Raw genomic sequence first — 72,089 nt, forward strand, 5'->3', positions numbered from 1 at the left:
CAGTTTATTAATGTGCAATGGATTAGGATTTTCAACTTTTGGTTGGGGGTGGAGGGGGTTGGGGGCCCTCCCATAAACAGTTAAGAATTTTCAACTTTTGATTAGCATTTGTGCAGCATCAACTTTACAAAAACTTTTAAGATTTCAGTTTTTATAAACATTTGTACAGAACCAGTTTTACATAAACAAACCCTACTCCCTCCCCCTTCTCCCCTCCCCCTCCTTTAATAAAGTTAAAAGAAATTTCAACTTTGGTGGATTATGAATTAGCTTATTCTTATGTGTATATCTGTTTATTAATGTGTGCATCAGTTTATTGATGTGCAGAACCAATTTTGTGATATAATTATTAATTTTTTTTTGTTTTTATACAGAAATTTTCCCTATGTGTTATGGTATTTTTGACATAGAAAAAGAAGACAATTGAATGTGGTTTGTTGAACATTTAACTCGGATATTAAATTATCAAAGAAGAAAGATCGTTTTCATTACCGACCGATATCATGGGCTTTTGAATGCTATTCGGAAGTACTTTTCTACTTCTCATGGTTTATGCATTATACATTTGAGAGAAAATTTAGGGAGGTGATGTGCAGGTAATAAGTTTTTTAATGATATTTCAAAAATTATGCATATGCATGTAGTGTTGAAGATTTTGACAAAAATATTGAGGAAGTGAGAAGCGTTGGCAGAAAGATTTCTTATTCATTTTTAGATGATCTTCCTAAAGAGCATTATTATATTATATACTTAGGGAAAATTGGTGGGGTGAAATGAGTAATGCAACTGCATAATTATTTAACACAATGATTTCTGATGAGCGTCGTGTGCCTATTCTTGATTTGATTGAATCAATTAGAGGAAGGTTGATTGTCATAATGTCTGATAGGAGGCGTGTTTCAGAAAAGTGGTTTTCTCTATTATGTCCGAAAAAAAGAAGATGATCTTAGAGGTTTTGTTTGAGAAGGTAGTCATTGGATTGCTAGTAGGTCCTTTGATGATGTATTTGAGGTTCAGGAGATAAGAACTCTTTTGTTGTTATGTTGGATCAACATCAGTGTTCATGTGTTCCATGGAAGCATAAAGGATTTCCTTGTGCTCATGCTATGCAAGTTATTTTGCATGATCATCATGATATTGAGGATTGTGTGGATGACTACTGAAAAGTTTCTTCGTATAAGCTGAGTTATTAGTTTCATATCGTTCCAGTTTCTGACTTGAACAAGCCCACTTTTGATCTAATAAGTGCTCCTATTAAGCTCCCTCTTACAAGGAGACAAGGTGGAAGACCACGGATTCATCGTTACAAGTCTAAAAATGAGATAAGAGATGTAAGATGTAGTCGTTGTCGTCAAACTTCACACCACAACAAGAAGACACGTTAGGCTTTAATTTGATTTTTTTTTTTTTTTTTTTTTGTTTTGGGTTATTTATATTATTTTTGGATGTTTGTTATTAGATTAGTTTTTGTTATTTTGTGTGCAATCAGTTGTTGATTTTATGCAGAATCAGGTTATTGTTTTGTGCAAAATTAGTTTATTACTATTTGTGTTGTATCATTTTTTTTTACCTTATTTGCAATTTTTCGTTTTCCATTTTGTGAAGAAGCATTATAGCATTATAAACTATAAAAAGATAATGAAATCTTTTTCATTTTCATTTTTTTTAAGCTTTGTTATTTCGTTGTGCAAAATAACTTTATTACCTTATTGCAATTTTTCAGTTTCGCAATTTATGAAGAATCAATTTAGCATAAAATTCATGTTTTTCTAACATGGAGTGTTTGGAAAGGCAATAAGAAGCTTCCGATTCCCAATTTTGCAAATTTTTTATAATAGAGAAAATGAATAAATAGATTGAAAAAGCTATGTAACATTTGCAAATTTTTTCTTCTTCCCATTTTTTTCTTTTGTTGCTCCAACATATTGTTCTTTTTCTCCAATTCACTTTTCCCTTTTTCCATGTCTTTCTTCTCTTTTTTCTAACTTCTTGTTTTGTTTTTTCAAGTCCTTATTCTCTTTTTCCAAAGCATCATTCTCTTTAACAATGTTCTCAATGACAGAGTTTTTGAACTGGCATGTGTTGATAGCATTATTCAACATCTGAAGCCGAAGTTTCACCCTATTTTTCCAATACTTTGCAGGATCTATTTGACTTTGCAAGAGCTCTTCTTGCGTTATTCATCCTTTGAATTTTCACATTTCCATTTTTCTTCACTCGTAAGTGGAACAAGAAGCCATTCATAGAATGTTTGTTGCTTCATTGTCTTGATTGTCGACTCCTTGGGGTGAACTGGCAGTTAAGAGACTGATTCTGCATTTGCTTCTTGTCCCTAAGGGTGAACTGGGCTTTGAGGAACTAATTCTACAGTTGTTTTTGCTTGTTCCTGATGTTAAACTAGCATCTGAGGACCTGATTCTTGAATTGAGGTACTTTGAGCCACTTGTTGCACTACCTCTTCTTGCACTTGAGGAATTGAATCTTCAAATGAGGTACTTGGAGCCTCTTTTTTGTACTACCTCTACTTGAACCTGAGGGACTGATTCTTCAATTAAGGTACTTGTAACCTCTTTTTTGTACTACCTTTTCTTGAACCTGAGGGACTGATTCTTCAATTGAGGTACTTGGAGCCTCATTTTGTACTGCCTCTTCTATATGGAAATTAACCAAATCCTTGATCACCCTATCAATTTCAGTTGCGTCCATGTTTGTGATGTCCGCATTTCTTTCTTCACTTTCAATATTTAGATATGCAGAATGATGTGCAACATCTTGGTCATTTGGAACATGAATGCTAAAGATACTATGACTATCACCTAGTGTGTCAAAGTGATCTTCATTTGCATTTTGGCTCTCCTCCTCTTCCTCCTGAAAGTATGCAAAATTAAGAATATGAATCAAATTGCATAATTAGTTTGCAGAATTACTTATTATATTATCAGATTGCATCATTACATATACCATAATTAATATGCATTATTACTTATACCAGCATTAGTATGCATTATTATTTATACAAAGAATTAGTATGCATTATTACTTATACAGAGAATTAGTATGCAGCATCAATTGTACAATGTTTAGTATACAGCATCAGTTATGGAATATAATCTCAAATCTTCGATTTATAGCGGAATAAGTATGCAACATCTGTTATAGAAGAATCAAGAATATGAATCAAATTTTATTTATTCATCATTTACTTGTACAAGAATTAGTATGCATCATTACTTATATAATTTTTTTATGTACGCATCATTACTTATATAAGATTTTGGGTAAATTTCAATTTACTACCCTAAAGTTTCGTGGTTTTCAACATTTAGTACATAAAGTTTTTTTGGTCCCAGAGTCATACCTAAAGTGTTAATCTTGAGACAGTCTCATACATCCGTTAGTCTGGCTGTTAAGTCTACTGTTAACTGATGATGTGACGCACATGTGAACAATGACTGAACGTCACGTGTCATTAAGGGGTCCACATGGAAATTAAACATTCAAAAATTTTATCGTCCAAATTTAAAATATTAAAATAATTAATTAATTAAAAAAAAAACTAGAACCCCCTTCTTTTTCCCCACCCGACACCCCTCCATCCTATTTGGTAAAAATGATTTTCATTTCATACGATAATAATTTTACACCTTTAGTATATATATATACAAGTATCTTGGACCCACTAAGAGAAGCAAATACAACAAACTAACAAACTAACTAATTTCTTAACCACTAAGTAATATCTCTAGATGGTATAGTTACAATATTGCCATTTATATCCCCCCTCAAACGAAACTGAGGAATTCGAAGTTGAAGTTTGTCATGAAGAAACAGAAATTTGGACTTGGACAAAAACTTAGTGCAAATATCAACCACCTGATCTTGAGTACAAACAAAATGCACAGAAATCTGTTTGGCTAAGACTTTCTCCCGAATGTAATGATAGTCTATTTCTACATGCTTTGTCCGAGCATGAAAAATAGGGTTCTTGGCAAGAGAAATGGCAGAAATGTTGTCACACCAGAGTTGGGGTGAACAAGGTAAGCAATAACCAATGTCAACTAACAGTAGGCATATCTAAGTAATCTCATATGCACTGTTGGCAAGAGATCTATACTCTGCCTCTGTGGACGATCGTGCAACAGTTGGTTGCTTCTTAGCACTCCAACTGATTAATGAACTGCCCAGAAAAACACAATAGCTCCCAGTTGATCTTTTATCTATAGCACAGCCAGCCCAATCGGCATCTGAGAAAGCAGTGATGGTAGAAGTGATGGAACACTTTGAAAACCACAAACCAAGATTGATAGAACTCTTAAGATACCTTAGGATTCTCTTAATTGCCTGAAAGTGTGAAATTCTGGGATTATGCATGCATTGGTAGACAAGATTGACTGCAAAACTGAGACTCGGTCTTGTCCATGTAAGGTATTGGAAAGCACTAACTAATGAACGATACTCAGAGACATTGTCAAATAATGGAGAGTCATGGTCGAGCTTAGATGTGCTAAGTGGTGTACTGCAAGGTTTGGCACTAATCATGTTGGCCTTGGATAGCATATCCAATATGTATTTGATCTGAGATATGAATATGCTTGATGAGGATCTCTTAACTTCAAGGCCAAGAAAATAATAGAGATGGCCAAGATCCTTGATTAGAAACATGGAGCTAAGCTGCTGAATTACTTTCGATAAGCTGCAGAGTTGGGACCAGTGACCAAAATGTCATCAACATAGGCTAGGATGAAAACCACATTTGGAACCTTTTTTTATGAACATAGAATGATCATTGTGAGATCTTACAAAACCAAGAGATTGAAGAGCACCATGAAGCTTTTCATACCAAGCTCTTGGAGCTTGTTTTAGACCATACAAGGATTTGTGCAAGTGACAAACATGAGATGGCTTGGTGGAATCTTCAAACCCTAGTGGTTGTTGCATGAAAACTGATTCAGTGAGAGTCCTATGTAAGAAGGAATTGCTAACATCGAGTTGGTTTAAAAACTAATCATATTGAGCTGCAAGAGTGAGTAGAAGTCTAATAGTAACCGGTTTGGCTACGGGATTGAAGGTTTAAGTGTAATCTAAACCTTCATGTTGATTGAAACCCTTTGCAACAAGCCGGGCTTTGTACCTGTCTATAGTGCCATCAAGCTTTCTCTTGATTCAGAAAACCCACTTGCAACCTACAATATTCTATGATGAAGACTTAAGGATAATAGATCATGTGCCTGTGTTGATAAGAGCATTTACTTCTTCTTGCATTGCTTGGCGCCAATGAGGAAAGTTTGAGAATTGAAAATATGTTTTGGGTATATAATACACTGAAAGATGAGAGGGTAGAGAGTGTTTAGTGGCAGTGAGGGCTTTAGGTTTAAATATGCCAGACTTGGACCTTGTTTGCTTGGGTGAGTGTTAATAGGTTGTAAGGGATTGGTGGTAGTAGGTTCTGAAACTGCCATAGTAGAATTTGAGGGTGAATTAGAAGGGTTATTGGGGAAATGGTAGGGTGAAGTGAGGAAGATAGATTTGGTGAAGTGGAAGTGGTATGAATGGGAAAGGTAAAGGTAAGGGTCGATGGAATGGTGGATCTGGAGTTAGTAGGTAAGGTGGGAAGTGGTGATAAGGAAGTTGAGATAGAGTGAAAAGGAAAACTAGATTCATTAAAGAGAACGTGCCTTGAAATATACATTCGGTTAATGGCAAGATCAAGGCACTTGTAACCCTTATGATTTAAGTTGTAGCCAAGAAATACACATGCCTTGCTTTTGGGATCCAACTTGGATGAAGTATAGGGCTTTAACCATGGGAAACAGGCACAACCAAAGACTTTCAAAAATTTGTAGTTTGGTGCTTGATGATACAGAAATTTCCAGAGAGATGATCTTGATGCAGTGGGCCATCTGTTAATAAGATAGATTGTTGTTTGAAAAGCTTCAACCTAATAAAGGTGAGGTACTTTGGAAGTTGCCAAAAGAGTGCAAGCATTTTCAACTAAATGGCAATGTTTGTGCTCTGCACACCCATTTTGCTCAGGGGTGTGAGGGCAAGTATGTTGATGTTGAATACCATTTGTTGCCAAGAAAGTACAAAATTGAGTGCTCAAATATTCTCTACCAAAATCAGACCGTAAAGCAATAATCTTTGTACATAGAGAGTTTTCAACCAAAGACTTGTATTGCATAAAAGTTGACAGTACATCAGACTTGCATTTCAAAGAATAAAACCAGCAATATCGAGTATGATCATTTACAAAAATGACATAATACCTGAAACCTTGAGAATAAGCTATAGGTGATGGTCCCCAAACATCTGTGTGAATAAGCTCTATAGGTTTGCTAGTTGTACAAGTTGCAGATCCAAAATGAAGCCTAGAACTTTTTCTTAATGCATAATCTGAGCAAAAAGACTTATTTGTATGAGCTAAAAAAACCATCAGTTTGTCTTCCCCTCCTCCTCCTCCTCATCCTCCTATCTTCTCCCCCATCTTCATCTTTTTCCCCCTGCAACCCAGAAGAAGAAAAAAAAATAGTTCTTCTTCCCCCCTCCTCCTCCTCCTCTCTTCTCCCCCATCTTCATCTTTTTCCCCCGACCCCCTACCTACAACCTAGAAAAAAAATAAATAAATAAACCCAGATCCCATCTAACGCCATCGCCGGGTTCATGAGGTGGAATCAGGAAACCCCCTTCACTAGGCCGATTCGGTGGATGGAGAACCTGGGCGCGGAGAAAATGGGAAGAATGGGTGTGGATTTAAGGAGTGGGGTGTGTAAAGGAGGGAAAAGGGTGGGTACGGGTGCGAGGGTGGGTGCGGAGGGAGGGTGGGTGTGGGTGTGGGTGTGGGTGTGGGTGCGGGGGGAAGAAGATGAAGATGGGGGAGAAGAAAGGAAGAGAAAGGGGAGGGGTAGACGAAACTGATGGTTTGTTTTTTTTTTTTTTTTTAATTAATTATTATTTTAATATTAAAAAAATATTAAATGATTTTTTTTAAGATTTTAATAATTTTTTATTAATTTTTTAATAAAAAGTGGGCCTCGCCTTATGCCACGTCAGCATTTAACTAAGGAATTGACAGTCAACTGACGGAAGGTATGACATTGCAACAAATTCGAAGATAAGGTATGACATTAAAACTTTTTAAAGACGAGGTATGAAACTGTTAATAACCTAATAGTTGAGGTAGTTTTTGTAATTTACCCGTTTTTTTTTTAACACAACATATTTATGTGTAGAATCAATTTACAAATAAAAAGTAGTACGATAATCGATTTATAGACAACAGGTAGGTGCAATATCAGTTCACATACAAAGTGCAGCATCAGTACAAGTGCACCATCAGTTACAAAGTGCATCATCAAGCTAAACGGTTAATGTTTTTACTCACAAAATTTAGACGCGTAATCATTTATTTTTTAGATGTTGTTGAGGAATCAGTATACATATAAACTAAAAAAGTGAAACTGAGCATCCAAAACACTGAAAATGTTTTTTCTCGAACTAGAACACTGAAATTTGTAAAAACAAATACAAAAACAGTTGATAATGCATGCGATTTTTACAGATTTCGAAAGTGTTTTTGGCAAAAACAAGTGCAAAACACTTTAAAATGCATCCAAATCACTTGATAATTCATGTGTTTTTTTTTTAATTCAAATATTAATCATGTAAAAGAACGCTTATGAGTAGTAGAAAATACCTTGAAACACTGATCTTTGCAAATCCGGCTAAACATGTGTATTATTTATTGAAAGCTTGAAAGTATCAGAATCTATGGAGATTTTAGGATTTTTCTGGGGAACTTTTTTGTAAAAGAGAGTTTTTGTAATGATTATTTTGGGGAAGATGAAAGAAAAACCGTCAGTTTACAGTTTTGAATGGGCATACAGTCGTTTTTATGATTTTTTGTCGTATAATAGTTAACACGTGGACATTTGTTAATTGTTACAGTTGAGGGGCATGGGTCGTAATTTACTTGGTCCATTTCTTTTTGGTTTGGGCTTGGTTTTGTGTTGTTTGGGTTTTTTGTCTCTTCAAGAAATGTTTTAAAAGTCGTCAATTTGTGAGAAATATGGAATATGTTGGTGTCTCTATAAGTAAGGATCCCTACATTTTAGATAAAAAGAATTGCTACATTTGGTACATAATGTTTGCAATTATGACTAAAACAAATTTGGGTACAAACAAAAGTTCAAAATATGGGCACAAAAAAAAAATCAAATATATGGGAACAAACTAAGACTAAAACAAATTTTGGTACATAATGTTTGGAATTAAAAAAAGGGTATAAATAAAATGACATGGATAAAAACAAAAAAAATCAAAAATTTGAAAAACAATAAGGTTTCAATCAATGAAATTAACAAATGAGAGATGAGAAACTAATTTTGCATATATATATAAAACATGCAAAATTTGATATGGAATTATAAGTGCCGATTTAGTCTCTGAACTATTACCTCAGTGATAATTAGATCCCTGAATTTTTTTTTTGGTAAAATACTTCCCTAAATTCATTAAAAATTGCTAATTTCATCCCTACTATTATATTCAAAGCTATTTTTAGGGGTGGGCACGGTCCAGTTCGGCCCGGTTCCACTCTCAAAATAGAACTAGAACCGCAAAATTTCAACGGTTCGGTTCGGTTTGGTGCAGTTCTGCTTAAATTTATTTCTAAAACCGTACGGTTCGGTTCATGACGGTTCCTGTTCGGTTCATGCCGGTTTACGGTTCTAACCAAAATTATATATATGTTTTTTCTAATTCTCTACTTCTAATACCAAACACATATTTCAACCACAAATTCAAGTAAATTTGAGTTGCCACTACTAGATCTACAAGATTTGTGACCAGAATAAAGAAAGTGTGCATATAAATATGCATCAAAAGATAGAAAGGCTCATAACAAGACCAAAGTGTAGATCTTAAACTAAAACTAAAATGTGCATAATGCATAATATACTGGAAAAGAATGGAGAAAAATAATGTAGGGGGAGAAAAGTGATAAAACAACAAAGGAGGGGGAGAGAAGTGAAGAAAAATATTGGGCTTATGCATATGGTCTTCTTGGAAAAATGTCTTATTTATATAAAAATAATAATAAAACAATAATTTATATTAAAAGCAGTTCGGTCCAGTTCCTCGGGTTCTTAATATTTCCAAACCGGAACCGGAACTGTTTGAAATGGGTTGGTTCGGTTTTTGTTCCGGTTTTGACTTTTTTGGTCAACGTGGTTTTTTACGGTTTTTTTTTGTCACGGTTCGATTCGGTTTGATGGTTTTTTTGCCCACCCCTAGCTGTTTTATCCAATTTTTTGTTAACTTAAGCCATTTGACACACTTTAGAGTGTAATACCACCATTTTCTTACCTATAAGCCCTTAATATTTTATATAGGTTGCGAATCTAACATCTAATTTACCCTCTAAAGTTAACTCTATACACTATTTCTTTATGAAAAATTACCAATATACCCTCCAATGTATATCACATGCAAGTAACGGGATATAAATTGACATAAAATTGAATATAGTAGCTTTGAATCTAATATTAGGGATATTGGCAGATTTTTATAATTCAATGATTGATTTTTCTGAAAAAATAATTTAGTGACCTAATTTTCACTAAGGTAATAATTCAGGAGCTAAATTGGCAGTCCACCCTTTCCTTTACTTTGAATCAAAGATTAAAACTTTCTTGCATTCTTCAAGCTATAAGATTCGACGTAGTTCCAAGCCTTAAAAGTACTCTCTACAAGAAAAAGAGGCAATAGCAACAGAGTAAGTGTGGCGCTGTTACTAGGTAGCTATTGCTAAAAGTGTGACAACAATCAAAAAGTGTGACAAAAATGTTACAATGTAGAACCGATTACTCTAGCTAATAAAGTTGGCAATTATTCTTCAGCAAATTGTAGATTATCATCAAGAAAATTTCCTATAACCTTAAGTAAATTGCATGGGCACGACCGAAGTACATTATATTATATAACTGTGTATATAGTTTAGAAACAATAAATGTAATTTAGACAATCAACAGGTTACTTTGAAATCGATATCATTGTTCAGTTGTTAGAGCCCCTGAATCTCCCAACCAACAAGGCATTGTGCTCCTCTCTCAAGCTCTTATATATCTCAATCAGGCTCTTCAAAGTTTCCATTCTCTCCCGTACATTTGGAACCGACTTCTTTTCCTGCAAACGAAGCTTGGTTGATTCAATTTGCTTCTTCAGCTCTTGAATCCGTGTTTCTTTCTCCTCCAGATCTATCTGTAGCCTTCGTAATTCTGTTGGATCTATTATAAATAACTTCAAAAATTAATGAACAAACCATAACCAAGTAAGACAAACGCTAACCTATTTTTCGATATTTTCATATGTCATATGAGAGGACTAATGTAAAAACCCCTTTAAGAAATTGTGAGAGCTACAGGAAAGAAGGTACCATAGTGGAAAGGAAGAGATTTGGGGAGGTGTTTGAGCTGCTGCTGCTACCATGGTCTAAAATATCGATATTATCGGTGATATTTCGCTGATAATATCGTTTTTGTGAGAGGGCGATATTTTTACACTTATCCACTTAATTATCGTCAATATATCGCGATATTATCGATAATATCATGATATTTTAGGACTGGTGCGAATCGGAAAAGAACGCCGGAGCTTCTACAGCTCCGGCCGACTGTAAAAGAGCACCCTAGACTCCGATCTAGGTATCAAAATGAAACACAAGACAAGAGGAAAGTTTTTATTCCTTCTGTTTGCCGTGAAACGGTCGGAGGTGTTCAAAAAGTTCCTCGACATTCACGGCCTCGCCGGAGCTGGGTGTGCCTTCCCCGGGTCGATCTCGTTCTAAAACATTGTTAAAAAAACGAGATAAAACTTAGAATATGTCAACCACACAACATCCAAGATGAATTGAGGTAACCTGGGGCTTACCTAACCGGAGAATGATCAAGAGAACTCGCTGGAGAGTTCCTGGATTCCACTGTCCTAGCTGCACCGAGAGAAAGGGAGAGAAAGACGAGGTTTAGATGGTGATAATGATGCCATTGATGGAGTACTACGAAGGGTGTGCAATGACTCTGTGTGTGTGTGTGTTCGACAGGAAGATAAGAGAACACAGAGAGACTTGGGGAAGAAAAGGAAAAGGAAGAGAGTGTGAGGGAGGGAAAGAGAAGAGAGAGAGAGAGATAGGCTTGGACCCGGGGAACAACAAACAAAGGTGGGCCCCATGGCACACCTATTAAGACTCAAAAACAATTTTAAAAGTAAAATAAACTCAAACTTAGTGAAAATACAATTTAAATTGGGGGTGGGTGTAACAATCTACCATGCAATGTATAAAGTGTAAAATATATAATGAATTAGTACAATTCATTATATATGCAATGTACAGAGTTCCTATGAGGTTCAAAATATTGTACTAATTCATTATATATAAATGATTTTGGTGTGTTTAAACTTCTTTCATTAATTACTACATATTTTCTACACTCACAATGTTTGCCAGCTCGCTGTATAATCAACTTAAATCAGTTAAATCCATCACGCAATGCATTTCCTTCCAATTTTTTGTGATAAACTAATAAATAATTGACTAAATAAACATCCTGCAAAGTTTCAATAAAAATTTCCAAGTTTTTCCTATAATTTTCGTGGTTTTTATTCAATTTTTATCGATATCGATAATATCCCGATATTTCCATCGAAATTTCCGTGTTTTTGGACTACCGATATTTCCGATATTATCGATATTTTAAACCTTGGCTGCTACCCTCCATTACTTCACAAAATTTTTATCACATCAGAAGAAAAAAGAAACAATAATATTAGTTTCCTCCCTTATCATTAGATTTTTTTTACTTTACAAACCATGTTTACGCAGAAAGAAAATTCTTTTTGTTTTTTTTTTAGTACATCGATATTTTTACCTTAAGGTGAGGGGAAGTTTGGCAAAACCACACAATGGGCAGCCTAATTTGGTATCGAATTCGCTATCCACGAGATTCGAACCTAAGACCTCTCACTTCCAAGTGAAGAGGAATACCACCAGACTGTAGTATTGAGTGGCCGCTAAAAGAAATCTTAAAACCACTAATAAAATAAAGAATAAATATATATAGGCCCTTTATGCAAAGGGATCCCCTTTTTTCAAAAAATGAGGATTAGGTGTGGGGCCCACTCCACATCGAACTTCAACTATCTGAACTGTCTATTTTGTAAGCCTTGATTCATAGATCATCCTTACAAAAATTCAATTCAATTCGAAATCATTTGCCTATTTATTTATCAAGATAAAATTTCATTATTTCTTATATAACGAAGTATTTGTTAATTTCTTTGAACTCAATTAAATGTCTTAAACATTTCCAATTTGGCTAATATTTTATAAGGATGATCTATGAGGTGCAACTTGAAAAATAGACGGTTCAGATCGTTAAAGTTCGATGTGGTGTGGACCCCACAACTAATCCCTATTTTTATTAAAAAAATAAGAATTCCTTCACTTAAAAGTTTCATATATATATATATAACAAACAGTATGACAATCTACACTCAGTTCATCTAAATTATGAAAATATGGATTCAAACTCGAGTGCAGAGAGAAACACACTGTTATAGCCAACTTGACTAAGCTAAAATAAAGCATTTGTAAAAAATTGTTGTTGTCTGAAATATTCAATGGTACTTAAGAATTTGTAAGTTAACAATTATCTACTATATATATTTATAAATTCAATAAAATTAATTTTTCTTATTTCTCGCTACAAAGAAACAAGTTGCTAGCTGGGAGGAGAATTCTCTCCCCTCTTAATCTATATCCCCTTCCCTCTCCTCTTACCTGAATGATTATTGTTAAGTCAAGTCAATATCTTATATTGATTTTTTTTTTTATAAAGATAATAACACAAAAGATAAAATGTGAGAAGAGGAGAGGGAAAGGAATGAGAATAGGTAGGGAGATAATCATACTCCTACTAGCTGGGGCATGTTTATGTGCCAAGCTTGAGGCAGCAATTGAACACGTCGACAATATGGTACATTTCGAATAACAACACAGTAGTTGAGTAAATTGGGAGATAAAGTAAAGGCAAGGGAGGTTAATAATCTCATATGTAAAATGAAACCATGCATGCCACGATTCCAATTCAATACCATCGATAAGGGAACCCTATAAAAAGTAAAAACCAAGGCTCACAAAACTAGACAAAAAAAATGTTGTCATTTTTTTACAAGGAAAACTAATGAAAAGAGTTTAAAAACTTTAAGTTTTAACGATAAGAACAAAATAAAGGGTAAAATGAATAGTATCAGGATTGACTTTTTAATTTAAAATTGTGGTTTTTTGTCAAAATGAATAGTACCGAGAGCTTTTCGTTAAAGTTCCATTTTTTATAAGGAAAACTAATGAAAATGATTTGAAAATTTTGAATTTTAATGATAATGACAAAATAAAGGGCAAAATGAATAGTACCATAATTGACTTTTTAGTGTAAAAATGTGATTTTTCGTTAAAATAAACAGTACTGAAAACTTTTCATTAAAGTTCATATTTTTTTATATCTATTTTCATAAAACGAACTTTAATAATAGAGCAATATTTACTTTGACACAATTCTCTTGTTGGAGGTCCATGCACTGTGAATGTGACCCTAGAATACACACGCGCGCGCGCACACACACACACATACATACATACATACATACATACATATATATATATATATATACACACACATACATATATATACATACATACATACATATATATATACACACACACACATATATATGTATATGAGAGTTAGAATTCGAAGACACAAGCTTTTAACACACGTTAGTCTGGGATTTACTTGTAGTGTATTTTAATTATCTAATCATCTATTTGTTATGTCTTACCTTAAAGATCATATTTACCAAAAATCACCCAAATGACCGTTAGATTAAATTTAGTGTTTCTTTCTAGAACCATATTTGTCCATTTTCTTCATTACAAATGAATGTCTTAGTAGTTTCGGATTTGTCTAATTTGTCTTAGTAGTTTCGGCGACGTCGTTGAGATCATTGGTGGAGCAGCATAAGGAGGGAGGCGGAGAGTGATCGGAGCAGAAGCTGGAGCATGACTGGGGGGAGTCAAGGAGCTGAAGTATTATTGGACTTGGCAACAATGGAGGCAATGGCGGCATTGAAGCAGTGATCCTTCTCCTCTTTGATACGGCTGCTGTGGTGGAGTCATCCATGGCCGCCATTCGCTTACAGTTGTAGTCCTCCATCTCACTATCTCCTCTTTCTCTTTCTACAGAGAAGGTTAAGGCAGTGTACGCACACACGCACAAAGTGCGTGCTTTGGTGTTGATAGGTTTTGGTTTTGGGTCAATTGAGACTTGGACACTGTTCTGAGACAAAGCAGAGAAGAAAGAAGAGGGAGGGGTTGGTGTCTCTTGGGTTTTGGAGATTCACGATGGACAATGGTGAGGTTGTGAAGGTTTCACGGTGGTGAGATGAAAAATTGAGAGAAAACCGACATAGCTTTTTCTGTCGTTTCCCACAGACGGCGCCAAATGTTGATGCACAAAACCGGAGGTCTTGGAACCAAGGAAGAAAATATCGGTAATATCGGAAATATCGGTAGTCCGAAAACACGGAAATATCGATGGAAATATCGGGATAATATCGATATCGATAAAAATTACATGGAAACCACGGAAATTGTAAGAAAAACTTGGAAATTTTTAATGAAACTTTGTAGGATGTTTATTTAGTCAATTATCTATTAGTTTATCACAAAAAATTGGAAGGAAATGCATTGCATGATGGATTTAACTGATTTAAGTTGATTATATAGCGAGCTGGCAAACATTGTGAGTGTAGAAAATATGTAGTAATTAATGAAAGAAGTTTAAACACACCATAATCATTTATATATAATTAATTAGTACAATATTTGGAGGTTTTATTTAGGATATTAAAAAAAAAAAAAAAAAGGGAAGTGAATAAAATGATGAAGAATAATGTGCCGAATTTGACACTTTAAATTTCTTACACATAAGCATGCGTCTAGGCGTTGAAGTTCCAAATTATAGTATATCAATTAACGATTGAAAATCAATACATTGAATAAGACTAAACTTTAATTTGGATGCCGATTATGTTTTTTCAAGTTTATATAAAGTAAAAGAATTGAATTTTGGAAGCCAGGAGTGTGTCAATTGAATTTTGGCCGGCGTGCAAGGTATCAATCTCTTCGTCTCGTCGAGTAGTACAACTTTCCTTTTTGTTTCACTCAATTTCGTTGAGTATTGAAAAAGTTATACTCATTTGAATCTTACCCAGTTTCCGGCGACCTCAGTGTCTTTAGAGGCAATTTCCGGCCAAACCACAACTAGTCAGACGTCGTGTGAGGTACCATTCTCTTCCTCTCTTCGAGGGCTACAACTTTCCTTTTTGTTTCACTCAATTTCGTTGCTTATTGAAAAAGTTATACTCATTTGAATCTTACCCAGTTTCCGGCGACCTCAGTGGCTTTCGAGACAATTTCCGGCCAAACCACGGCGAGTTGGCCTGCTTTCAAGGTATCAATCTCTTCGTCTCGTCGAGTAGTACAACTTTCCTTTTTGTTTCACTCAATTTCGTTGAGTATTGAAAAAGTTATACTCATTTGAATCTTACCCAGTTTCCGGCGACCTCAGTGATTTCGAGGAATTTTCCGGCCAAACCACAACGATTCAGACGTCGTGTGAGGTACCATTCTCTTCGTCTCTTCGAGGGCTACAACTTTCGTTTTTGTCTTGCTTGATTTCGTTGAGTTTTGACAAAGTTATGGCTGTTTAAAGTGGGTGTAAATTTTCGACCGAAAATTCTGATTTTCTCTCCCATTGGGCGAGTCCCACATCGCCCATGTGAGGGCAGTGAGCAAGCAAATTTTCTTATAAAACCCACATCCCCCTGCTAAGAAGATCCAAGCTTGTTCGGCCTTTGGGCTATGATCAAGTGAAGTATGTGTTGAGTTTTCTCAACATATTTAAGTATATTTTAATATTATGTCGCGATATTATCGATAATATCGAAAATATCGCAATATTATCGATATTATCGATAATATTGCGATATTTTGACGAAAATCATATGGATAGTTAAAAAAATTTCGGATCTCCAAAAAAACGATAATATCGGCGATATTTCGCCGATATTATCGATATTTTCTTCCTTGCTTGGAACAACATAAATCTGACCGTGAATCTGCAAGAAATGTAAATAATACAAGATTTATCTTGGTTCACCCCAAGGTTTGAGCTACGTCCACACTGGTTATATATTTATCTGAGGGAAAGACAGCTCTGAGAGTGAGAGCTTTGAGAGGGGGTGATGAGCCTTAGGAATTGGCTTTCCTCAATTGTGAGGGTAAGGGGTCCTTTTATAGAATAAGGACTCCTCACTTATTACATATTTGCCCCTTCCTTTATCACATAATTACATTTAAGTCCCCCGAGTATTTATACGAGATCTAAATACGAGGCCCCAAATATGGTATAAACATTAGTCATTCACATTTCTCCACATCACACCAACAATTGAATTTCGGGAAACCAAGCTAGACATAGGTTCACAGGGCCACTAGAAGGTATTTGGTACTTAGACAACACTCGTGGATGGTCCCACGCACCACTACACGCAATGGTAGCCATAGTGAAGGGTTTGAAAACCCAAATTTTCAACCTTAACCCAAGAGGCTCAAATTCACGTGGTAACTAGAGCTCAACAAGGGAGACATTATTCACAACTAGGCCAATGACAAATTCTAACCGAAATCATCCAAATTCTTTGGGGAAACCGGGTTTCTAGGGTTCTAAACACCCAACTCTAAAACGAATACAAAAGCACAAACCAAGCATACCAACTTGAAGATTATGAAGAGTAGATGAAGTTTCATACCTCACTTGAGGGAAATGGTTGCCTCGAACTGGAAAAATGACAAAACCGCTGGAAAACCCATGGGACTTTGCTGCCTCGAACTGGAAAAATGGATAAGAAAATGGAAAATCTAACATTACAGAGTTGTAGGGCTCATCAAGAGCTTTCCATGGACACCAAGATCACCCAAAACGGAGATCAGATGAAGGAGATATGAGCGGGTCAAGTTGGCAGGTTAACGGGTTGAAATCTCCCCAAAAAGGGGTCAAAAATCAGACCCCCTCCCCCTTTTTTTCATTGGCTGCTGTCTAATCCTTTTTTTCTCCCCTCCTTAGTCGGTCCCTTAACCCAAATATATGTTTTTTTTTTGGGCCTTTTACTCACAAGTGAAAGTTAAATAATTCCTACAAACTATAGTATCACAACTTCAAACGTCCGTAACTATAACGTTATAATTCAGACTCACAAACGGCTTTCGCCTATGCGCTCGTAGTTTCAAGATCTATTTCAATACGTTACTTGTGACCTCGAAAGGTCAACGAATTTTAGATAAATACTTTCCAAACTTCAAACTTTGTAACTAATTTAATTAAAATCTAAATCCAAATAAATTAATATAATTTCTCGAAAAATAATACAAATACGTAGATTATAACAGTGAAATCCAGGAACGGGTTTCACATATGTAATACCAATTGTAACTCCTATATATACTCCATTTTGGATATTAATGAATATATAAGAAATTCTCAAATATTGTCATATATATTTTTGGTATTTACCATGTTTAGTTTAATAAATTTTTTTTATTTCTCGCTACAAAGAAACAAGTTGCTAGTTGGGAGGAGAATTCTCTCCCCTCTTAATCTCTCTCCCCTTCCCTCTCATCCTACTTGAGTGGTTACAGTTTAGTCACATCAACATCTTATATTGATTTTTTTTTATAAAGACAATAACACAAAAAGTAAAATGTGAGAGGAGGAGACGGAAGAGAATGAGAATAGGTAGGGAGATAATCATACTCCTGCTAGCTGGGGCATGTTTCTGTGCCAAGCTTGAGGCAGCAATTGAACACGTCGACAATATGGTACATTTCGAATAACAACACAGTAGTTGAGCAAATTGGGAGGTTAATAATCTCATTTGTAAAATGAAACCATGCATGCCACGATTCCAATTCAATACCATCGATAAGGGAACCTTATAAAAAGTAAAAACCAAGGCTCACAAAACTAGACGAAAAAATGATTGAGTTTTAACCAAAAATCACTTACTAACTTTATTTAATGATAAGGACAAAAATAAACAATAAAAAAATACATAACAAAAGTTTGGTGCTTTAGCCTCCTCTCTTCGAAGCTCACCTCCTCCGCACCAACTCCTTCACCGCCGGCATCCCCACCCTCCCCGAACTCCGTCTCCGATTCCCGACCAGCAACCGCCATGGCGACGAGCTTGGCAACAAGGAACGAGAGGATCAAAGCCAACGACGCCGTTAGAAACAAGTCATGTACGAGCTCCATGGTGATTAATTACTACAGTTCAAAATTCTGCAAACAACGAATTGAAATCGAAGGATGAAAACAAAGGGAGATTAAAAGCGATTGGGAGATGATTTTTAAAAAGTTAATTAATAGTAATAAGTCATATGTGAGCAAAGGGAAAGGGATATATGCAGAGCATAGCAAAGCATATTCTAATGTTTTATTATTGCTTTTTTCCCTGCTTTGCCCCTACGTCACTTTTTCTGACGGACAAGGTGAGGCCCTTGAGGTCTTCGATGGTGCCTTCTTCTCCATTGGGCATGGATTCACCACAGCCATCTGTAGCAGTCTCTCCTATGGCTGCTGTATGGTTCTTGAGGCACTCCTTGTAGTAAGTTTTCATAAATAATATCGTAAGTTTCATAAATAGTGTCGTAAGTTTCATAAACAATGTAGTAAATTTCATAAATAGTGTCCTAAGTTTCATATATAGTGTAGTAAGTTTTATAAACAGTGTACCGTGAGTCCGCGAGTCAGATTTTTTGTCCTTTTTATTAAAATTATGTTTTTTTCATTCAAATTAAAGTTCTTTTGTCATTCAGGCAATCCGTCAATGCGTTGTCGGCTTCATAAATGACTTCCCTTGGCTCACTCAAATATTTCTTGACCGTTTCCTGATCAGACGACAGTTTCAGTTTCTTATCTGCGTCGACAACCAAGCATCTCATTTTTCCAAGCCATTTCTCCATCTGCTCAAGCTCATTTTTGAATTTAAAAACGAACCGAGCTTCCTGCACCACAGCACTGACCACTTGTTCTGTTACGGCCTGAACCAGAGCTTCTACCAGCATCGTCATCGATTTGTTACATTTTTACACATTTCGCTCTTAGTTATATACTAGCAATGGTGCCCGCGCGTTGCTGTGGGTTTTAAAACTGTATAAAACATGCGAAAAGTTTTAAATAGATACGAAATGCAATACTATTTAGATATATGTTGAAATTTGTTTACAATCATATGGATTGACGGTTCTATTGCCATTGTTCTAATATTCACATCTTTTACAAATTTGAAAACCTAAGTGTCTTTAACTGAAAGATAAGATAAAAGTGGTTGTATTGCCATTGTTCTAATATTCACATCTTTTACAAATTTGAAGTCCTAAGAGTTCTTAACTAAAAGAAAAGATAAAAGTTTCTTTCTCACCGAAATCTATCAATTTGAATCAAATGTACCTAAGAAGTATAGATTGTACATACCTTGTAATTTTTGCAAGCTGAACACCTGCAATATTAATAGTGACATAATTTCTTCCTAAGCCATCTGAAAAACCAAAATTGAACAGAACTTCCTCCCCCGTTCCTCTAACCAAATAAAAGAAGTAATGGTTCTCTTTTGAAACCTCTAATCACATGACACTCCAATTACATGACACAGAACCACACAGAACAAAAATTAAAAAAAAAAAAAAACAACTGAACATTTAACTCTTGACAAAAACTTGTTTCCCAAGAATGGAAAGTCAATGAAAACACAAATTACCAATGAAGAAATGAGGAAACAAATCAGCAACCTAACTTATATGGCATTAGGATGAACCACACTAATTTGTTCATAACTGATCTGTCTCCCTACATTTTTCAAATTTGCAACCACATATAGTATTATAACATAATGATTAAACAAAACACATTAATTCTTAAGCACACATTAAGTCTTGAGCATGGAAAGGCTTTGGTTTCTTGCAAAATAATAGAAAATAAAATAAGAAACCCATTGGAAAAGTTGGGAATAGATTTGTTTCCGGATGAAATTAAACATCGTAAAGAAGCATGTCCCAAATCAGCTGAAGAACTCATAATAGAATTTCTACTTTGCAATTTATCATAACCTTTTCCATCACAGAACATTCAAATTTTTCAACAGAACATGGATTTTATAACGTTGGTTAAAGAATAGGTTGGAGCATACCTCGTAGTTTGTGCAAGCTAGAATCACATTGTTATAACACAACGAAAAAATTGGAGTCAAACCTGTTATGAAACAACATTTTAATTAAACGAATGAACATGGAAATGAGATGGTTAAAGTATGTTCATTTGTTATAGTGTAGTTTTGTGTTTTTATATAACTCCAGGTTTTTTAGCTGGATACAGGTGACATAATGGATGTTTGTTAAAATTATGGACATCACAGATATGCACATAATGAGGAGTGGTAACATACCTTGTTATTTTTGGAAGCGAGAGAGATGTAGAAGGTCAATAGTGACATAAATTTATTGTCAGGGATTTTAAAAACTACAGGAAAACTTGTAATCACATGATACTGTAATTAAATGAGAGAAATCCATAGTGTAGAGAAGGAAAAAAAAATTTGTACACAGCAGGTTTGTAGAAAGTCCTATCTGTTAAAAACGGGAAATAACGAAAAAAAGAAAATTATCATTAGGAAATTAGGGCAAAATCTTGGTCAGGCAACGTAAGGAGTTGGGTTTTAGAGGAGCCATCGTTGTTCAACATTGGTTTAAAGGTGTTTCAACGCAGAAAAAAATGTAAAGGGATATAAAGTAACAGAAAAGTAACCAACTTAAGTAGCATTATTTACAATGAACTGAAAATGTGAAACATGTTGTAGAAAGTGAATCATGTTTTTTTTTTTTTAAATTGTAAAAATAGTAACAAATGATGTTCAGAGATGGATCAGATATGCCTTATTTAGTGTCTCTGTGGTATACAGAGATATGAATCAGTGAGTTGTTTGTGTAAACTTAGTCCAAACACTTTTCATGAAAGTTCCCTTTTTATATCTATTTTCATGAAACGAACTTTAATAATAGAGCAATATTTACTTTGACACAATTCTCTTGTTGGAGGTCCCTGCACTGTGAATGTGACCCTGGAATGAAAATGTTTAGTGTGTATATATATATATGTATATGAGAGTTAGAATTCGAAGACACAAGCTTTTAACACACATTTTTGTGGGATTTACTTGTAGTGTATTTTAATTATCTAATCATTTATTTGTTATGTCTTATCTTAAAGATCATGTTTACTAAAAATCACTCAAATGATCATATTTGTCTCATTTTTACAAGAATAATCTATTAATGATGTACTAAAATATAGACGGTTTGGATCGTTGAAATACATTATGAAGTGGACCCTACAAAATAGATTTCAAAATGTGTGTCGAAAACGTGGGTTCCGATTCTTAACCCTATATAAATAAAGGAATAAGTCGTTAGGCGGTTGTGGTGGCACTATTGTTAAGGATAGTAATCCAATGGTAGAATATGAAGACACTTGTCAAAAGATTAGGAAGGCTGTTAGAGTTAGTTATATTGTGACTTAGGCAGTTTCATATAGCATATAGTCTTGATATTGTAAGATTGAAGTAACAGAAAATATTACATATGAAAGTATCAACTTCACTCTCAATATTACATATGAAAGTATCAACTTCACTCTCTAAATCTCTCTCTCTCTCTCTCTCTTTCTCTTTCTCTCTCGAGTACTGCATATTCTCCTGCTATTACAGTTTAGTTTACATGGTATCTTCGCCGGAATAGCTAATCGCTCGGTTGAAGTTCTTTGATCTTGGACTGCTTCCGCTCATCATTTCTGATTTCTTTGATGTTTCTTATCTTTGTGTGCTCTGTTTGATTTTCTGGGGCTCATCATCTTCTACATTTCATTGTTCTTGGCGTTTGTTTTCTGTGCACACCAAGTGTTCGATACAAGTCCTCAATCATCGTTCTTGAACAAGTTTTCTGATTTCTTGCACCAATGGTTACTGCTTCCCAATTACAGATTCTCCAGTCTCCAATTACTTCTCTCATCTCCACTGTTTCAACGTCCGTGACAGTAAAGCTTGATGAGACAAACTACTTGGTTTGGCATTTTCAGATGCAGCTTCTTCTCGAAGGGCATGGTATTTTGGGTTTTGTGGATGGATCTACCCCATGTCCTATTCGATTTACAAGGTCTACCTCTAGTGGATCTAAGGAAGATTCTCAATGAACTATTTCTCACACAGAATCTGATGACTACAAGATTTGGAAGATGCATGATCGTGCCTTAATGCAGTTGATCACTGCGACTCTTTCGCCATCTGCTATTTCTTGTGTGATCGATAGCACTAGTGCTCAGGATATCTGGACAAGACTCAAGGAACAATTCTCGACGGTTACAAGAACCAGTATCTTCCAAATGAAGTCAGAATTGCAAAATGTCAAAAAGGGTAATGATTCTATTTCTTTGTATTTGCAAAGAATCAAGGAGGCTAGGGACTATCTTTCTGCAGCTGGGGTTAAATTTGATGATGATGATATAGTAATTCTTACGCTTAATGGCTTATCATCGGAGTATAATACCATTCGATCCATCATTAGAGGAAGGGAACATGTTATTTCTATTAAAGATTTGAGATCTCAATTGCTTGCTGAAGAAGCAATGATTGAGAGTGTTTCTGCAACTCCTTTTCTTACTGCAATGGCTGCTGAAAATAATCAAAGTGCTGAAGGATCCTATGGCAATCAATATGGTTCCCAGTATAAACCATTCTACAACAAGAATAAAGGGAAAGGGAAGTTCCAGTATGGTTCCAAATTTGGGAACAACAAGCCTTTTTATCCAAATTCGGCTCGTGGGATTCTTGGCAATTCACCAAATCAAGTTGCTTCTGGACATTCTTGTCAGATATGTGGCAAGTATGGTCATCTTGCTAATACATGTCGATTTCGGAACACTGACTGTGCAATAGCTGAAGGGTGTCAAATATGTGGCCCAAAGAACCACAGTGCACAATTTTGTCATTTCAGGAATGCCAATACTAACTCTCCTTCTGGATCAATGAATGTTATGCATGTCAATGCATCTGCCCCTCCGATGGATTCCAATTTTTCTCAGCAAGTTTGGCTTACGGATTCAGGTGCAACAAACCACATAACTGCAGATTTGAAGAACTTGTCATTGGCAACCCCTTTTCCTTCCACTGAGATAATTCAAACTGCTAGTGGTGAAGGTTTGCAAGTCTCTCATAAGGGATCTTCAATATTGGATACTCCATTTCATAATCTCAAGTTAAATTCAGTTTTATATGTGCCCAGAATATCTCAGAATTTACTCTCTGTGCATAAAATTTGTCTTGACAATAACTGCTGGCTGATATTTGATGCTTGGTGTTTTTGGATTCAGGACAAAGCCACAGGGAGAATATTGTTCAAAGGTCTCTGCAATGATGGATTGTATCCCATTCCTTTCACATCCTCTGCTTCTCATACACCAAAAACCTTCTCTGCTGCTGCTTATATTGGCAAACCAGTAACCTCTAGTCTATGGCACCATAGGTTAGGCCACCCTTCCAACAAAGTTGTTTCTCTCATGCTTAAGAAATCCAATGTATCTAGCATTTCTAATTCCATACCTGTGATGTGTTCCAGTTGTATTCAGGGCAAAATTAGTAAGCTACCTTTTGATTCAGTCACATCCAAATCTGTCCAACCTTTTGATATTGTACACAATGATGTATGGGGTCCTGCTCCATGTCTGTCTATAGAAGGTTTTAAGTATTATGTTACCTTCATAGATCAATGTACTCAATTTTATTGGATTTTTCCCCTTGTCAATAAAGCTGATGTTTGTCCTACATTTCTTACCTTCTATCAGTTTGTACTTACTCATTTCTCAGTGTCTATTAAAACACTTCAAAGTGATGGAGGGGGTGAGTATATAGGGCACCAATTACAAACTTTTCTTGCTGCCAAAGGCTGTCACCATTTATCTTGTCCATACATACCAGAACAAAATGGGTTGGCCGAGAGGAAACATCGTCACATTATTGAAACTACAATTACCTTACTTCAAACATCTCACCTACCTGCACCATTTTGGTCTTGTGCCAGTCAAACATCAGTCTATCTTATTAATCGAATGCCATCTCAAACACTGAATCAGAAATCACCATTTGAAATGTTATATGGTTCTGTCCCTGATGTCAGTCACCTTAAAGTCTTTGGTTGCTTTTGTTATCCACTCTTACGACCTTTAACCACCACAAAGTTACAACCTAGAACAATTAAGTGCATTTTTCTGGGATATGCATCAAAGTACAAGGGCTATATTTGTTATGAAGTTAATAAAAAGAAAGTTTATATTTCCAGGCATGTTTTGTTTGATGAATCTGAATTTCCCTATTCAGTTTTTGCATCAACACATGCACCATGTCTCCATACATTGCAAGTGTTACAACCAAGTATCCACCCATCAGTACCTAATCTTCATAATGTGCTTGTCTCACCTCCTATTACACCATCACCATTGTCCAGTGATTCTACTCTCCACCCATCCATCCATCAATCCATCAATACAAGTGACCAATCTTTCTCTCCACATGTCCCTGTGGCTCCTGAAGTTCCAATTGAGAATTCTGTGGTTTCTGAGTTTCAACCTGACAGTATTCAAGCAGTGTTATCTGTTCCTCCATTCAATTTGCATCCAATGCAAACTAGATCCAAGAATGGTATTTTCAAAAAGAAGGCATTTCTTACTACAGTTCAAGACAATAGGAATGTGGATCTCTCTCTTATTGAACCTGCAACATACAAGTCGGCATTGAAGTGTAAGGTTTGGGTTGATGCCATGAAAGAAGAATTAGATGCCCTTCATACTCAGTCTACATGGAGTTTAGTCCCTCTTCCTGCACAGAAAAACCTTGTTGGTTGTAAATGGGTGTTTAAAATTAAAAGGAATGCTGATGGGTCTATAGGGAGATATAAGGCTCGATTGGTGGCTAAAGGATTCAATCAAGAGGAAGGCATTGATTATGGGGAAACCTTCAATCCGATTGTTAAGCCAACAACTGTGAGGCTTGTGTTGGCTATGGCAGCTTATTTTGCGTGGACTTTGAGACAACTTGATGTTAAGAATGCATTTCTGCATGGAGTATTGCAGGAAAAGGTGTACATGTCCCAACCTCCAGGTTTTGGTGATCCTCATCATTCTGACTTTGTTTGCAAACTGCGCAAGTCTTTATATGGTTTAAAACAGGCCCCTAGAGCCTGGAATGATAGGTTTACAAGTTTTCTCCCCTCACTTGGTTTTACAACAACTCCTGCAGATCCATCCTTATTTGTGAAACACTTTGGTTCTAATGTTGTGATATTGCTTCTTTATGTGGATGACATCATCATCACTGGTAATGATCCAAGTTTGATCAATGATGTGATTGTTGCTTTGACAAAGGAGTTTGATATAAAAGATTTAGGTCCCCTGCATTTCTTTTTGAGAATTCAGGTTCTTTCCCAGAAAGATGGTTTGGTTCTATCACAGGCTAAGTATGTTAAGGATCTCCTCATAAAGACTGAAATGCTTGATTCCAAGCCGTGTTCAACCCCTTGTCTGCCTTATAACCGTTTAGTTCTTGATGATGGGAAGCCTTATAACAATCCAGCGCTTTATCGTAGTGTGGTTGGTGCTTTGCAGTATCTAACATTTACTCGGCCAAATATCACCTTTGCCGTGCACCAAGTATGCCAGTTTATGCAAACTCCTATGGAATCTCATTTTAGTGCAGTCAAGAGGATACTAAGATATCTCAAAGGTACTGTCTCTTTGGGTATTAGGTATGTTCAAGGAGGATTGGAAGTTAATTCAGACACTGTCAGAGCATTTTCTGATGCTGATTGGGCCGGAGACCCTAATGATCGACGGTCTACTACTGGTTTTGTGGTCTTTTTGGGTTCCAATCCGATTTCGTGGTCCTCTAAGAAGCAACAAACAGTCTCCCGGTCATCAACTGAGGCCGAGTATCGTGCACTTGCTGCTACAGCAGCTGAACTGGATTGGATTAAGCAATTACTGACCTTTGTGCATCTTGCTATTCCTACTTCACCAGTTTTGTATTGTGACAATATGTCAGCAATCGCATTAACATCAAATCCGGTTCTACATCAACGCACAAAGCACATTGAGGTTGATATTCATTTTGTTCGCGAACGAGTTGCAAAGAAGCAGTTGCTTGTTCAGTTTGTGTCCTCCAATGAGCAATATGCAGACATACTGACCAAGGGGTTATCTACTCCTCTTTTTCAGACTCATTGTCGCAATCTCAATTTAGATTCCACCTCTCCTGAGCTTGAGGGGGGATGTTAAGGATAGTAATCCAATGGTAGAATATGAAGACACTTGTCAAAAGATTAGGAAGGCTGTTAGAGTTAGTTATATTGTGACTTAGGCAGTTACATATAGTATATAGTCTTGATATTGTAAGATTGAAGTAACATAAAATATTACATATGAAAGTATCAACTTCACTCTCTAAATCTCTCTCTCTCTCTCTTTCTATTTCTCTCTCAAGTACTGCATATTCTCCTGCTATTACAGTTTAGTTTACAACTATGACCTACCAACGTGAGCTAGCATTCGCAAAGCCAAAAACCCATGCATGAAATGGAGGTGGCAACCAAATCGGCGCCGTAGATTTTGGTACATAGATGTGAAACCTTCTCTTCTCCTCCCATACCCCGTAGTTAGTTCACCCACTAGGAATAAGAATATCTCTGCACCTTTGCAACAGACAATCTTGCGTTTCCAACTTTCAACCTTACCTCCTTTTTTATGTGAATCTAGGGAATTTTTCTAAGGGGTTGGTATTCAAGCGGGGGTTTTTTCTTCGAAAGTTCTCTAGCTTTCTAACGAAAGCTCAATAGTTTATGTGGTTTAGGCTCATTTAAGCGTGTATGATAATTCGGTATGTTGACATGACTCCGGTTAAGAAAAGGGTGTATAGGACCGCGTGATAGATATTATATTACTTGATACGACATGCATATTACCTAAATTTTGAATAAACGTTTATTGACTATTTGATTTCATAAGAAATTCGAAAGTATACCTGGGATTGGTATATGAGATAAATTTCTCTTTAGACGTCAAAATGGGCCAGCAATGTGATTGGGCTTCACTAAGACTTTTGGGCTCAACTAATGTCAAACTTGATATTGAAAGAGCATTTGATAATTTACAGTGAGAATGTTGTCTAAAGTTCTCTTTCATTTGGTTTCCATCCTATTTTTGTTGACTGGGTAAAGAATCTATGTTTTTTTTTTTTTATGATGATATTTTAAGTTTTAAAATTAGTCTGATGAACTTTTGAAATATAAATTGATATACACTTAAACTAATAAACCTCTCATCATAAGATTTAGAATTTTGTCTACAATAAGGGTTACATTTCTCAAATTAATTATCCTCTTTTTAACTAATGAATATTCAAATAACATTTCACCAGTATTCAATCTAATAGAAACTCACTTCGAATAACTTTCTATCTTTCAATTTTCATCCTCCACGATTCATGGATAAATAAATACGCTATCAATTCAAAAAGAAGAAAAAAAAAAGCATACAAGATGAGTATTGAGAAATAATAGTACCTAATTTGGAGCCTTAAGGCTTACCACGACGAGACGACGGGTGCAGGTTTGATTCGACTTTAACCAGATGTGGATGTAAATGGTAAAGGAAAAGGAAAAAAGAGGAAGAAGGAGTAGAGCTCTAATATATTTTATTTCTTTTTTAATAAAACGACCGTTACACCTTTTTCTCCAGCTAGTGCTCTTATATAACTCATTACACAACGCTTGGCAACTGGCATTTCTAACAAACTCCCTAAAAATAAGTAATTGTTGTAGTCCTAATTAGATTAGGAATGTGATTGTGTAAATTCTAAAAAAATCTTATGAGATTCTATCATATCTTTAGATATTATACTATTAGAGTTGTAATCTTATCTTCCCTTCTACTATAAATAAAGGTATAATGGTGTGCGAAATCACACCTCAGATGGAATTTATTTTTTCTGTGTTGAACGAGATACAACGCATTGAAAATGAAATTACGACTTTCTGATAATGATCTTCTACAAATTCAAAGGTCAATTTCGTTTTTTGCCAATCGAGTTCCCCAAAAATCCAAGTTTGAAATTTTCAAAGACATTGATGCATGAAAACATTTTTCTTGATGTATGAACCCCTTACATTTATAATTATCTTCCTATATATATATTTTATCAATACTAGCATATGGGCACACACAAAATATGTGAGAAAATTTTTTAATTTTGTTTTTGAAATAGAAGGAGAGAAAAAGAAAGTGATAGAGAATATAGGAGTGGAAAGTTTTTTTTTTTTTTAGAGACATATTTTTTATTCATGTTTTGTTTTAATTAGAGGGTTAAATTAGTGACTAAGTGTTTTATTAATTGGGGACATTCCTTATATATATATATGTTCATGCTGAGCCTCGGCCTAAAGCCGCGCTGTTTGGTTAAGCCAAGCCACGTTAGCAGCCCTAGTTGGAGCCGCTGCCCAGATCCACCATGTTTTCTGGTGGAGAACTTGCAGCCAACCGTTATTTAGGTCGTGGCTGTGACAGAAAATCGTTCTAACAATACTTGACGGATTCAAGGACCCAGTTTGCAATTCATCATCGCATACACCTCTCTCGGTTGAATTCGAGATCGATACAGCGGTTTAGATTCGATTAATCAACCCCATGCATCGTGGAGCCACCATCACCGTCCTTCTGCAACTCAAGAGGCGGTGCCCAGCACAGGTTGGGCCTTGTCCCTTACTTCGGCCCACGCTTTTTCTTTTTGTTTCTTGGGCCTGATCCCCCTCGACCCAATTCCCGGTTGCAACTGCAGTTTGCCTGCTTGCATAGGCTGCCCCTGCCCCGTGCAGCCTGCCCCAAGCATAAGCCTGCACCCTTTGCTACAGGGCCCACTATATTGGCCAGCATCCAGCAATTCTTTGCTGGGCTGCCAAGTTTCTCAAGGCCCAAACATTGTTAACCCCTTTTTGGTTCCAGCCCACACCCAACCATGTTAGACTGCCTACGGCTAAGCCCTATTTTAGGCTATTTTCTAATCGTTTGGCCCAAAGTGATCTAAAACTAATATTAACCGAGCATCGTTATTTTTCTTCCATGTTCCACCCCAAATGGTTTTAAGTGACCAGCAGTCCATTAATTCAACAAAAATCCAAAATTAATGGTCCTAAGCCTAGATTTTGGAAATTAACGATTCAAAATTTTATTATTTTTCTTTGAATCGTTGACATCCTTTTGTAGTCCCGAAGTCATTCGCACTTGAGTTCCTAAAGAACCCAAAATCACTACACTATAGTTGCATATTGTATTATGTGTTCTTACAAGTACCTCTTTTTATGAATCGGAAGTTCATACTAAACTCGAACCTATATTTTTGAATTTAGTGCCTTTGAAACCCGAAGCTTTCATAAATACACTCATAAAAACCCAACGTTTTTCATGTAAACAATGTCTTAGAACCTGAATGTTCTAACTTTAATGCTTATGGATGTTTTATTTCCTATAACACTAATCACAATCTTGATCCCTTTATTTAGTAGATTGACGAACCGTCACGAGTTTGATTTCACTGATTTGGACGTTTTTTACTGAAACTACTTTATGTAAGTACAAGACGTGAATCTGCATGTGATTATCAAGAAGCTAAGAACCATTAAAACCATCAATGGCGTGGAAGAGCTAAATAAACCTTCGCCATGATCTTCATTCAAAAACTTATACTCGAAGCATTACAAACGGAAGTACCTCCCTAACGAGGATTTCATGGCTCTTTGGCTCGCTCTATGGATAGTTTAATTATTAAAGATGATATTGCATGAAGCAAACCATGATTGAAACCTTTACATCTATGAATGAGTATGATTCTAAAGTTTATAAAATCCGATCGAATTTGACTGGAAAATACTTTTCTTGTCTTTCCATGTTTTTGAATTGCTCCTGAAGTAGTAAGATAGAGAGCCCCAGTGAGTCCGTTGGGAGGTATCAAACGGGAGAGATAAATTTTTAGGATAAAATCCTCGTTCTAAGCCTAGAAAATCTTAGAGGACATCTGGCAGTAGATATTGCATTCCATTAGGAGTTATGATTACTTGCGGCCACACCAATTCCTAGATTTTATAAACTCCCAAACTTATAGGATTTGATTATGTCCATATCTGGATCAGATTGCGTGTCTTGTGGAACAAGCATGGTCATCCAGCGGAGTCGCTAGGACTCCGCCAATTGCCCCATAGTAGAGTGATGGTGGCACCGCTACTCTGGTTCATATATCTCTACCTGAAGCTGGTAAATCCACAACTGGACTTCTAAGCTAACTGTATCCAGATCAGCTTTACTCCGGCCCTAGAAAATCATGGTCCCTATTTTTAATTTTTTTTAAAATTAAGTTAAAGGGTTTTTTGAGTAACCTACTAAAAAGGAACCTAGATTTTGTCTCCTTCAATCCCCTCTTATTTGAATGCTCGTGATTAAATCACACTAACATTTCAAGCTGCCTTCTCTTATTTGTAGAAAGAAAAAAATAAAAATAAAAAGAGAGAAAGGGACTGGAGAGGGGAGAAGAACGGAAAGGGAGAGAATCCTGCAATCCTACTCCTTCGAACGGTCAGCAAACACACGGAGCAAAAAAACAAAGATTGATGAGAAACAGCAAACATTTCCAGTAAGAGTGAAAGTGAAAGGAGTGATAAATAACTCTGATGTATACCCATTTATGTAAATGTCAGCGGCACCCATGTGACGACTTTACTCGTAGCACCCACATGTAAAATACAACAAACAATATGTGACAAAGCACACCACCTACCTAAAAGCAAAAACTTTCGACAAAATCCCCTTCCTACCCCTGATTCGGTGATCACGTGATGCTCCTGCTGCAACCAAAACATCAGACAGCTACAAGACAATCATATGACCCCAACAAAACATAAAATAGCCATTCTATCCCCTTTCAACTTAGACCAACTCCAATTCTTAGAGTAAAACTCAAATTTTAGATTATAAACTTATCTCAACTTACTCCAACCTTTGGACCAAATATGAGTTAAAACACAATGCTCATTTCTGGGGTAAATTTAGCCTAGGAATCCCCCCGAGGTTAGTGGAGCTAGCCCACCATATATGTATATTTTTTTTGGTTTTATATTTATAAATTAATAGAATCTAACGGTTAATATCTAATTTGATAAAATCCAACTGTAAAAAAAACATCTAACGGTCTAAATTTAAATTCAACGGCTAAAGTAATTAAAGAAAATTATTTCATGTGTTTCATATTCTTTCGTAGTGTTCCATGAATTTTTTAGTGTCAATTTAATGATTTTTCAATATTAATTGGAATCTAAAATTTGTATAAAATTAAATTCTGATAATCTACATAATTTATTTTTTTTTAAAGTTATTTTAAGAAAAAAATAATTATAAATTCATTCTTTACTAATCTCGTGCTAAATATTTAACCCAAAAGGTTGGAGGAGAAAAACCATTTCTGTGTTAAAACCTAAATTTTATGAGTCAAAATTTTTTTATTTTAACTAACCCAAGAATTGAAAATAGTCTTCATGTACAACCAGCAACTACGAATTCTTATGTTTCTGGAAAACTCAAAAATCTAAGCAAAACAAACCTTAGGAAACATAGTAAGATGAAAGATAAGTTCTTCTGTACATAACAACGTAAAATATAAGTTACAATCCTTGTTCTGCTCTAGACTACAGAAAACACAAAGGAGATCAATCGATCGATCGATCCCAGTCTCGTTCGTAATTTCATCTGTCCTTACGTATGAAATATGTATTTTCTTTTCAGTTAGCAGTATGTATCGGGGGTGATGGCAAGCGAGACCTCGTTGAGATCTTCCTTCTCTATGGATCTACTCTTAGTCTTTGATGTAGGTATAATTCAGCAGCTATACATCTTCTAGCGGATTTACTCTTCCTTTTATATGCTTCTCTACTTTCCTGCATAAGGGAGGCGGAACATAATCATAAACGTAGATTTTTTGATTTCGCACCGCTACAAACCCTAGCAAAGTTATGTACACAGAACAAAATTAGTAGGGATGGTCCTTACCCTAGCAGTAGCACAGTCAATCAGCATTATCAATGAGAAGCAATGAAGCCAGCAGAATTGACTGATGATAATGTGTTGTTTTCAGTAGCAATGGCAGTATCATTAACTTCGAGCACAGTGGTTGACAACTCAGATAGATGATGATCTCCGGCAGATTTTGTAGGAGAAGTAAAGAGGCTATCGGGCAGGACCTGCTCTGCACTGCTCTCTCATCACAACCACAAGAACATAAAAAAGAAGATAAATATATTAAATGCAATATGCAGAAGAACATGATATTTTACAATAGAAGAAACTTAAATCAATAAGAAAATAAATTAGGTCATGTTGTTATAGCTGTAGTCAATATTTACTTGATACGAAAACGAAGCTCCTTACCTTTTATGAAGATTAGGAGCATCCAGGTTGGAGTCTTGCTCCTTTTCTTTGCCATTCCTATTGCCATTGTTGTGAATGAAAGCTAAATTATCTTCCTTCTGGGACTGCTGCTCAGCAATTGCACGAGTCACAGACATTGAGGCAGCTGGAATGTCACTGTGGCCTGCGATAACATGGAATTCAGTAGTTGGAACAACGATTATACATCACAAAACTTAAACATATATACAGTACAAATTAATGGTAAGTGATAATAAGAAAACCTTCTGCAACTTCTTGTTCCATGCTGTCAAATGGAAGGATATTTTGATTGATCTGAGCATGGGAATGAGGGCTCAACGGAGGACCATGAGCACCAACAGATAGACTGCGGTTATGATGGGTTAAGCGTTCATTCTTCCAGTCTGGGAGCTGCAGACTCATAAGTCTTCTGCCTTGGAGTTCAATTGCTTGCTGCAGTTCAGCCTGCTCCTCCAACTTTCTTCTCAATAACACCTCCTGTGTATTGTAGAACATTCTTCCCCCTAATAGAAAACATGCATTCAGGTAAAATATAAAATGAAAAGAAAAAATATCAACGAGAATAGAGATTCTCTCTTGCATATTCGGCAAAATGCTAAGACATTTGTCAACATTCAGTCATCCCTTCTTTCTTTTTACAATAGTGTTTATGGCACAAAGTATTCATTCTTGTTTTACTAACCAAGTGGGAGATCATATGCATCTCTAGAATCAAGACCACCAGGGCTCAGACATGATGAAAATTCTCCCCTCTCCAAATGCTGTTGTTGTTGTTGCCTCCTGCAGACAATCAACAATTGAGACATCAATGCAAGTGAAATAACGATATGCCTTAGATTAAAACATAACATAGGAATAATGCACATACTTATCCAGGATTTTTCCCTTCTCCTTGTAGGGCTTGACGAGCACACGTGAATCACATATAAAATGAGGATTGCCTTTGGACAATATAAGCCTGACAGTTTCTGGGAAGACAAATGTTACGAACCCAAACATTCGCTTCTGCTGATATGGGATCCTAACATCTTGAACTGGCCCGAACTTGCTGCAAAAGTAGAACAACGAACAATTCCATAAGAATTCCAGAACAGTACGCGTTTGAACAATATAATAACAATCATATGAAAATATCTTATCTTGGAATAATACATAGAAATCCTTTCTCTTTGTTAAAGTAGAACCAAACATAAGGGCCAACACACATTTGGCCAGCCACTCAAGATCCCACAAGACCTCTGAATTTGTTTTACATTGTCATAGTGACACTTGACATCATCCTGTAGAACATCTCCAATAACCATGCATTGGGACCATGACATACCAAGCAATAACAGGTTAGCAAAGTTATTTGACAGATTCACAAACAACAATTCATCATTGCCATTGCAAAATCACAATATGGGAGTCATACAAAGACAAAAGTATGGTTGATCAGATAAATCGTTTTGTCAAATGGTGTATGACACTAGACTCATGTTCACAGCAGAGCACTAACTGAACTTCTTCAGTTTATTTGACTTCATCCTTTAAAGGAAGAATCCCTCAGTAATAATTCATGGCAGTGCATATGCTGCATTAGCATAATATAGGTCAATTGTAACATTTGAAGCCAACATTGCAAGCCCTAATGCAAGTGTTGGGTACGGTTCAAAGGTAAAATCCCTACCGATTTAGACACTTGACAATGTATTCAAGTCAAACAATGCCAAAAAGCCCAAATTGCCTTCTCATACTAACTTAAGAAAACACATAGATTGTCATGCCACAAGATGAAATGCATACACTAGAATGCCATTATAGTTGACCGAAGTGCTAAGGAATGATCGATTCGAAAGAATCCAATTCCTATTTTGCCAATACTCAGGCATAACAACAGCTTACTCAAGGTTGTTGGAAGACTTGGTCCAACTAACAAATAATAAGTAATAGGATGTATAATTCTACCTGAAGTATTCTGAAACATCTTCATCTCTAAAAGTGCTCTCAGCTGGGAATGTCAAGTAGATCTGTCTTGAAGCTGAGTTCGCCTTTTCAACAGAAGCCATTGCCAAAAGTTCGTTTCTATCAGGTCGACACCGCCCAAACTTGAAAAGTTCTTCCCCCATCATCATGGCCGCAACTCTACAATGCAACAGATTCCACCGAGGAAACAAAAATGTTGAACCAAAAAAAGAGACAGAACCAATAACCAACCCAAACCAAGAATGCACTTGCAGTCAACAACAGTTCCACACAAAAGACATCAATCTATACAGAGCGAAATGGGTTGTTTTCAACATACTCAAAATAAATAACAAAGCAACAGAAAATAGCGAAATCCGCGACTTCCAATTTACCTCTGAGGGTCATTCTGCTGTTGCAATAGGAAATTCATGTACTTGTTGTACGAAGAAGGCGACGCTCCAGCCATGAACTGAGAGGCAGCAGCCAATCTCTGTTGCTGGGCTTTCAACCGCAACATCTCCTCCTGCTGTTCGAAACCATCGAGATTACTGAGAGACCCCACAATAGCACCAGGAGCGTCCAGGGAATCAGCAAAACCGCAATGCACAAACTTGCAATTGCTTCCATTCTTGCAAAACCCTCTAGCAAAGTAAAGACACGGCTTGAACCCAACTCCCAAAGCAGGGTCCTCGGACCCGAGACAAGCATCGCTGGCCGAATAGCTCCTTTTGTGGAAATGGGTGTCGCCATTGTTAACCGAATGAACCCAATCAGGAACCCCGGGACCCAATTCGAGCCTGGGATCAATGGAATCGCCCGGCCTCGAAGAGGAAGAAGACTCGTTGAGAAAGGAGAGGTACTCGCTGAGTTGATGCTCGTCAATGAGGTCACTTCCTGGCCACCCATCACCACCGCCCCCACCACCACCATCCTTACAGAACTGGTGCGAATGTACTGGAACGGAGAAGGACCCGGCCCGGATATTGTCATGAGAGAGTAAAGGGCTTGCCTTTGGGCTAATGGAGTTGTTTGGGAAGCCAGAAAGCGGCCAGGGATTCGAAGAGGGAGAAGAAGAGTTGTTCCCAAAGTCAAAGCCGTTTGGGATTCTAGGAGAGGACTGGGAAAACGGGTTGGCGTTGGTTGGTCTGGCTATGGGATTTAGCGGTGAAGGAGAGGAAGGAGTGGACGATGCGGACGAAGTGTTTGACGAAAGTCCCAACTGGATTTTAGCCCTCACAATCAGTGAGTGCAAAAGGCTCTCGGGACCATACGCCAAACGAATCAAATCCTTCTCGGCAAGATCTTGAATGAGAAGATAACCCATGATTTTGATGGCATTTTCTGGGTCTAAGGTTTTGATCTTCGAAAAGAGTACATTTGTAAGTTCATAGGAACCCATGAAGTTTTCTCTATCAGACCGGAGAAGGAGTGAGAAAATTGGTTTTTGAGTAGGGTTTGAAGTGTATTTCAGTAGACTGTGAAAAGCCTCTCTCTCCTACCTGTCTGTCTGTCTTTCTCTCTCATCTCTCTGGAATCTATACTTTGAGGGAAGACCGGAAGGAGTGGTAGATTTCAGATCTACTTACTTCAAATTGAATGAAAGTGAATGAAAAGAGGAGAGGAGAAAATCCTAATCCATTTTAAGAAGTGAAGGTTAACAATAATGCGATTTATTTTTATTTTTTAATGAGAATTGAAAGTTAGTTATAATTTTAAAAATGATTCTTTAATACCTAATTTATAAATAAAAATAAATACTAATAATTCATAGGAGTGGTCGTGTTGTATTGACAATTAACTTTGAAGTAAGTAGCCCCATTCGGTTGGAGATGGGTTTTTTGTCAAAAGGCTATGTTTTGACCTATGGCTCTTTGGCCCCCTCAGTTGGAGATGATATAAAATATGGTCTGACACTGTTCATTAAAAAAAAATTCTTGCAAGGCTATAGGGCTAAACATGACTCTTTGGCCTTCCTTCGGTTGGAGATGGCCTAAGGGGGAGGGGTGGGCTTTGCCTCACAAAAGGCTAGCAATAATGTGGTTCAAATTCACTCTTGGCGAGAATCGAACCTAAGACCTCTCACTTACAAGTGAAGATGAATACTAATAGACCATATAGAGATTTTACTTTTACTCCATATAGAGATTTTATTGTATATTGGCCTAAATCAACCCTTTATATATTGGAAAAATTTACATTGATGCAGTCCTAAAATTAGTTAGGAGTGTTCTGTAAATACTTATGGGATTCAATAGCTTTTAGATAGTTTCTAGTTGTAATCTATTACTTGAAAGGTAAGGATTCTTCTTTTCTTATGACTATAAATAAATGCACAATGGATAAGAAATCATTAATACAGAATCACCAGATTCTCTATCTTTCTCTATTTGCCACTGATCCTTCTCCCTCTTTACCCTCAGTAAAATAGGCATACAACACGTTATCAGCACGCTCTTGCTGCTGCTTTAAGGAAATGAAGGTTCTTGGAGGAGGTTCTTCTCCAACTAGCATTCAAAGACTTTCTTTGTCATCCAATTCAAAGTTCTTCTAAAACACATAATCGATATTTTATAAGCTCTAATAACATGAAAACATTCACCATGTTGCATGAACCCCCAATTTATCTATATTTTATATATTGCCTTATACTGCTATATATATATATATATATATATATAAGAAAATTGTAGCAATAGTCCTTCAACTTTAACCCAATTGGAGCGCGCTCAATCAAAAATCCATTACTATTGGTCCCTTAACTCATCAAAACCTGCAGCTATGGTCCTTTTCGTCAACTCCATCAAAATGACTATATTGGAAGGACTTTTGCTACAATTGGGTTAAAGTTAAGGGATCCTTGCTACAATTGGGTTAAAGTTCAGGGACTATTTGTCCAATTGGGTTAAAGTTGAGGGACCATTTCTCCAATTAGGTTAAAGTTGAGGAATCATTGCTACAATTTGTTTTCATTTAGCTTGCCATATTTACCTCTCGATTAAGCCTCATATGTGTGACACTTTACTTATTTTGACAGAAGTTTTAACGAAGTTGACTTATTTTGATTTTGGATATGCAATATTATGATGTTGATTTTGTATATACAATATTATGTAGACCAAAAAATTTCTTACATGACATGTTAACAAGATCCGAAATAACACGAAGATAATGGAGTTCGGATCAATATGTTAACTAATCAGATTGTTATCGGGTCACATGTTAATGAGTTTTTAATAGTTTTACCTGCGAATTACCCGTTTCAACCTGATAAGAAAAAAGTTAGTTTGATAATTTTAAACTACTAAAAAACCTTCATAAAATAGCCATCCATAGTTTTAATCTCACATGAGATTAAAAATTTCCAAAGCACGTTAAAAATACCAAAGCAATTTAAAATTACTAAAGCCCATTAAAAATTCATAATAATTACTTTTCTGGTGTGAAAAATATGTCAATGCTCATAATAAAAAAATATAATAATTAATGAAAATGTGAAAAAAAATATATAAACACTCGCGATTGCATTCTCTACGCTTAAAAGATGGTTACATAGTCATTAGGATTTTTAAAACCCTCCAAACCCTCATGAACAATGTTTTATTGTTTGAGTGCAAATTAATAATTCATAATGATCAACGTAGAAGTGTGAAAAATGTGAAAAGAATATACAAACACTCGTAATAACAAGCTTTACAACTTTTTTAAAGGAGTCATCTCAGAAATTTGGCACAAAACCCATAAATCCTAGATTTATATTTAACCGCCGGTGGTCGTTTACACTATATTCTTCTCATTGGATTTCATTTTTTAGATTTTTGTTTTTGAAAACATGATCTTTTAGCAAATGCAAAAAAAAAAAAAAATGGTTTGGATCGTTGATATCACATTCCGATGTTTACAATTAACTGAAATATGAGTCGATTATACATATATTCTAGGGACTTTAGAAACTCCAAGAAATATTTTCACTAACCGTAAAAATCTAAATGTGATATCAATGATCTGAACCGTTCATCTTTCTGCTTCTGCTAAAATGTCATGTTTTTGAAAAAGAAAATCTAAAAAATGAAATTTAGTTAGAAGAATGGAGCAGAAACGTGACAATCAACGTTTAAATTTAAATCTATGGTTTTATAGGATTATGATGGTGAATTTCAAAGTTGACATTTTCACAAAAATTGTAGAGCTTGTCGTTTGGAGTGTTTAAAGATATATTTCTTCACACTTCTAGATTAATTAAAAATCTATTAAAAAACCTTACTGCAACAATAACCATAGGATTTAATCTCACTCATGTGAAATAAAATCCTTACCGTTGGATTCTTTGATCTCACTTACTTTTTTAGTATTACGTCTTTCTTATGATTATTTATTGGTTTAAAATATATTTTTCTTTGACGGGTAACGGGTCGAGTCATTTTATTCGTTAGTAGTAATGGATCGAGTTCGAAACGAGTCATGTTACCTGTTCATTTTAACGAGTGATACACGACACGATTCGTTAAGATATCAGGAATGTCACAAAAGTGACATGAACACGGAACACATGACATAAATGCCAGGTGTAATATTATGTTTTATTATGGTATTAGATATTGTTAATGTGAGAGCATGATTTTCCAAAACCGGAGTAAGGCGAACCGGAATTCGAATACTCATAAGTCTGATCATGGACTCTATAGCCTCCGCAGCAAAGTTGAATAAATAGAGCATCAATGCCACCATCATTCTATGGGCGAAGTCTGACGACTTCACTGAGATTGACCATGCTTTTCCCGCAATATACGTAAGCTTAATCCAGCAAGGAATCATCAAGTTTTCTATAATCTTGGAAGTAATCACACTTCTAAGAGGATGCAATATCTACATTCTAAATATCCTCTAAGATTCTCTCAGTTTAATACAGATTCACTATCCTAAAATGTCTCATCCTTGAATAGTATAAATATATCATTCTAGGGTTCATCTTTGGTAATGCAATTATTACATACTTATGCTCATACCCACTGCTTGAGTCTTATATTGCTTACTAACTTGATTGTTGGAGAGGCTTTAATTAACACACACCCATGTTCTTTGGCAAACTCAAGGTTATGCTCGATTTTACAAGTAAACATATTTGTGCATCTTCAATCTTCATGGCGGTACACGAATTTGGTTCCAAGAATTGGAGCTTTCATTAAAAGTTAATTCATATTCCTCCTAATTAGACCATTTTCCCACACACATGACTGAAAGCTCTGTTAAAACCAACGTTAACATGGCACTAGGATACAGTTTAACCTCAGAAGCACCCATTGCACTCATCGGGAATAATTGTATTCTAAACGCCACCACCATTCTAAGGGCGAGCAACCAACCCCTGATGTTACAATCACCCTAGGGAGCGATGATGCTCCAATCGCTGGATCCCCTTCTACCATAGAACAAGTTTGAGAGACTTTGTTAAAGATCAACACCTCTGTTGATAAGTTGTAAAAACCCTACACTGCTTCTCTGCGGAGAGTCACACAAACTTCATGCACATTAAGAAATATATGAAGGCTCTAGAAAACTCCAACGAGACCACTCCACAAACCCAAATTCCTATCTTTTGTTATGGTAACATAAGTACCAGAACCCTAGAAAGACAGCCTTTCGTGCCAACTTCTACTTTGACCCTAGTAGACATTGCTAATTTGAGTACGTGACACGTCCCGATCCCAATATCCCCAAATACCATGATAGGCACGTGCTACCCAATACCCGAAGGTGACAACGCTATTTAAAACAGGTAAGAAACTAAAATATGTAATTAGAAGGTGATATACCAATGTAGAATTGTGTTCAAAGCATACAACTACTAAAGAATTATGTGAAAGAATTATTATAAATGGTATGAACAAAGAAATGGGTCCTACCCTGAGAATACTCGAAGATCACTACGCAGAAGTGCCCTGATGCCGGGATTGTATGCCTCAATTCTAAATCCTGAAGTGGGTGCAAAACAGAAAAAGTGAATGGACCAAAGTTTATAATAATAGTACTAATAATAAGAAAACCATTCACTCCATTGTTTTGAAAACATATATATATATAATACTACATAGTAGTTTTCCGAAAAGTCTACATGCCATGAAAACATTTGTAAAACAAGTTCGAGTAAAACCATGCTCAATAATGGTGTTATCATCGTCCGAAGGAAAATCCATAAATCTCATCAATATTATACTCTCTAGGGGTATCATAGTAGCCCGAAGGCAGTATCTGTCCATCATCCGAAGGTGAAGCTATATGACACTAGGTTACACCAGTAAAGAAACATGGTACGCCCTATCACCCGAAGGTGAAACTATACGACTCTGGGTTATGTTATAGAAGAAATATATAACATCACACATTGACACTAGCCTCGGGCTAGTGAAGATGGGGGTATATCATCAATATCATCAACTTATCATTCACCCAAAGGCAGTACATGTCCATCACCCGAAGGTGAAGTTGTACGACACTAGGTTACATCAGTGAAGAAACATGGTAAGCCCTATCATCCGAATGTGAAGCTGTACGACTCTGGGTTACGCCAGAGAAGAAATATATACATATATATCTTCAACTGTGTCTTACAGCTATAGACGTCTACATACCCGAGTTGTGTGGATGTGTTATGTGATAACCTGCTAGATAAGTAGGGGATTAAATCAACTTCAGAGGGCAATTATTTATCCCTACAAGAAAAAGAGAAAGCTAGAGGATATTTTTTCCTCATCCCCTAGCACTCTTCTTTGCTTGCTCGTGCAAAGAACCATCTTTCGTTGATTTCTTTATCTTATCCGCGCCGCACCAATGTAAGAAAAACTTAATTTTCTTTGTCTTTTTCTTGGGTGGTGCTTCCATGAGGCAGCAATCGGGGTGGTGTGGTACGTCGGCTGGTAAGGGCTAGAAGTCGTCTTGGCATAAGCCGAGAAGGTGGTGTGGCAGGGGCCACAACTTATGCTGCTCGGCTTGATTGAAGCCAAATGCTGGCTCGACATGAGACGAGGAAGTAGCGTGCATGGGCCACGGTTTGGGCTACCACGTCTGGACTGCTTGCCAAGAATGAGGAAACTGCTTAAATTTGATTTTTCAACTGCCGTAGATAAAGCAATCAAGGACGGAGCTACCTAGATCGGAGCTACTGAAGATGAAGTGTTGGATGAGCGAACTGTTAAGTGCGAAGTGGCTACTGCCCCTTACCATTTGTTGCTTAGCTGGTCTTCGAGTATTCGATCTTTAAAGTTATGTGTCTTTCTCACACTGGAGAGCAATTAGTTTATCCTCTTGTACTAGAGAGCAGACCTATATAGGTCTCGGAGAATTAGTTTACCCTATCGTATTGGAGAACAATTAGTTTATCCTCTAGCACTAGAGAGTAGACCCAGATGGGGAATTAGTTTACCCTTTCGTACTGGAAAGCAATTAGTTTATCCTCTCGCACTGGAGAGCAAACCCAGATAGATGTCGGGGAATTAGTTTACCCTTTCGCACTGGAGAGCAATTAGTTTATCCTATCGCATTAGAGAGTAGACCCAGATAGGTGTTGGGGAATTAGTTTATCCTCTTGCACTGAAGAATAGACCCAGATGGGTGTCAGGGAATTGGTTTACCCTCTTGCATTGGAGAGCAATTAGTTTATCCTTTCACACCAGAGAGCATACCCATATGGGTGTCGGGGAATTAGTTTACCACCTCGCACTGGAGAGCATGAAAGTCATTGTTATGAGTGCAACTGAGGAAAATTGGACTGCTAGACAATTGAAATAATCCTCAACCTATGAGGTCTTGTTTGGTGATCTGCTTGAAACTTCGAACTATTTGTTGAACCCGTGTAAAGGTGTACATGGGAATCGCAGTGACCCGCTTCCATACTTTTATCAAGTATTGCACCATCATTAGATGTTTCGTCGTATGCCCTTTTAAGTCTTGGTTGGTGATCAGCTGAGAATATGAATGGATTGCAAGCTTCTTCACCGCTCAGTCTTTCATTAGTAAGGGCTACTAATAAAGCCTTGTCTTCTGCTCCATCGTTGAATGCTTTGAAGTTTGGTGTGCCATTGGCTTGGTCAGCGCGAGCCACATGGAAAAATTGGCACGGCTGGGAGCCGTGGTGCTAGATCGACACAGTTAGGAGCCATGGTAATAAATCAAGGGTTGCAGGGAGCCGTGGAGCAAGTAGGCACGACTACGAGCGCAGAGCTAGGGCTGGCTTGGGCCACGTTATGCGCAACATGAGGAATTGGACCATTAGGTTTGTGATGCTCACCTATTGGTGATTTGTTGTTTCAGTATTGAATAGTCTGAAATGTTAAAAACAAGGCAAGCCCTGGTTCTTGGTAGTTGGGTTGGTGTGTCCTTCTGGTACTCGTTTACCCCCAGAGTGGCATTAGATTGAGTTTTTTGTATCCGACAATCTATGTGAGATAGTCTCATCTGCCCAATCTTGTTAATGAAAGGTGACCTGCTTATGTTGGTCATGTCTCGTTGAAGCGCCTCGTCAGTATCTTCGTGCGCTGGAAATCGTGTAATCGTTCGGTTAAGAGCCTATCAACTTCTTCCTGAATTTTCCTCTAGTAGGGTAGCAGAGCTTCTGACAGGTTGTGACTTGTTGGTCCAGGCTTCTCTTCCATATGCTCGGCTTATCTATGTCACGATTATGGTGCATGTGGTACGTTCTTAGTAGGCAAGCGAATTACTTGCAAGCTGTTAGTTGAACTTAAGCCGGATTGAGTGACTACTTCTCTTCGTCCGTCGTGTTGCCTATTTCGATGTGAGGTGGATGGCACTCCTTGCAGGCCTAGCCACAAATTAACACTTCACCTGGAAGGTTGTTCATGTTAAATATCAAAGTGTAGCCCCAACCGTGAATGTATGCTCGTATGTGGGCCTAACCGAGAGTGCACACTCATCCGCGTTCTAAGACGAGAGTATATGCTATCTCAGGGTCCTAGTTGGGAATGTACACTGCCAGAAAGCTCAGTTTATGATTGGTTGAGTGGTTGCTTGTCAGGACATTGTTGGAGAGGTTTGTGTCTGCCCTTTTCCTACTTCGGGACACCTCATATGAGGCACGCTGCATCTTGATATGTTGCAAGAGTTGATTCACCAAGGTAGTCTGTTGCGCAAGGGCGCTTGCCAACTCTATGACTTGTCGAGACAAGTGTTGTTGCCTTTTAGGGTGGAAGAGCTTGGACGGTATACGTTTCCTTGAGTAGTGGAAGTGTAATAGACTCCGGACATAAGATTTGAGTTAGGATATGTCAAATATGTGGATAAATAGGGTGAAAATACTAGGGGTGGATTTTTTTGCCAAATTGCCATACCAACCGAATTGCCAACCGTGCCATACCGATTTTGTGCCAAATTTTTTGTGCCAACGGTAATGGTACGGTATTGTACCGTACCGAAAGTTCGTGGTACGGTATTGGTAATGGATACCATTACCACGGTATTACCATACCGTATCGAAAATATAATATAATATATAATTTATATAAATTATATAATATATAATTATAATATAACACATATTTATAAATTATAATATATTTTCTTTGTTTGTTAAATGGTTTTCAACTTTAATTCTTCTTGCTACTAATATGTTTTCTTCGTTTGTAATATAGGCTTGACACAAACTCAATCTTCTACAAGTTCAATGCCTCCTCCAAAAGCTTCGACATCTTAAACTTGAAGAATTGATCAATGAATTTTACCTTTTGAAGTTTAGTTTCAATTTTCCTTTGGTTTGAAACTTTAACTTCTATTTGGATTGTTAACTTCTATTTGTTTTGGTTTGTAATTTCTATTTGGATTGTAAGCTTAATTTTCATTTTGATGCATAATTTGAATTATTGTGTGTGTGAATTATGAATGATGAATAATAGATGAATTTAGGCTACAATTTAAATTACTGCTTTATGTTTCCATTCTTTGTTTTAGGCTTATAATTTTCAAGTAATTCATCAACATTTCATGCGGCTGTAAATCCAAAATCCATTTGGGCACTTGTTATGAGAATTTTCTTCCGTCTATGCATTTGGTTTATATATCTTTGTCTTATTACAGAGGCACAAAATATGAAATGTTGAACAAAGCAAAAACGGATTTTGTCTCAAAATAAAGTGGCAATTACCATTGCCATACCATGCCAACCGAATATTTGGCAATACCGAACTTCGGTATACCGAAAGTTTGGTATGGTAATGGTAATAGATTTTACCAAACCGAAAATTTGGTACGGTAATTGGTACGAGGGTTTTGATACGGTAACCGTACCGAACCCACCCCTAGAAAATACCCCTGGTTCAATCGACGGTCTAAAAATCTAAAGTCAGGATGGTTGAATCGACCTTGCACTGGTTGATTGCTTAGTGGGCCACGGTAGTAAGTTGGGCCATCGAAATGGGTCGGGTCATGGGAGCGGGCTGAACTTCTGGTGTGGGCTGGGCCATAGAAGCACGGGTGCACTGGGTCTCATCTCTCATCGGCGTAGCTTGGGACGGTTGCTGTTTGGCACTGGCCTGGGCTTGGTGCTGCTCTGTGGCGTAAGCCTGGGCGTGCCAAGCTGCTGCTGTTGGAGACTGGGCTTGGGCATGCTCCGGGGCCTGGGCTACTGAAATGGCAGCAAGCTGGCCTAACTCCGATGATTGCGCATCTTAGGTCGTGGCCTGATGGTCTCACTGCCATGGAGCTGGCCCACTCATCACTGCCATAGTGGTCCTCGTGGCTGCCATGGTGGTGGTGCTCCGTGGTGGCAAAGTTGGTCATTTTGCCACCGCATTGAGCCTCATGGATCGTCGTGGTTGGGTTACGTCTCGTCCTCCATCATTTGATCCGAATCTTTGAACGTAGGAAGTTTCGTTCGTCGTGTTTTTGAATTTCCGATCATTGTATTTTTCCCTTACCTCTATTCAAAGAATTAAAAAAATTTAGGAATAAGAAAGTATGAAAACATTTACGAACGAACGAGAAATGAGAAACTTTGAATGCGAGAGTCTTCTTCAAGAATGTGAATCAAACTCTCAATGAAAGCACCAATTTGTGGATGCAAATTTTCGACGTCTTCTCTGTTGATGAAAATGCAATTGCAAAATAATAACACCTAAGATTAAGGCCAAAAGCCTCACGGGCCCACGATGAATGGGGGGCTTTGGCTGAAGAATCTCTGATGCCAAAGTTAGAATTAGAGAAAGTGTTTAGGAATTTTTTGAAAGAGAATGAACTAGCATTTTAGTGGGAAAGCATGACTATTTATAGGGGAGTGACCGGCCCTATTTGGATAATAGGGGCTGGCCACATATGGTCAAATTGTGAGTGTAATTGCAAGATACTATGTGAAATAATATCTTGCAATTAACTTGGCTATTAATCGCAAATTGAATAGGAAAATTGGGAGTTACCTTTTGAGTGAGGATTTGATGAGGAGTGATGAGAGGGTTTTGAATAAAATACCATTTTGATCACCTTTGACTTTTTCTTGATTGAGCCGTTATTGTTTGTTGCATGTGCGTGTGAATATCGGTGTGTCTCGAGGGTAATTTTATCCTTTTAACACAAAAGTACATGTGTCGCCTCCATAATTTTCTTGATTATTTTTTGCTCCACAGACATATCATACGATATCCTACACTAACTGTTACTAGAGTAAGCTGGGTAATATTATTATGTCATCACTGAGTAGTCTCGAAGTAATGACAAGCTAAGTATAATAGTATAATCATATTATTACGAAGTAATCTTGCCATATTGACAAGCTGAGAGTATATCTGTATAATCATGTCATTACAAAGTAATCTCGACGTACTGACAAGTTGAGTATAACTATATAATCATGCCATTACAGAGTAATCTTGACATGATAAGCTGAGTATATAACATACACGTGTAAGTGAATCTCATGTCGTAGACAAGCTAAGTATATATCATACACGGGCAAGGTGAATGTTATGTCAGTAGACAAGCTAAGTATATATATTGTACGCGTGTAAGCTGAATATGACAATTGTAAGCTGGTACAATACTCTAAACCTGTGCAGGGTATGTTTACCACAAGATAAGTAATAATAGAGAAATCAATATTTATATTTGTCTAGGCACGCTTAAAATTTAATAAAGAAACATTTTTTAAAGTAAAAGTCTACTCACACCTTCGACTAGCTCTCTTCGGAGGAGCCTTGTCTTTGCCAGTTGGTAAAGTCTGTACCCAGCCCAATCACAAAAATGTAACGTCTCGAACTCCAAGATGTGGTATCAATTAATTTTTATTTAATATAATGGTTACATCTTTCGAGTTAATCTCCTTACATACTCTAAGAATAGATCAAGCGAATCGTAGTTCATCGTACATACGAGAAATTCAACATACACCACATAATGTGAGGGGCAAATGATGGAGACATCTTAACCACATTAGATTTAGAATTACATTAATGCAGTTATCCAACATGAATATCTTTTTGGTGGACTTGCTGTGCTGTATGATATCTCCACATGTTGGCCAAAACATCGGCAACAATTCCATTTTACAAGTATGAACTTACTCGTACAAATTGGTCACTAATCCCCTTATGCTAAATATGTCCACGCATGGTACCACAGTTCTTGCACTCAAGATCCTTAACGTTCGATTATCTCATTCTCTAATATCGTTTGTATAAATAAAACACTGATCCGTACCTAGAGAAAATTTTTAGACCGCATTTTTTTTCTTATTTGTTATAATTTTGTTGTGAAACCCTATCAACATCCATATTGACTGTGTTTGAAGCACTATCGCACTGTCGTTTATAGGGAGGCAGTCCCCAAGAGTTGGACACAAATGCAAGACATACAACACTCACAAACAAAAATTTAAGCAAGAGCTCAAATCAAATCCACAATTTCAGGGATAATTTTGAACTCACAAAATATTTTCACCGTTAGAATTGAATTAAGTAACATTTTGTGTATTCAAAAAGAGCGTTGGACCATGGCACCAGGATGTCCAAAATGACCTAAATGCCCTCTATGTGTAATCATGTCAATTGCTTGACGTGCTCAAATTTTGTTGAACTTGGATTATCTCCCCTCGCATCCCCTCCTTTTCAATCTAGACCGCTCAAAAGAAATCTGATGGCTTGAAATTGTCCCACATATTTAATGAGCTTAATTTTATTTTTTTATTGCTTTTTTTCAACAATTCTTCCTCTTCTCCACTCATGTCCACACCACCATTTACTTTCCTTCTTATACATGCTAGTCATGATTGGTTCCTCAAGTCGATCTTGATGCCGTAACAGAAATTAACAGTTATCTCGAAGGTCTCAAAGATATTGGGGATGTCGGAGGGAAATCTTGAATTAGATTGTCGTTCTCATTGATTTGTTCAACAACCCTCACATGCGTTATACAACAAGACTGGATGGGAGGGAAAGAAATAGGAAGAGAGAGAATGCTCCTCCAATTTGATTTCAACATATGTCAACGAAGACACATTACCCCTTGAAGAAAATTTGCAATTTATCAAACCACAAAAAATGTATTATGTTTCAACGTATCTTGTGAATCTAAATTTTCGACTGCTAAATCTTGGTCATTGAAATGACAATAAATTCCAAAATATGAGATCTACAACATACTGGAAGTTTATATCAAACCATGCCAAAACATGAGGACATTAAACCGAAAACAACTTACATTTAACGAGTTCACTACCATCATAGTGTCTCCAAAAATACATTTTTATATGAAAAAAATCTTACACATAATAATGTATCATTAAACCGTAACGCCACAGTCGTGAACGCTTTCAATTTTACTCTCTCCATCAAACCCTATAAGTCAAAAACAAAAATTTAAAAGCAAATGTTAAAATCAGAAAGGCGTCAGAGAAGGAAGGTCCAAAAAAGGCACTGAAACTGAAAGGGAAAGGAGTGCGTGGTGCCCAAATCGGCAGATGGATACCATTCAAATGGATTTCAGAAACCATGTGAGGGACTGACTCTGTGGCCCTTCCTTTATATATTAACCCTTGTTTAAAACAAAAATTACAAAATAAGACAAAGAGCCCTCCAAAAGTAACCCCCTTTACTCGCATGAATGGAAACAACTACGACTTTTCCTTCTTTTGTTATTATTTTTACCCCTCCTTTTTGTCATAATTTTCCAAATGCGCATAAAGTTTTATTTTCTTTTATGTTCAAACAGCCTGCTCATATAATGGAGAAGAGATCATTTCCAAATCTTTTCTACTAAGATCACCAGATCAAGTGATCTGAACATTTGAAATTTCATTCAATAATTAAAAATTATTATAACTTTTAAAGGGTTAAAACAGATAGACCGTTGGATGAAATTTCAAATACCCGAATCACTTGATCCGATGATCTTGATGAAAAAGATCCAGAGATGATCTCTTCTCTGTATAATGCAATTGTAGATTAAGCCTAAAGATGGAGCCAGAGGGACTCGGCTTTTTACCCTCCCTCCACTGAGTCATCTCCTCCGCTGCTTTTTACTTTTGGGGGCTCCATTTCAGTACAATTGTTATGCTTCTGCTACACTTGCTCACTACTTTATTGGCTTTCTACAAAGAAGATTTTTTTCCCTACTAATCTCTATGTTCTTCATTTTCTTTTTACTTGAACGGCTACATTAAAACTACGTTAACATCTTATATTATTTTTTTAATAAAAACACAAAGCCAAAAAACAAAATGTGAAAGAAGGAGAAGAAAGAAGAGAAGACAAAAGAGGAAAGAAACCTACTCCATCTACAACAATCACCTCTCAATCTGATTCAGACTTTTCATCTCTCTAGCACAAAAAGGAGAGCCCCTTAAATCGAACATGTACAGTCTCATAGTAATTCGTGACATTCTAATTTAATAATTTATCTTCATGCCGAATAAAAAAACTTACATATAATTTTATATTTATTTACTTAGCCATAAACCGGTTACATATAAGTCTGAAGTGGTAAAATAAAAAGGAAAACCAATGAAAAGAGTTTGAAAACTTTGAATTTTAATGATAAGAACAAAATAAAGGGTAAAATGAATAGTACCAAGATTGACTTTTTAGTGTAAAAATGTGATTTTTCGTTAAAGTGAACAGTACCAGATGTTTTTCGTTAAAGTTTCCAAAATAAAAAGATAAGTAACCTAAATTAAAATATCATATGAAAGTTGATATGTTACATTGTTACAGCTTGCTTGCTTGCTGTGGTCCAGCTAGCACATACCTATGGAGATAGGGCAGAGAGTACTGAAATAGACCCCACTCAAATAAATCAGTCCATCTGTTCTTTTATGTATACAATTAGGTATTATTATTCTAAATAGTATAGATACATACATACATACATATATATATATATATATATATATATTAATGACAATAGTGATCTTGCTGAGATCTTGTCTACAAGTTTGCTTTGATATAGGTATATGCTTTTGGCTATATAGCTAGATGATCTTTTTCTTCCGTTTGTAATCCTTCTCAATTGTTTCTGCAAATTAAGAAAATATACAAAATGTAATTACTACCAAGAACGAGGGATTTTTTATGGTGCTCCGGAGTGTTCTTTACTCTGAATTTTAAACTGTTAAGTACTGATCAAGATTCTTGTTCTAGAGTATATAGATACTCTGAAGCACCATAAAATTTTCCCATGAGTGATCACTTTGGCTAGAATTGTGTATAATAAGCTTATAAGAATCTTGCAAGAGATTGAAATGTATGCTTACCCTAGCAGTAGCAAAGTCATGTCCCCCCCAATGCTGCCCATGCTTAACTTTCTTAATTACATTCCAAAAGAAAACCTAAAAAGTTAAAATTAATAATTTGTTTATCTTTTTATTTTTTGATCTTTATATGGATCATAGTAGTAGTAAAGCAAAGCATATGTGTATGTGTGTGTTTTTGTTTGTATTTTGTTATACGGGGAAAGAAGAAGCGACAGTACCTGGACATTTGGAAAGAACAGATTTTGGGGAATCTGCATTTGGGGTAGAAGTGGTGGGCAGTAAATTATTATTAACATTGTTAGAAGAAATGGTGGTGGTTCTGGTGATGCCTTCGGTATTGACTTGTGCAGAAGCAGTAGTTGAGAAGACATTTATTTGGTCTCCAGCAGCTGATTTCTTCGGAGATGCAAATAGGCTATCAGGGAGAATGTGCTCCATACTGCTTTTCAAATAAAACAATGAATTAGCATTGATTTGAACATTATATATTTATTCAGAATTTAATTTGAAGGTTAAATTTATTCTGAGCAAAACCTTTCATGCAGGCTAAAATCATCGCCATTGTTATCTTTAGTTCCATGATTAAAAGTTGGATTCATCTCCTGCTGCGGTTTTTCAGCTTCATCATATTCTGCAAGAACATGCAATGTGAACAAGGCATAAATGAATTAAGCACCACTAATTGGAAATGGAAACCGATTTCAACACACCCTTTTTCTCTTTCTGCACACAGCTTACTCCCGACCATTGAGTCTCCTATAATTTACTCAGTACAATTATAAAAAATAAGCAGGGGTGTGCATGTGGATAAAAAGGGTGTGCAAATCACTTCCCTTGGTAATGCAACTATCTTTCTGCATCAACAACTCTAGAAACACATTGATTAGCAAACCTTGTGGGACTTCTTCATTATTGCCTCTAGGTGAAAAATTGAAGAATTGATTTTTGGATGCATGTGACAAAGTGGGTGAAGGAAATGGAGACCCTTCTGATAAACCGTTGTAGTACTGATTCTGATGATGAAGATTGTTGGGTTTGATGCCTAGAAGTTGGAGGTTCATAAGTCTCCTTTCTTGGATTTCAATGGCTTGCTGCAACTTAGCCTGGTCCTCTAATTTCCTTCTCAAAAGCATGTCTTGTGTATTGTAAAACATTCTTGATCCTACAAAGACCTCGAAGAAAATAAGATTAATAGTGAATCCTCATTTTACATGAGCTGTTGTATACCATCAAAGGACCATGTTTTCTTACCAGGATTGAGATCATAATGCTCTCTCGAATCGATGGCAGACAGGCTTCTACACAGATGGTAGTCTTCCCTCTCAAACTGTTGGTGTTGTTGCTTCCTGCAATTGTCAATTCAAAGCAAAATTAACAATGTGGAAGGAGGAAGGCACAAATTGTAAAAGCAAAAACAAAACCAGAAGACTCAAAAATGCACAACTTACTTGTCTGGGATTTTGCCCTTCTCCTTGTAAGGCTTCACAAGCACCCGAGAATCGCATACGAAATGAGGATTCCCTTTCGCCAAAATGATCTTCACAGTCTCGGAGTAAACGAATGTAACAAATCCAAACATCCTCTTTTGCTGGTATGGAATCCTCACATCTTGTACTGGTCCATAAATGCTTCAAAACCACACAAGTTCTCAGTTTTAAGTACTTCATCAGGTTGCTAGAAGGACAAAAGAAAAACCATTTAATTACCTAAAATAATTAGAGACATCTTCTTCTCTAAATGTACTATCAGCTGGAAATGTCAAGTAGATCTGCCTTGAACTGTGATTGGCATTTCCTCCCAAATTTAAAGTCGAAAAATCGTTTCGATCATGTTGGTATCTCCCAAACTTGTGAACTTCATCAGCCATCATCAATGCAGATGCTGCTGACCTGAAAAAAAACATGAAAAATCCAAACAAAATTCATTTAGAGGCAATAACTTTATGCACAAGTTAAATTTAGTAAGAACCAAGCTTGAAGTACATTTTATTAGATTGTGGTCAGTTTTTTACTGAAAAATTGCAGCGGAAAGCATGGAAAGTTAAAGACGACTTGATGATCTGCTTTATTCGTAAAACTGAAGCGAAACACAAAGTAGATCGGAACATCATACCCCAAATGATTCCGGATAAACAACCAAAAACTGTAAATACATTTTACTACCACTTTAGTTAATATTACAAGTATATATATATACCTTGGAGCGTCATTTTGTTGTTGCGTAAGAAAATCCATGCACTTGTTGTATGGGAAAGAGGAAGCATCACCACCGCGGCCAGCCATGAACTGTGACACTGCAGCCAGTTTCTGCTGCTGAGCAGCGGCATTGGATCTGATTATCTCCTGGCACTGTTCAATCACATTGGCATTGCCTGGAGAAACAACATTAACTGAGCTGCCGCCGTGGAGAAAACGGCAGGTGCTGCCGTTTTTACAGAACCCTCTTGAATAATACAAACACGGTTTCCATCCACCCCCAGAATTCAAATCTTCAGATCCATAAAACAAGTCATCAGTTTTTGGATCACTGAGAAAAGAAAGATTGCTCTGAAACTGATATTTGTCACCAACTTCGCTACTAGAAGCACAGAGAGAAGTAGGGTTAGTGTTTTTGGTAAGAATATTGGCATAAGACGGAGAAGAAGCAGCAGAGGGGCACACGGAATTGGAGAGGCTCCAAAGGGTTGAGGAAGAAGAGTAGGAGGAGGAGGAGAGGGACAAAGGGGTAGGCCTAGAGATGGGGGTGAAAGTAGCAGAAGTAGTGGTATAAGTAGTAGTAGGGTTGTCGGAGGGAACAAGGGAGAGTTGGGTTTTGGCGTTGAGGATGAGATTGTGCAGGAGAGTTTCTGGTCCAAATGCCAAGCGTATCATCTCCTTGTCGCCATGGTCTTGCAGCAGAAGGTACCCCATGATTTTTGAGGCATTTTCTGGATCCAAGCTTTGGATCCTTGAGAAAACAATCTTGGTAGCTTCATAAGAATCCATGGAGAAAAACAACACAAACAACTTGAATGTGTGTTCTATAGAGAGAGATTGAGGGGGAAAGAGAGAGAGAGAGAGAGGAGTGGATCAGTGGAGTGAAGCTGGCCCTTTTGTTTTTATATATACACATATACGTATATGTACATACAATAATAAAAAGAAGGGGAGCAATAATGGGGCGGATGATTATTTTAGTCTGATGATTGTTTTGGGTATACAAAAGGGGAAGGAGATCCGATCTGATCCATTCCATCTAATCATTCTCATTAAATAATTCGAATTCTTAAAATTTGATTCGGCTAAAAACATAGATCTACTGTAAAAATTATAATAACTTTAACTATATGATCAAATTTCAAAAGTCCAAATTATTTAATGAGAATGATTAGGTAGAAAGGATTCGAAGAGAATCCCTTTCCTACAAAAGGAGAGGCAAATGTATGAGTGAGTAGGTGAAGTTTTTATTTAAGGACTAGATTAAGCTGTGCTGGTTTCAACTTGAAGATGATTTGGTGGAACAAAGAAGAAAAGAGAAAGTATCAATTCAATTCAAGGGTGCTTTGATGACAGCGCAAAACCCTGCACAAGCTACAGGCTGCACCCTTGGGAGAGTAAACTAGCTCTCACTCACTCACTCACTCACTCACTCACTCGTTACTTTCTCTGTCCTCCATTATTTCTCTCTCTCTCTCTCTTGAACATAGTAGTTTCAAGGTTTTGTTGTCTTTACACAAAGAGACAAAACTAGACAAAGTGGGAGAACTGAAAATTTCCCCTCGTGGCAAAAAAATAGAAATTAATTTTTGTGTTCAGATCCATTAGGAATGAAATTCAAAATTAAAAGTTCCAATAATTCTTTTGTTAATGGGTTGCACGTGCCTCATATGTGAGCTAAACTTGCCATTCCCCCGCACCCTTCATTTTTGTACTGAGAACAAAGAAAGAAAGAACTGAAATCTTCTCCACCATCATGCGTCACCCCCAAGTTTTCCCAATCAAGATCGACGTACCCTGCAATCACAGCCAATTGTAGCTGGTTGATCCAACCAAGGAGACCAATCTTTTACGATCCATCATGTCAAACCAATTATCAGTCATATTTTTCATTTTGCTGGTCCAACCAAGGAGACCAAACTGTTAACATCCACCCTATCAAACCAATTATCAGTCGTATTTTTGGTTTTGCAGGCGTCACTTGCTTTGGATTGGGATTGTTCATAAGAGGCCTAGTCGATTTCAGGTGGTAGAGAGAGAGTGTGTAAGATAAAACATATTTTTAGAAGTCGTGTTCTTCATGCATTCAACTAATGTATATGCAGTTACAAATACAGAGAGTTCAAACAAGATTACAACTCTTCCTAATAATATTTGATATGTATATCCGCAAATGACAAATATTTGAATTTAAGCTATAACAAAGTCGTAGACCCGATTTGGAAGCAAGAGAGGAGGAGTAGTGACACGCTCCGATCCCGATGTCTGAAGGACAACAGGATGGCCACGTGCTGGCCGACATCCGAGGGGGACACAAGCCATTTCATGAATGCATATGTTGAGAACATGTGAAAAATGCATATAAATTTCGCCACAACTACGCAATGTAATATTCAAATACAAACCTTACAAAATAATATAATAATATTCAACTACCAAGTTAATAATAGTGATAATGTATGATATGTTCATAGCATATTACTAATTCAAAATACAAGTGGAAGGTATAATAAAAAGTGTTATTACAAGAGTTGTCAAACGCAGAGAGGATGACACGAGTTCACTGATATAGGAATGCCTCATAGCTCGGATCGTATGTCTCGTTTCTAGGTCCTAAAGGGGTGCAAAACAAAACATGAATGAACCAAGTTTATATATATTGTCACAGCCCGTTCTGGAGATATGTATTATTTTATTCTCGAGGACGTGAAAGGATGGTTTTATCCTTAGACGTTGAAATTGTAGTGTATGTGTGTGTGACATATTTTGGTACTTGGTTGTCATGTTCTTGGTTGGTTGGTTGGTGACCACGTGGGACACACACACACACGCACACAAACCTCCTCTCTCTTCTCTCCCGTGCTCTCTCTTTCAGACTCTTTCTCTCTCCTTCTTCTTCGTGCGGACGACACCCAAAACCCATTGAAACGTGACAGATTAAGGGTGTGAAACACACCATTGTGTTCGTGAGGACCATACGAGTTCAAAGGTACCATTTTCAGGTAAGAACACCTTCGAAATCACGTGAAAACTCAAACCCCGAATGAGCTACTATTCATGCACTAATTGTTGTGAGGTTTTTAGGGGATTTCAAGCTCACATGGAGCTTTAGAAGGTTGTCACGAAGCTCGGGGTGTATTGTTGGAGTGTTTTGGACGTCGGGATAGTGAATTTCAACCTTGGCCGGTTTTTCTTGAATTTTCCCGACGAGATCCCGTGGTTTTTGAGGCTTGAAAGAGGTATAAACTTGTTCTATTCTTCATGCACTTCATTTTGGTATAAAGATCGTGAAAAATGGTGCAAAAATGGCCGAGATATCATGGTTTAAAAATTTTCCAGTTTTTCGGCGCCAGTGACGGTCACCGGAGTTCAGAGGTAAGAGACAACGGAATCTTCCGTCAAGTCTGACGGAATATTTCGATGCCGTCAGTTAGTTTGGACGGATTCCGTTAGGACTTAACGAAATATTCCCGATATATACCTGACAGTGTTGACTGACGCCGTCAGTATGCCTGTCACGTGGCCGCGCGTGAGGGGGCTTATTGCCGTGCCTTGGCTAGCGCGTGGTGGCACGTGGGTGGTCGGAAAATTATTCTAAAAATATGGTGATGTTCGTGGAGTTATGTAGATCACGTTGATATATTCAAACACCCCATTTGAGCATTGTATGAGAAGTTATTAGCTAATTCTGCCTATGTGCTTTAAATAACGTTTTTATAGTTAATTCACATATAGGTGAGACTTATTCTGAGGACGAGCGCGTTCAAGGGCGACTCGGGGGCTACGACCCTTCGACATATCAGTGAGTGGACTTTTGGTTTTTAGTGTATATTTATATACTTGATATTTTTCCAGAAATATGTGTTTAAATAAAAGTATGCCGTAAATGCCATGCATATGAATTTATATTTCGTATATGAATTGGTATATGATGCATTATATATATAATTGTGGTGCTGTGAACACTCAGGTAAGCTCAGGTGAGTTATGTTTGGTTATGTGAATTATCAATGGTGCGATATGTGATTGAATAATGTTGAGCTCATAGAACTGCACCTAGGGTGATTGTGATTTAGCTAGAGATATGGCACATGCCTGTTTATTATGTCACCTCCCGCACCATATGCTCATATTGGATCCAATTTAGGTGCACAGTCCTGTCATATAGACCATTTTAGGTGGTTCCAACTCGTAGGTGACTAGCTATTTATTGCTCAGCTATTATGTGTGAGTAGTATTGAGCATGATTATACTACACACATTATTGTGTACATACCTTTTCATTTGGTTCCAACTCTTGTGCAGTATAATGTCGTATAGGTCATTGTAGTGACTCTGGCTAGATTGACTTTTGAGCTATGAATTCAGCCGTCCAAACTACCACAGGGGTTCCGGCTAACATGTTATATTTATATGAAATTATTCTCACCTGAATTGCTTACTCTGTTATATCTTGGCATGACATACATATGAATATGATATTGTGAAGCATAATTTGAATTAATATATATATATATATATATATATATATGCGTATCTTCTGATTCTGGGAAAAATTATACATGTTTTACAGCGAGGGGTTAGAAATGTTGATAAATGAAATGGTTTTGTAAAATATTTGTTTTTGCCCACTCACGTTTTCTGTTTTGCGCCCCTCCAGGTTTTAGGTAAGCTTGTTGTTGGTGGCCTTGAGGATTTCGGCGATTCTGACCTATCAAAAATAATTGTAGGACATCTTATGGTACTGTATGACTAGTACTTGTCCTACTGGACTGCACCTAGACTTTCTATGCTCTGATTAGAAGTATTTACTTTTGTATCTTACTCTTAACACTCCTCGCTTTCTAGTGCACTCTAGTAGTTTCGGTTTTTAATTATTCGTTTATTTCTTATCTTAATGCTTCCGAACTGTGCACATGGCTACGTCACCCTCACGTGACGGCCAACATGCCTTGATCTGGTCGGAGTGTGTCATATATAGTAATACTAAAACAGTTATTCATCAACATACTAACCCCCAGTTTATGAAAACTCATATAGCATAATAAGTAATAGGTTTTCCGAAAACCCTAGCATGCCATAAAATCTTCATAAAACATATATCATATATAGTGTGCTTAGTAGTGGTATCACAATCACCTGAAGGCATATATAAATATCTTTCGCTCGAAGGCACTACATTGCCCGCCCGAAGGCATATATAAATCTTCCTCCCGTAGGCACTACATCGCCCGCCCGAAGGCACACATGTATGAAAATGCACTAAGCAAGCACAAGAAATTATGAACATAATATTTCCAAAATATATCTCATCAGAGCTCAATAATTCAAACATCATATCATAAATCATATTCATAAATATTTGAGTAACGTAAATTCGATAAAGCATGATATTTCATAAAGCGTAAATCCAATTTACTCATAAACGTTTCATAAAACGTAGTCATAAAATCATGCTTTTGATGTATGCATTTCTAAGAATAAAATCATGCATTTTGGAAAGGGTCCACTCATAGATACTCTATCGTCGAAGAGCTGTTCGAACTAGGGTGGATGGAAACGCCACTAACAAACGCACTTAAGCACATAAAGGGACCAATCAATAAAACTATATTAAAGCAATTGAATTTGGAAAAATAGACGTCGTAAATGGATTCAAGACGTCGAAAAACATAAAGGGGAACCTTGAGTACCCTCTCACGCCACCACGCACCGCCATGGGGCCACGCACCACCGCACGAGCCAAGTTGGGTCACTAGAAAGTTGCCAGGAAAAGTCGCCCAGCGGCGGAGCACAGTACCTCCAATAGAGGCGCGTATGGTCCAAGGTTTTGGGCTGGGTATAAAGGTTGGGCTTGGATTCGAGTCGGGTTAACCTGGTTTCAGGCTGTGGGTCGCCCAAAAACTGGGCAGAGCTTCTAAACTTCCGTTCGAGCTTATTTCTTCACCATTTTCAATGTACAAGCTATGGAAATGAAGCTTAGGATGAGAGAAAGAAGTTTGTACCAATTTGGAGATGTGTCGTGGCCGGAGTTGGTCGAAAAATCGTCTAGAATGCATAGGTTCTCACCGGAATCTGGGGAAAGCTTACTTCGAGCTATTTCTACACTTAACAAGTGTGTACAATTTAAAACAAGCTCCGATCTAACCTTAAAGCACACCCCAAAGGTTTCAAGGGACTTATCCACGTTAGAAAAGCCACAAAACATGTTGGAGTTCGTCGGGGGAAGTGTAAACTGTGACTCTATCACTGTTGGGGTTCCATGGCTTGGCACAGGGGTTTCAAGGTCTCCACATCCAATTGGTGAGGGTTGTGGTTGTTGTTGTTAAGCTTGGCGAGGAGAAGGAAAGGTTGCATAAAAGAGAGAGCTCGGGTGAGAACTTAAGGGAAAGAGAGAAAGTGAAGGGGAAAGAGAGAAGGATAAGGAAATCAGAAAAATAGGAGAGAATCTGGATAGGGATAGGGATAAAGGGAGAAGAATCCCCATGTAGGTTCCATGGTTCACAATTTAAGATCGCATAATACGAAACACAAAATATCCGAAAACGTTCAATGTTTCAAACGTAAAATCTTCGTTACATATCCAATTTCGAATCCGTTCACATCTACGCGTTTGTGGCGATGAGTACGATAAGAATAAATTATTAAAATTAGAACTATGTATTTTGATGAGGCAGTCAGCGAAAGTCAATTCACGTGGAATGGGAGGAAGTGGAAAGGATATATAGGCAACAAAAGTTTCTATCGCTGCCCAACCATAACCCTAACTCAGCCTAAAACTAAAAGGATGATGAAATGACAATTGTAGCCTCACATGTGAGGGCCACGTACAACCTATTAATAGAAGAATTAACATAACTTTCAATTTTGGCCTTAAATCCTAACGGATCTCATAACAAGGGTTTAATTCCTTTATTTATTTATTTTTTAACACAAGAGCAGTCTTCAGAATATCCTTGTTGAGGCCTAAAAATGTCACACGCAAGCCTGATGAAGCCTCAAAGCCCAATCGCTATACAAGCCTCAAGTCAAGCCCGAATACATGCAAAAGTGTGGAATCAAGGAAGGAATATGTTCGCAATCATGCCACGCTACAGTAATTAAGCCAGGAATTTATGTAAATCACACCATGCCCATGCCTATGCCTATTTATCACACCAAGCTCTATCATGCTAACTACTACTCATGCTAAAATAAACCCAAGTCATATACTCGGGGTTTGCCAAGTTGTGGATGGTTATGGAAGCTTATCGGGCCTACGTGGAGTCAAGATTATGAAAGGCTTTTGCTTGCTTGGGAGCCCAAAGATCCAAGCTCATAACCTTTGCAATCCACAAGGGCAAGTTTAAGAGAGAATCAACTTAGTTTCCCCCTTTCCCTAGAAATTAACTTTACCAACTTAGTTAGGAGTGAACCAAGTCCTTAAGTCATAGAATCACATGAAGAGCTAACAAAGCATGCATTAATGGCTGACTTTCCTATCCTAGTTCATGCAGAAGATCAACGCGCAAAAGCCATGTGTCGTACTACCAAAAATAGCATCTGTGAAAGGCTAACATGAGAAAGCAGCACCTTGGGAAGAAGGCATGATGCAAGTTGCATAAGGTGGCATCTAGCCATCTTACACCAAAACGGACGTGGCTGGAGAATTAGGGAAAAATGGAAGAAAGGACCAAGTCACAATTAGAGATTCCTTAGGAACCCTAGAAAGGAATCATTTAACTAGAAAAATAAATCAGAAGCCATTAGAAGAGGCTAGAACATCATAACAAAAAACCTTAAAGCCTAGACAGCAACACCCCTGCAACCTCAATGTTTTTCCATAGCTTTTCCTCTGAGTATTCTATCCATCAGAAACCTTGTTACCACCTTAGGAAACCCGAATTATCCAACCTAAAACACCATACAACCATGCAAACTCTCTCTCTTTCATGCTAAACTGATAAACTTCTAGCTTCCACACCATACATAACTTGAGCAATTAAGCTATTATTTTCTTAATCATGCTAATCTTTGAGTCATTGATCTAACCGGGATATTTTCTAAACAAGCTAACTTTTTCGAGAGATTCCAGGACTTGGTATGAAACCGAACGAAGGGAGACGAGAGAAAGTTCTCAAAGGCGACGTCCACCTTGACCTAAAAGTCCCCCAACAATCTTATTATCATGAGGACTATTAATCTGATTTGGCCAAATATAAGTGTACAAAGAGAGTTAAGGTATAAAGACAATTGAAATAGGATATGAGTCATAACAAAAATACTACTATATAATACAATTCTAAATATCATGAAAGATAACTCGATCAGTGCTTCCATTTTAATTGGTGCATAGATCGCACGCATGTCCACTTGTTAAGCAGGTTGTAGAACAGTCTACTCTAGCCTTCCTTAGTAAGTGCATCTGACAATTGATATTCGAATTTGTAAAACAGAGTTTACTTGGTGAAGTGGTATCTCAAATTTGATGAGATAGTAACCTGATTCGATTTTGAAGAAAATTAGGTAGATTAGTGCTTTTTCTTTAATATTTTTTTTAAATTTTATAATTAATGGGAAGAGGAAGGGTTCGAGACTCTTATAATAGTTCTGGAAAAGAGGAAATTTCGAACCCGAGACGTATAAGTAAAAACTCAACACTCTATCACTAAAATATTGGACCACAAGCAAGTAGATTTGTGTACTTACTTAAAGCTCAGAGTTGAGCTAAGACCATACTTATCTTGACCTATTGTTGTGAGTATGTTAAGATTATTTCAATTAAACCAAAGTGTGCATAATAATTGGGTTGCTGGCAAAAAGTTAAAGAGGTGTCTGCGAAGAACAAAAATTGCATGCTTGACCAACATGCTTATATTTTCTCTACTCGTTTGGGAATAGACTTTGGGAGGTAATACCATTTTTAAAACTCAAACTCAATTAATAGTGCTTTGCTTCTTGTTAAACTCATTTAAGGATCATACTCCTTTCTGGAAACCATTAGAAAGAGAGATTATGCTCATTATGTTCACCATCATGTGATGAGAAATGTAAATACAAGAAAATAATCTTAGGATGCATGTTATCTAATTTTGGAACACAGTTAGAAAATAAAGGATTTGACTATAATACTTTCATGTATTCAATAGAATCACTATTTTATTAATAAGATGATTGTATTAAATATATATGTTCACATAAATTATATATGCTCGTTGGATGATAATTTTATTGAATACATACAAATATTGTAACCGACTTATTTGAAAACATTCTAGAGTCATTTTATATTAGAGTGAATAAGTCATTTAATTTATTAAAAAAAAAAGAGATGTATTCAACAAAATGTAGTGTCACTAAAAGAAGTATGAGCTGAAAGCCCACATCTTCAACATAGGGCTATGGCCCTGCTTCAGTTCACAACTGCACATGAGAGGCAAAAGCCTCTACAAAGTAACGGGTTTACGCGGTGGTCGAGATTTCGGCCATGGTGGTCGAGATGAAGGATACGCCGCCGCCTTCACTTCCATGACTCTCTGACCGACTCCTCCCAGAATTTCTTCAATACATTTGCCGCCGCCGCCTTCAGAATCCATCCTTCAGGGAAGTTCAGTAGGTCCAGACAGATTTCTCTCGATATATAACCAAAACAAAGATCGCCAATATAAAGCGTCGAAAACTAGTTCAATGCTTCCACCCATGACCCTCAAGTGGCTGCTTCTTATTGCAGCAACGATGAGGTTTGATTCAACCCGACATGACGGACGTTATCATACGTTCATCATTGCATATTCTAATATGCAATGAGCCTCGTATTTTAATGTTGCAAAACAAAAGACTACTAGCAAAACAGATAATAGACTAAAACCCTGAAACTACAAAATCCTAGTGTCTATTTCCTGCGTTATAAGCACTAGCCAGCCTCTCCGCACGCGCGAGAGGCCTTTTTTTTCGTTTTTTATCTTATGACAGGATGACACTTTAATATAACGTTCTGCCAATATACAACTGAGGGGAAATGAGACAAGAATCATAAAACTTGATACATAAATGAAGGTTAAACTACATTTAAAGTTACAAAATTCATGGTCTTAGCAAGCAGCTTCAAAGTCACATAAAATCACACTTAAGGAAACATCCATATGTTAACAAAAACAAATCACTGTACCTGAAAATTATCACTTGAAACCACAGTAAGGAAAAAAGTCGGGGCTCCCACGCATAATTAGAGATGAATCCATAAAACAAGTGAATTGCACACACCACCTCGAAGCTCTAATAACTCGAGGATAAAACATCCTACACCCTGTTTGAAATCGGGGCCCCTCATGATGTAAATGTGCACACCACATTAATATCTCCTCCTAGGACTCCTTGAGCGACGTTCTCTAAGCGGTCTGCATAAATTAAAAATGTTAACACCAGATGTTTTAAAGAAGCATGTGCCTGAAAGTTAGTTATAAAAGCCTTAAGCATTATTAGAAACACCTATACTGTACGAAAATTTCACAAGATTTGGTGTAAATTAAAACCTTGAGTTCTTCCTGGATCCATCAAGGAAGGATCCATTGCTGAAGGCCCAATCAACAGTTAAAACTTGTGTAAGTAACGGTTCTCCGTTCATTTTGTCTATCGCAGTTTTTGCCTCTTTAAAACTCTCATATTCAATCAGTGCATACCCCTGATACAAAAAATAATAATAACAATTCACATTAAGTCACTAAAGAACTATTATTTAACTTCTGACTAAGAAACCGGTCAAAACACTGTCTGAAAGCCTTCTAATCATCCATTGTCATATGAATTTAACGGTGCATCACCAAAACAAAAGCATGAAATAAGCCCCTTAGAATGTCAAATAGCATTCTTCCCATCCTATATTATTGTATGAATACAGAACTACTTATTTTTCTGAAAATAGAACAAAAACTGCACTTCCTAAAGAAATTTAGACTCAAGCAATATATGGATTTGATTGTTCAAAAGCTTATTATGAGATGCAAATATACTGTGGCTCAAGAAAGATGACTGCTTAACATTTTGATACAAAATCATATTCTTTGCTTTTACTGGAACAATATTATCACAGAAGTACATATGCATTTAACATCCTAGTGAGCAGTTTCAGCATTTTAATATTTCCATTCCACAATATATTGTTTTTATTATTGGCTCCATTAGGATGTAAGAACTCCCAGTTTAGTTGCTTACCAAAATAACGGAAGGTCAATTATATGTAACAGATTTTTATTTAAACTTTTTAAGTTCGTAAGGCAAAAACCAACACCCCCACCCCCCTACTTCAACTCTATACCATCAGAGCACCTGATTAATGTAACAAAAGGTTCTGATCTCACAGGTAAATAAAACCCCCGTTTTAGGATTTGGAGCCTTTAGGTTTCCAGTTTAAAAAGATTATGTAGTCTAGACTTGGGTTAAAATAGTGGCCAATATACCAAGTAAAGAAGGTGGGAACAGGATAAGAAGATATATCTGTCTATCCTCTTACCATAAAAGCATTAAGACTTTACAAGGCAAAAGCAATGTTTAATCAAGCTTCGTAATTGATCTAATTAGATGAGGTGGCTTATAGAATATGCTCTAGGAACCATGTAACATCGATAAAATGAATTGGCAGATAGAGACCCAGAATGTGGGTTACTTTTATGAAAAGAAAAGGCAAGCTTCTGACTTCCTCTTCACCCAATTCTTTTGAAAAGAGCATGACCGCTTCTTAATTCCCATTTTAAACAGTCAGAATAGGTCATAAGCCTTTTGGCCTTCACTTCTTAGAGTTAAACCACCACCCTGACACATGTTGAGCTGCCCTTGTTCTTGTACAATCCGATTTAAGAATTTCACCCACAACTTTTTTTTATTTTTATTTCTGGTATTCTCCATATTCTATAACTGATTAATTACTTATTACCACTGTTTTTCAATAATTTAAAAAAATGCACATCCAAATTTCATGGTATAGATAATGAAAGTACTATCATACCTTCACAAACCCGGTGCGGCGATCAAGATTTAAATGCAAATTTTTTATCTCCCCATATTCACCAAATGCATCTTGTAGGTGGTCCTCTTGGGCCTCTTCATGGACCCCAGTGACCAGAATAATCCATCCCTCGACGGCTGTAGACATTTACAAAATGAAAGAAAGAAACTGTCAGCGGATGCAAGGGTCAACTATATGTAAGTAAGATTAATATCTCTATGGCTACAAAAAAATAGAAAATTCTATGATAGTTTAATGAAAAGGTTCTGTGTAAACCATACAAGAATTTAATTCTTGACTGACCAAAATCAAAACAGTAGGAATTTATACTAAATAATTCAACTATTGAGGCCTTAGCATTACTGAAATAAGTCTAACAAGCAATGGAAGGCAAGAATGGGCCAAATTAATATAATTGCCTTCATAGTTGAGATAAAGAATGAATTCATGACTTGGTACACATTCAAGCAGCTTCTTCCAGCAGGAAGAATTACGGGCCACCAACCCAAAATCAACGAGAGAACATATTACCCACTAGAGGTCAAAATGAAACACATTACAGTGGAATCTTAAAGTTTAAATTTGAACTAGTAAAAGAAATAGCAAAGATGTTGGCAAGATAATGAACATAAAATGAGGCTATATACACACCAACAAGAAAAATAAAAAAGGAAAACTTGATTTCCAAATAAGTAGGACAGTATTATTTTTGCACAGAATGCTGAAGTGGATCTAGACTGCAATATGGTAGGCCATGCTTAACAAAAGAAGCCTAGCCCATAGAAGTTTATTTTAAATCTCTAGACAAGCATTTCAAGTTTTCAGTTAATAGAGAAAATATGACTTAACCCATCATTGCAACAAATAATCTTCTTTTTCCGATAAAGGAGGAAAGAACATGAGGTTTAAAAGTCATAAGCTTTCAAGTGAGAAAAAAAGGAAAAAAGAAAGAAAAGATATGGAAAATTGAATGATTTTCTGCACCTTCGAGAATGAACTTCCCATATTCTTATTACATTTGTTTCCTGAAAAACCTCAAGAAAAAAAAAACCATCTCATGCTCATCTCATTCTTGCCGAAACTTCAATATGAAAGGTTTACATCTTACAAGCTCCAAATAAATCCACAAATTAGAGTCATAACCCACCTTTCCTACACATCTTATGCATTTGCAGTGTTCCTTTCTAGTCATACCCACAGATGTTATACTCAGTCCCAAATTTTAAAGCATTTAAACACATTTTGACTGCCATTATGCTCCAAATTTCAACTTGCTGCCACAACACACACAACACACAGAGATATACCTAATTACCCCCAATAAATCCGGACAAACAAAAATGAAGAATGCTACAAATCCAGCTACCAATCCAATCTAAAACCTGTTTCCATCAGATAAAACTCCAAGAATCCTAAAACCCTAGCTACCAGCAAATTCTAAAAATTGAAACTTTCCCAAAACATACAATCCAAGCTACCAATCAATCAGGAATCTCTTTCCATCAGATAATACCCATGAATTCTAAAATAATAGCTACCAATCAATTCTAAAATTGAAACTTTTCGCAGTACCAAAATGCAACAAAAACAAACTATATATATATATGTATATATATATATATATATAGAGAGAGAGAGAGAGAGAGAGAGAGAGAGAGAAGAGGGGTGGAGGGAGAGGAGATTTACATCGTTGGGGTTCGAGGCCGTTGGAGGAGTTGAGAGAGTCGAAGTGGGATGCAGTGAGGCGGCTGTTACGGTCGGCATTGAGATCTTCACGGAATCCACGACCTTTGGTCTTCTTAGGGGCGGCAGACGCCGCTCCGACGCCGGTGATTGCGGACTTGAGCTTGGGGAGTGGTGCCCTGGGGGAGGCGGAGGGCTCGACGTCGACGGCTCCGTCCTCGTCCATGAGGTCGTCATCTTCGGGCTCGAAGTCCACCGTTTCTACATCTCCGCTCGCCATAGCTGATGCGCTAGGAGCCCTGGAGGGTTCTAGTCTAGATGAGGAAGCGAAAAGGGCACAAGGGTTTGGGAATTGGGACGATTGGGATTTATGGGTTTTGCGTTGGGCTTTTGAGGAGACGATTGTTTTTTTTTTTTTTTTTTTTTTTATTTTTAACAAACATATCACTTACGCTAAGAGGAAAAATGTGAGTTTAACCTCATAATGAGCTAATAATAATGTGGTTCAAATTTACCTTTGGTGAGAATCGAATCTAAGATCTCTCACTTATAAGTGAAGAGAAAAATCACTAGACTGTAGTACTAAGTGACTGATTGTCGTATTGAACAAGAGGTTTTTTAGTATGACCGATACACAGAATGATATACAATGTGTCACTATACAAACGGTGAGATATGTGTGTTAAAAAATTAAAAACTTAAAAAAAATAAAATTTCCCACTACTTCTATTAAAACACGTGGTGTACATCCGCGTTCCTGTCACAATGAATTTTTTTTCATATTGAACAAATTTTGGTTTTGTTGATTGGACTAGTATGATATTCATATAGAACAAGAACTGAAACCAAATAGAACCAATTAAAAAAATCGAACCGAACCAAAATCATTTGATTCGGTTTCAGTTTCAGTAGTTCAAGAATCAAACTAAACCGTATATATATTAATGTTATTTATTTATTATGTTGGATATTTTATTTTTTAAACCCAATTTCAAGCACAATTTGTAAACCCAAATACTTTAAAAGCTAAAATTCAAGTCCATTTAAAAAAAAAAAAAAACTAATGAAAAGGGCTTGAAAACTTGGAGTTTTAATGATAAGGACAAAATAAAGGGTAAAGTGAATAGTATCAAGATTGACTTTTTAGTGTAAAAATATGATTTTTCGTTAAAGTGAACAGTACCAGATACTTTTCGTTAAAGTTCCCTTAAAAAAAGATCTTCTTATTACAAACCCTTGCATATTCTTTTCTCCATCCTTTCTTCTTGCCGCATCTTCTCTCCCTCGTCTTTCTTCTTTCTTTTCTCCTTTTCTTTCTCCCCAACAGGCCCATCTTGGTTCCTCTCCCACTTATTTCTTTTTTTTCTTTCTTCTCTCCCCCTTCTCCCGCCCTCCTCCAACGCCTCACCGACTGTAAACCACCGCCAATTTTGAGCTACGTTTTAGATCCTTGAGGGTTTGTTTTTGCAGAACAATAATCATAATCTTCCAAACAAGTTGCCACAAAATAATAACAGTAATGCATTAAGACAGAGGAGTGATGATATTACAATTTGCTTTGCTATCACATCTTCTATATATGTAAAACAATAATCATATCCTAGCTATTATTCTTCTTTTTTACTGTAAAGTAATTTCGTTAAACTAACCAGTGGATGCCAATTTGCATAATCTGTGTTTATGATTCACGATGAGTTGACTTACTTTCTTCCCCCTTTTGATTTTGGGTTGCACATCACAATTCGAATCATGAATTTAGGATAAGGGTAGGGGGTGCAGTAGCATATATTCTCATACAAGGATTACAAAGGATCAATTTTAGAATTAAAAAAAAAATGTTTCAGTAAAAAAGGAGAACCAAACCAAAATCAAACTGGAAATAATTGAAATCTAAAGTAAAAAAAAAAAACCAAACTGAACCGAACCAAATAGTAACTTCAGTTTGAATTTCGATTTTGGCAAAAAACCGAAGTGAATGGAAATGAACTCATTCCAACGTGAGCTTAATATGAGGAAGTGTACACATAAAATAATGAGCATCATTCACTACATACCCAATCGGAGAAGTATCATCCACTGCCTCTAAATTTAACGCAACAAGGACTAGATGGGCATCAACTTCGAATTCCACTGGACTTGTTGACACTTCTTGAGCAAACATGACCGTTGTTCTTACTACTTCCATCTTAGCCTGTAATGATGATGATATTCTAGCCATTTTCAACGCCATCGCAGGCACAAACGTTCCCGTATCATCTAGTATTACTACACCCATTCCCCATACACAACTGTGCTCCTCCCAGCCCCAGGCCCTATCAAAATTCATTTTGACCATCCAAGTTCCAGCTTCTTCCAATTTACACAACAACGTGTTATGCGGTTATCGTCTTACCATGCCATTTCTTGAACTCCTGCAGATTGAATTTCCATTGGATGCGTAAGAGCCATTCGAGAAGAATGCATTCTTATCTTTCCAAATGGTCCAAACAAGGACGAGTACAAGATCAAAATTCTCATTGGACAACTTCGCCAGACTTGCAATCCAATCCTCCCAACCACAGTTTTTAGCTACATTCACTCGAAGCATAGTGGGCTCAAAAAAAACAAACTGCAACGGCCTTCGGGCAGTCTTTCAAAATGTGTTCTACTAATTCATCCACCCTATCACAGAACATACACGCAGCAAGTGATGATTTTTCGCTTCATCGGGTTTGCCCTAGTTGGTAAAACATTCCAGCAATTTCGCCATCCACAAATCTTAAATTTATTGGCACACAAGATCTCCATAATGCCTTCCACATATGTTTTATCTCAACAGCCATCAAGGACCATTCCATTTCGCATGTCAAATCATATCATCTCGTGGTTGAAGAAAACTTCACGGAATATTTAATAATGAGTAATGCTAGGTAGATTAAAATTTTAAATCATGTAATGTGTTACCAATAGTAAATAAGCACATTAATAAATACTTAAGTAATAATTCAATCATCAATCACCATGTTATATGGTTTACAAAATTTAGCGTAAAAATTTGGTCTCTCTAGAATTACCCTTTAATAATTGTCGAATTAAAAAAATTGTAATATCATAAATAAAAGCTTTAATAAACTAAAATATTTTTCTAGAATTGTTTAGGACAATGCTTTGTATTTTTAAAGTTCATGTCAATATTTTTGTGAGTACGTAATACCTTGTCAATATAGACACCTTCTTGTTGACCTTAGAAATTATAATGCTTATGTAGTGCGCAGACCGAGTAACTATTGAGCTAACTACATCTTTCTTGTGAATACAGGTGTGTCAACTTCTGGCCCAGCTTGGTCGGGCGAATAGAATAAATGTGGTGGTGGTGCCAAATGTGCTACTGTTTTATGCACTTGAGCGATTACGGTCGAGGAAGGAACACCTATCAGGGTTCTAGAACCTGAAGACAAAATTGCTTACTTCATTATGAAGCTTAGGATATTCTACACCAGGCTCGACAACTTCAGCTATATTCATAAGAATATAAGTGCGCCAAATCAGTATCATGTTGTACGGGCAAAGATATCCAAAAGAGATAAGTGTCATTATGGTGAATACGACTCAGTAGTCTGAATGTCAAACTATGAAGTGTACTTAGGAGTAACCAATCATATGACACCTTACTTCGCTGGGGAGCTATTGAAGTGACTTCTTTAGGCGAAAGAATTGAAAACTCTTTGCTAGTCAAGACTTTGATAGATAACCAACCAACCGGAAGCAGTGTTGTTAATCCAAATTGAAGATACACCTAATGTAAGTCAACTATAATATGCACACTAAAAGTACTGACCTTGAGAAGTCATTGAATCCAAGCACAAGAATGAATCACGAACACATCAACAAGCAAAGATCTTCTGCTCTCTTTACACGCCTTATGCACTCATATATGGGGTAGGTTTTGTGCTAGAATATTGTGTATAAGAGTGGGGACCTAAGCCTTATATTTATACGTGAGTATATTAGATTTCTTACCCATAAATAAATCCCTAATACATATCTTTAGCACCTCCAGAATCCATGACCTAACATAAAAGATATTCCCAATCATTGTAGGTTTACTTCACCACCAAGTAATCCAGGATAATCAAATATTTCGTCCTATCTTGTAATCTTAATCAAATAGGACTACTAAATAGATGTAAGCCCAATAAAAGTCTTACATTCTCCCACTTGGGCAAGACATCTATTCAAACGCTTTCTTTAGGATCAAGAATCGATTTCCTTATGCACGCAACTTTGGAAGATTATTTGATAACAATATCTTTTCAAACTTAGTGTCAAATATCATTAGCTTATAGAACTATAGACCATGATATCCAATAGAGTGAATACATACCTCTATAATCACATACAAGCAACAATATTCACATAAAGTACCAACAAGTCATGGACAAACATATATATATGATAAGTGAGCTTAACAGTGAATATCACACTTAACACATATAGTCCTCTTTACGATCACAAAGTGATCTTCCTTAATGCTTAGAATAAGCCCTTATGTCAAAAGGACAATCTTGATATATAGTAAAATTAGCTAACTAGAATGAAATAAGTATGTAGAAACAAAATATATTATTATTTAAGGCATATCCATGAAAACTCAATCAAAAGAAAAATTTCAAAACTAAAACAGATAACTCACAAACAAGAATACCTCGAGCTCCCACTATTCTAAGGCATCTTCGAAACTTGATAGGACTCCCATGCTTGTGACATGTTTTAGAAAACCTATATTAGAGATAGCTTTGTTTAATGGGTTTGCAATCAAGTCCACGATATTGATATAATCAACAGTAGTGAATCCTTCTTGCATCTTCTCTCTAACCTTAAAAAAACTTTACGTCAACATGCTTGAGTCCTAAAGATCTCTTGTTATTTTTGCAAAAGAAAACAGCTCCCTTGTTGTCACAATACAACTAAATATGTCTTGATATATTATCAACAACCTGAATACCTAATAAAAAATTCCTCAACCAAATGCCATGCATTGTTGCTTCAAAACATGCCATGAACTCGGCATGCATTGTTGAGACAACCACTATTTTCTGTTTGACACTTTTCCAAGCTAATGCACCACTTCGAAACATAAACACAAAACTGAAAGTTGACATTATGTCATATGCACATCTAGCGAAATTGGAATCAGAGTAACCTACCAATTCTAACTTGTCAATCTTCTTGAAAACGAGCATGTGATCTTTTGTTCTTTGTAAATAACGCATAACCTTCTTTGCAGTTTTCCAGTGTGCCACTCCTGGATTAGATTGGTATCTACCTAGAACACTAACAGAAAATCTTAGGTTTGGGCGAGTACATACTTGAGCATACATAATGCTTCCAACCATTGAAGCATAAGGTTTGTTCTTCATCTCCTCCCTTTCTATATCATTCCTTGAACAATCTTTGTTACTCAATTTATCTCCCTTGGTGATTGGAACTTCAGCACCATTACTTGTCAACATGTTAAATCTCTTCAATACTTTCTCAACATAAGCCTTTTGTGAGAGACCTAACAAACCATGACTTCTATCTCGGTGAATTTCAATGCCCAAAACATAAGAAGCCTCTCCAAGGTCCTTCATCTCAAAATTCTTAGACAAAAAATCTTTGGTGTCATATATCAAATCCTTATCACTATTGGCAAGTAGTATGTCATCAACATATAAGACAAGAAAAATAAACTTGCTCCTACAGAATTTAACATATATGCATGCATCAATTTTATTTTCCTTGAAACCATATGAAGTGACAATCTTATCGAATTT

General features: G+C 36.7%; 4 protein-coding genes across 4 annotated transcripts; all 4 read right to left on the reverse strand.

Moving 5' to 3' along the window:
• Positions 1–1,943: 1,943 nt before the first annotated feature.
• LOC139194726 (uncharacterized) lies at positions 1,944–18,425 on the reverse strand. Its single transcript, XM_070819632.1, has 3 exons — positions 18,267–18,425; positions 2,584–2,868; positions 1,944–2,072 (listed from the first exon to the last, which is right to left on the reverse strand). Exons 1-3 carry the CDS (start codon positions 18,423–18,425, stop codon positions 1,944–1,946), a joined length of 573 nt encoding a protein of 190 aa, XP_070675733.1.
• A 13,466-nt stretch (positions 18,426–31,891) lies between these two features.
• Positions 31,892–36,283, reverse strand: LOC103427274 (zinc finger CCCH domain-containing protein 55-like). Its single transcript, XM_008365342.4, has 8 exons — positions 35,090–36,283; positions 34,698–34,874; positions 33,619–33,798; positions 33,433–33,530; positions 32,993–33,253; positions 32,730–32,892; positions 32,352–32,552; positions 31,892–32,239 (listed from the first exon to the last, which is right to left on the reverse strand). Exons 1-7 carry the CDS (start codon positions 36,094–36,096, stop codon positions 32,381–32,383), a joined length of 2,058 nt encoding a protein of 685 aa, XP_008363564.3. The 5' UTR covers positions 36,097–36,283; the 3' UTR covers positions 31,892–32,239; positions 32,352–32,380.
• Positions 36,284–49,835: 13,552 nt separating this feature from the next.
• LOC103418954 (zinc finger CCCH domain-containing protein 53-like) lies at positions 49,836–53,605 on the reverse strand. Its single transcript, XM_008357072.4, has 9 exons — positions 52,633–53,605; positions 52,143–52,325; positions 51,885–52,064; positions 51,688–51,782; positions 51,329–51,598; positions 50,971–51,067; positions 50,655–50,875; positions 50,437–50,511; positions 49,836–50,198 (listed from the first exon to the last, which is right to left on the reverse strand). The coding sequence occupies exons 1-8, from the start codon at positions 53,418–53,420 to the stop codon at positions 50,489–50,491; spliced, it is 1,857 nt and encodes a 618-aa protein (XP_008355294.3). The 5' UTR covers positions 53,421–53,605; the 3' UTR covers positions 49,836–50,198; positions 50,437–50,488.
• Positions 53,606–62,639: 9,034 nt separating this feature from the next.
• On the reverse strand, positions 62,640–66,695 carry LOC103418955 (RNA-binding protein Y14-like). The gene is made up of 4 exons (XM_008357073.4): positions 66,298–66,695; positions 64,612–64,748; positions 63,143–63,291; positions 62,640–63,007 (listed from the first exon to the last, which is right to left on the reverse strand). Exons 1-4 carry the CDS (start codon positions 66,572–66,574, stop codon positions 62,962–62,964), a joined length of 609 nt encoding a protein of 202 aa, XP_008355295.3. The 5' UTR covers positions 66,575–66,695; the 3' UTR covers positions 62,640–62,961.
• Positions 66,696–72,089: the final 5,394 nt, after the last annotated feature.

The sequence above is a fragment of the Malus domestica genome, chromosome 03, assembly GCF_042453785.1.
Source record: "Malus domestica chromosome 03, GDT2T_hap1".
NCBI classification, from domain to species: Eukaryota; Viridiplantae; Streptophyta; class Magnoliopsida; order Rosales; family Rosaceae; genus Malus; species Malus domestica.

Coding starts and splice junctions, on each gene's coding strand:
- LOC139194726 (XM_070819632.1), bottom strand. CDS start 18,425: ATGGAGCTCGTACATGACTTGTTTCTAACGGCGTCGTTGGCTTTGATC. Junction 2,869..18,266: donor AAGGAGTTGGTGCGGAGGAG/GTGAGCTTCGAA, acceptor GCATACTTTCAG/GAGGAAGAGGAGGAGAGCCA. Junction 2,073..2,583: donor TCCCTCAGGTTCAAGAAAAG/GTAGTACAAAAA, acceptor AACACATGCCAG/TTCAAAAACTCTGTCATTGA.
- LOC103427274 (XM_008365342.4), bottom strand. CDS start 36,096: ATGGGTTCCTATGAACTTACAAATGTACTCTTTTCGAAGATCAAAACC. Junction 34,875..35,089: donor CAGCAGAATGACCCTCAGAG/GTAAATTGGAAG, acceptor GTTGCATTGTAG/AGTTGCGGCCATGATGATGG. Junction 33,799..34,697: donor GATGTTTCAGAATACTTCAG/GTAGAATTATAC, acceptor CTACTTTTGCAG/CAAGTTCGGGCCAGTTCAAG.
- LOC103418954 (XM_008357072.4), bottom strand. CDS start 53,420: ATGGATTCTTATGAAGCTACCAAGATTGTTTTCTCAAGGATCCAAAGC. Junction 51,599..51,687: donor GCATTATGATCTCAATCCTG/GTAAGAAAACAT, acceptor AGGTCTTTGTAG/GATCAAGAATGTTTTACAAT. Junction 50,876..50,970: donor GATTTTAGCCTGCATGAAAG/GTTTTGCTCAGA, acceptor TTTGAAAAGCAG/TATGGAGCACATTCTCCCTG.
- LOC103418955 (XM_008357073.4), bottom strand. CDS start 66,574: ATGGCGAGCGGAGATGTAGAAACGGTGGACTTCGAGCCCGAAGATGAC. Junction 64,749..66,297: donor CGGCCTCGAACCCCAACGAT/GTAAATCTCCTC, acceptor AAATGTCTACAG/CCGTCGAGGGATGGATTATT. Junction 63,008..63,142: donor GGATCCAGGAAGAACTCAAG/GTTTTAATTTAC, acceptor TAATTTATGCAG/ACCGCTTAGAGAACGTCGCT.